This window comes from Vombatus ursinus, unplaced genomic scaffold (assembly GCF_900497805.2).
Source record: "Vombatus ursinus unplaced genomic scaffold, bare-nosed wombat genome assembly UNPS02014793.1, whole genome shotgun sequence".
Taxonomy (NCBI): Eukaryota; Metazoa; Chordata; class Mammalia; order Diprotodontia; family Vombatidae; genus Vombatus; species Vombatus ursinus.
The window spans coordinates 170,897-242,985 of record NW_020954571.1 but is presented as its reverse complement, the minus strand read 5'-3'; the positions used below and the strand labels follow the sequence as shown (position 1 = coordinate 242,985).

The window sequence follows — 72,089 nt, the reverse complement described above, 5'->3', positions numbered from 1 at the left end:
TCCTAGCCCAACTGGCCTCTTGTGGCATCTTGGCTTATATCTGCCTCTCCTTTATTGACCAGAAGGGTAGGGGTTTTTTCAGACCCCTTCCCTTTGGCCAAAAGGGGGAAATGTCAAGATATTAGGAGACACCTTGTTTTCCAGAGCTAAGGCCCAGCAAGCAAGCTGTGCTCTGTGCTTGGCATAACAACAATCCTTTGTGCTCACCCTCTAGATGATCTCACCCTCTGGCAAAAACACATAATTATTATATTGCTTTGACCAATAACAATTATTATCAGAGCTTGGACAAGCGTCAGACAAGTTTGAACAAGTACCCATGTTCCAGTCATGAAGCCCTGCTGTGACTCAAATTTGGCTCATTGTTGCTGTTATCTCTCATCATTAGGACTACAGATCACTGTGTAGCCATTAGTATAAGTATTGAGATCTCCCCACAGTGCCTCGAATCTCCCCATTAGGGATGGGGTCTTGGCACAGGTGTCTAATCTCCCTTCTTGCTTGCAAGCCATTTCCCTCACTTTGAAATTAAACTTCTCTTTGATTCCTGACTCTCCTGTCTCTAACCTGCTCTGTTTGGTTCCAGTCATCCACAGGTTAGAGGTCAGTTTGGTCTAGTTGACAGAAGGTATTGGACTAAAGTACTTCTCGGGCCTAATACTATTTGTTCTTTCTCCTCAGCCTGAGGAATTCATTCACCTTTGACTAATCCCTTTCCTCCATCCATTATATCCACTTAGTAATCAAGTCTCTCTCCTATCACAGTATCTTTTGATACCATAACTTCCTCTCTTTTTCTACACATAGCCAATACTCTAGCATCACATTACCTTTTGCTTGGGGTATCACAATAGCCTCCTGCCTAGTCTCCCCACTCCCAGTCTCTCTCCCTTTAATTCATCAGTACACAAGCCATCAGATTCATCATTCTAAATACTATATACATTGAAGAATGTAATTAATCTCCCCCTTTGTTAACAGGATTCTTAGGGCACCTTTCAGGTATAAGAGGGAACGTGGAAACCACAGAGGCAAGGGAGACCGGGCCTGCACAAAAGTGAGAGGTACCCACAATTAGCAACCATATGCACTAAGGAATGATGGGGGCAAATAAACATGATGGGAATGTGGAAACTCATGGAAACTCATTCCACTGTTGGTAATAGAGTTTGATGGAGTAGTATAATATGCCAAGCCTAACTCAGGCTAGGCTTCTGGTAGCTTAGGTTGGATATTGGAATCAAAGAAACTTTCATAAATCATTAACTAGTTAACAAAGGGAAGTTTGCTTAAAGGATACCAAAGCATGGATATAGCACTTGCTTTGGGTGGATTTGTGTCCCTACCAGCAGAGTATGGTGACTTGACATTAAGTCTAAGCCCCAAGTCCACATCAGCTGGCCTCTTTTATGACCTTAGGTGATCATGAAGCCCTACAAATAGCCTTAGTCTTTTCAGCTAATCAAGTCTCAGAAACATTTTTAATCTCTTTAAAGGAAAGATTAGTCTAAACTGCATGGAAAAAATAGTCCATTCTCCATTGGACTACGGGGATTTTAGTAGATAGTATTTCTCCTACTCCAGGCAGAGAATCATATCCACTGAGGAGCAACTCTTAGAGCTGCATAGGACCTTAAAATTACCTTTTGTTGTTATTGTTTAGTCGTTCTGGTCACATCTGACTCTTTGTGACCCCATTTGGGTCACACTAGAGTGGTTTGCCATTTCCTTCTCCAACTACTCATTTTACAGATGAGGAAACTGAGGCAAACAAAGTTATGTGACTTACACAGGGTCATATAGCTAGTAAGCATCTGAGGCTGGATTTGAATGCAGGTCTTCCTGACTCCAGGCCTGGGACTCTATCCCTTGTACCACCAACCTGCCAGCAAAATCACCTAGTCTAACTCATTCATTCTAAAGATAAGAAAACTAAGGTTTAGAGAGGAGGGACTGACTTTTTCAAAGTTCAATTCAATGGATTCAATGAGAATTTATCAAGCACTCATGGGGCACACAGATAAGAAAATATGAAATAGATAGAAAGTAAACATCTCCCACATTCAATCAGTATCTGGGCTCCACAACATCTCAGTACATGTCACTTTTCTACTCACCAAGTCACCACCCTACTTCAGATCCTTATCATCTTTCACCTTGGCTTATTATAATAGCCACTAAATTATTCTCATTGCCTCTAGTTTCCCACCTTTCCAATCTATCTTCCACACAACTGACAGATTGATAATCTGTAAACATGTAAGACCATATCACTCTTGCTCAATAAACTCCCTAGGACCAAACAGAAATTTTTTCTTTGGCATTGATAATAAAATTATCTCTTCACTAGCACTATGAATCATTTGGTTTATGTAGGATGGGGTGGTAAGGGGGATACTTGAATTCCTTCCCCATGGGGAATGTGAAATAGCTAAACAGCTAACATTTATATGATGCTTTAAATTTTGCAAAGTGCTTTATATAATTTATCTAATTTAATCTGAACAATAACCCTGTTAGGTAGGTGCTATTATTATGCCCATTTTACATTTGAGAAACTGAGGCCCAGAAAAGTTAAGTTACTTTCCCAGGATCACACAATTAATAAGTATGGAGTGGGAACCAAGTATTTCTGACTCTTTGTGCAGTATTCTATCTGCTATACCATGCTTAGGTCTGAGTCCTTTTTTGTATTTTTGTTGCATTGAAAATAACAAAATGTTGGTTGGTTGTTTTCCTTCATTCTCAAAGAGGACCAAAATGACATCACTATGCTAGAATCAAGTTTCAATGTGTCAGATTGTGGCTGATCAAACCAATACAAGCTCGGAATGCTCTACCACAGATTGGGCACAAATAGTCCATGTGAACATTTGGGGTGGATTCTCTAAATTTGTCCTTCCTGTGTTTTCTTTGAACTGTTCCAATTCTGCTTTGCTTATAGAGCACAACACCTTCTCTGATATAGGCACACCATGCTGAGCAGTCTTGTGCTAGTGTCTCCCATGTCACACAATTGTCTCCAGAGTTCTTAAGAGAGACCTTGAGAGTGTCCTTATATTGCTTCTTTTGATCACCATGTGAATGCTTGCCCTGTGTGAGTTCTACATAACATAGTCTTTTTGGCAAGTATATGTTTTACATGTGAACAACATAGCCAGCCCATCAGAGTTTCACTCTCTGAAGTAGAGTCTGAATGCTTGGCAGTTTAGTTTGAGAAAGGACCTCAGTGTCTGGTATCTTATCTTGCCAAGTGATCTTTAGAAACTTCCTAAGACAATTCAAATGGAAGTGATTCAGTTTCCTGGCATGGCACTGGTATACTGTCCAGGTTTTACAGGCATACAACAATGAGGTCAGCAGAATGGCTCTGTAGACCTTCAGTGTGGTAGTCAATCTAATACCTCTTCTCTCCCATACTTTCCTTTGGAGCCTCCCAAATGCTGATACCTCTGGCAATGTGTGTGTCAACCTCATTATCAATGTGCACATCCCTGGAGAGTACACTACCAAGGTAAGTGAATTTATCCACAGCGTTCAAAACTTCTCCCTTTGCTGTAACCCATGGTTCCACATATGGATAGTGTGGTGGTGGCTGACAGAGCACCTGCATTTTCTTGGTGTGAATTGTTAGGCCAAAATTAGCACAAGTAGCAGAGAATAAATCCATACTTTGTTGCATCTCAGCTTCAGAGCCTACATTGAGTTCAGTCATGTGCAAAGGGAAAATCATGCACCAACACTCCACTTTGTTCTTGTAGCCTTTTCAAGTTGAAAAATTTATCATCAATACAGTAGTTGACCTTAATGCTGTGTTCATCCTCATTGAAAGCATTTGACAACATAGATGAAAACATCAGTATTGTTAGCCTGAGTGCTTGCATGGGAACTGAGGGCTCGTTGGGGGAAAGCAAAATGAATCAAATATACTCAGGATTCCCTGAGTTGGGAAACAGGCTAGAAAGATTTTGTTAAAAGATTTCCTGTTTTCTTGGATAATGTCTTTGGAGGCCTGTGAATTTGATGTCTTGGAAGAGATCCTCATTGCCCTAACGTGATTATGTCTCTTATTATGGCTATACTTAGGAGATTCTGTAGTTAGTTCTGTGCTATTGAACATTTTTGTCAGTGATTTTGATAAAGGCGCAGAGGGTATGCTCATCAAATTTGCAGCTGACAGCTTTGTGCTGGAGAAGAAATAGAGTGGCAGATCAACAGAATAGACTAGGTATACAATATATGGAAGCAAATAAGCACAAAGACTAATATTTGATAAAAAAAAGACCTCAGCTATTGGGGTGAGAACTCACTATTTGACAAAAACTGCTAGGAAAACTGGAAAGTTGTCTGGTAGAAAGAAATTAGGCATAGACCAACTTTTCAGACTATATACCAAGCTAAGCTCAAAATGAGGAAATGATTTAGATGCAAAGGGTGATATAAACAAATTAGAGGAGCATGGAAGAAATTATCTGTGAGATCTATGGATAGGGGAAGAATTCATGACCAAGAGGGGCAGTGAGGTGGTGCAGTGGATAGAGCACCAGCACTGGAGTCAGGAGGGCCTCAGTTCAAATCCGTCCTCAGACACATGATACTCACTAGCTATGTGACCCTGGGCCAGTCACTTAACCCTGATTGTCTCACCAAAAAAAATTCATGACCAAGAAAGAAATAGAAATATATATAGGAGGTAAAATGGACTGTTCTGATTATATAAAATTGAAAAGTTTTTATACAAACCAATGCAGCCAAAATTAGAATAAAAGTAGAAAACTGGAAAAAATTGCAAGTTTCTCTGATAAAGGTCTTATTTCTCAAATATATAAAGAACTGAGCCAAATTTATGAAAAATAGGAACCTTTTTCCAACTGATAAATGTTCAAAAGATATGAACAGGTAGTTTTCACAGGAAGAAATAAAAGTTATTTTGATTTGATTATCAACACCATAATCAAATGAAAAATGCTCTAAATAACTAATAATTAGGGTAATGCAAATTAAAACAACTCTGAGATACTACCTCACACCCATCAAATTGTCTAAGATGACAGAAAAGGAAAATTGACAAATGCTGGAGGGGAGATGGGAAAATAGATACACTAATCTACTATTGGAGGAGCTGTGAATTAGTCCAACCATTCTGGGAAACAATTTGAAACTATGCACAAAAGGCCATAAAACTGTGCATACTCTTTGTTCCAGCAATACCCCTACTAGGTCTATCCTCAAGGAGTTCAAAGAAAGGAGAAAAGGAGTTGTATGTACAAAAATATTTATAGCAGCTCTCTATGTGTTGACAAAGAATTGGAAACTGAGGGGATACTCATCAATTGACTGCATAAGTTATGACATATGATGTGATGGAATGCTACTGTGCTATAAGAAATGATAAAGGGGATGGTTTCAGAAAAACCTAGGAAGACTTACATAAACTGATACAAAGTGGAGTAATCAGAATCATAAGAATAATCTATACTATAGATGAGGACATGTTGTTAGACAATAGGTATCCTGAAAAACATTTAGATGTTTTAGTGGATTGCAAGATCAATATGAACTATCAGTGTGATGGGTCAGCCAAGAAAAGCTAATGAAATATTAGACTCCATTAAGAGAGGCATGACTTCTAGCAGTAGAGAAGTGACAGTTCCACTGTATCCTGCTCTCATCAGACTTCATCTTGGAGTATAGTGGTCAGTTCTGAATACCAAAGTTTAATAAGGATATTGATAAGTTGGAGAGCACCCTGAGGAAAGCAACCAGGATAGTAAAGGGCCTTGAGTTCATGTTATATGAGGGGGCAATTGAAGAAAATGAGGATATTCAGCCTGGAGAAGAGAAGACTTAGGGGGACATGATAGCTGTCTTCGAGCAATTAAAGAACCATCATATGAAGACAAGATTCTCTCTGGATCCAAAGGGCAGAACTCAGAGCAATGGGTAGAAGTTGCAAAGAAGAATATTTAGGCTGCATGGAAGGAGAAACTTCCTAACAATTAGAATTGTCTAAAAGTGGAATGGGCAGTCTCTGGGCTGGGGTGGTGGAAGAAGGGGTGGTTTCATACATCTTAGTGATGTTCAAGTAAAATCTGGACAACCATTTCTCAGATATGCTATAGTGGGAAATCCTTTACTGCATGGGTTAGCCTGACCATGAGGTTCCTTACAACTGTCAAATTCTATGATTCTCTGTTTGCCTGGAAAGGAATTCTTCTAATCATTGATGGAACATACCACAAAGATGATGTAGGAGTAACAAGTCTCTGATGCAGAGACTTACTAGTACTTACTAGAGAGATCTGGGGGACTACTGTTGACATTCTATATACCTTGAAGATGGAAACCATTCCCTCTTTTAGTGTTGGAATGTTTCTGGACTCTGAATAATCAATTTAATAGTAAGTGGAGCTGAGAGTACAGAAGACATTCATGCTAAGTTCATAACTACTTTTCAACGGGAGGGAGAGAAACTTTGTATAGAGCCTGGAGAGACCCCTGAAGAGAGCCATGGTCCAAGGTGCAGGGGCTATGGAATGATCCAAGTATTTAATAGGACTCTCTAGATGTCACTGTGGTAGCTATAGCTTCTTAGCAGTAGCTGTACCAGGCTACTCAGATTTAGTTGATTAAAGAAGTAGTCATGGTACATGAAGAGAGGAGTGAACTAGGACTGACAGACCTCACAAGAGAAGTTTGAATTAGGCCTGCTATTTGTAAGACCATAATTCAGTGTCATTCTTTAGAGTCAGGCTGATTTGGGAATGGTACTGAAAGAATATATCTAAAGAGGCAAGGTGTCATGCCAATACAATTATGGACAAGATGGGCATGTTTGTTCTTTTCAAAGGAAAAATACAGCATTGGTCTTTCAGAAACTGAAGTCTGTTGGACTGCTGCTGGGAAGTGGTTTAGAGGTAAGGTGAGGGGAGAGACAGGTCACCCTAGGCTTCTTAGAAATAAACCCCTACCTAATCCAGAATTTCTTCCTAGGTTTATTCCGCTTGTACGTGTAAGACCCCAAAGTAAAGATGTGGATTCTATGCTGGATAATAGATCACAGGTTACAATTATATTATTCTCATTTTGCAAATAAAACTGAGCTACATACTTCTATGATCTGTGAAGGGGCCAGACCTCTGGGGTCCAAGTGAATAAAAAAAACCTACTTATATGAGGAGTATATTGCAGCATGCTTGGAGATGATGAGGTAATAATAAGTATCAGCAAAGTGTAATTCATTGATGACCAAGCAACAGGGACTCTGCTCATATGCTTATATCCTGGAGGTTGTGCTTCCTGCCCCAGACCAACCATTCAACTGTCCCAATTCCTCCCTGAGTCTCCAGACACTCTAGGGTTTTATGGCTATCCAATCCCACTTCATGGTACTCTTCCTACCAGGGCGGTGTAGATGGCATCATCTCCCCAACCTGCAAGTCACTTGACCTTGGTACCCATGGCCACAAGGTTTCCTTGGATCAACATGTACTTCTTCTCTTCCTGCCACCCCATTATAAATTCAGTTCTACCTCTCCTCAGTTCCTAGCCTTCTCTGCTATCTATTTCCACTGCCCCTCTGTACTCCTCCTCTGTTGAGCAGCATTGTAAAATGCTGTATTTAGAGTTAGAGGAATTGAGTTTCAAATCCTGACTCTGCCATTTATCAGCTGTGTGATCCTTGATGAATCACTTTACCTCTCTGTTCCTCAATTTTCTTATCTACAAAATTAGGAGGGTAGCCTAGATATCCCCTAATATCTCTTTCAGTTCCAAATTCTATGATCTTAGATCTCTTTCTCTAAAATTTCTTTCTGTCTTCTGGTGCTTGTTGAAAAGCCTTCTCCTAAAGGCACCACATCACTTGGCATCTCATTCAAAGCTGGCAGTTCCTTCTCTTACTCTCCATAACACACAAGTCTAGGAAACTCTGTTCTCTAATTTTACTTTTTAGACCCTCCCTCAGTTACCATGACCTAGCAACCACTTTTAAAGTTCTATCCATTTTGTCTAGGACCCTGTTGCCGTCATTTATGGGACTCTGAGTGATTCTCTGTACTTCCCCAATACATTTAGTATATGTCTTAATCTTTTTTCTCAATCCCAACCTTGCTCCCTTTGAATATCCTGGCCTCCCAATTCTTCAACCTCCTCAACCCCTATTGACTTCAACCACACAAGAGTATTCATCCTTTTAACAGACTCTTTTTTCCCCAACTGAATTTGCTCCAGTTGCCAGAATTCCTAGTTATGAGTATAATTAGGATGTGAGTGGTCTACTGAACCTTGAATAAGGGAACTAAGGTAGATCAGTATGCCACATCACAAATTCAGGATGTCCTCAGGTCTCTGTTACAGTCAGTGATTCTCAGTGTTGGGTTTGTACAATCTCAGTGGCTACTATTAGATCCCCATAGTAGAGGAAGATAAGGAGAAGATGGTTCTCATCAAATCAATGGGAAAGGTTTTCTGGAATACTTAAACATTTTCAACAACTTATGATGGGTAACACGAACTACTTAGGGGCAATGATTTCATTGTATTTGGAAAAGTATTAGAAGAGTAACTTCACAATTTTCAGTTCTTGACCTTAATTTTGCTGTTGTTATTCAGTCATTTTTAGTTGTGTCTGACTCTTCATGACCCCATTTGGAGTTTTCTTTGCAAAGATACTGGAGCAGGTTGCCATTTCCTTCTCCAGGTTATTTCACAGATGAGGAAACTGAGGCTAGCAGAATTAAGTGAATTGCCCAGGGTCACACAGCGAGGAAGTGTATGAAACTGGATTTCAGGAAGATGTTTTTTCCTGACTCCAGGCTGGGAATTCTATCCACTGCATCACCTAACTGCTCTAGTAAAACCTAATAAAACCTTTGTCCAAATAGGTTCTTCTTTACAATTTCCCAGCCAGCTCCATGCCATGCCAATTCCATTCAAGCCACCATCTCCATCAGATGCCCATCAGAACCTTGGAATACATCCCTGAAATTTGCCTGATCTTTAATTGGTGAGCTTTGAACTTTCACCTTATCTTGCCCATATCTGGAGATCTACTTCGCTTCCCAGATAACTCCACACTATTTTGCTTTCCCTTTTCTAGCTTCTCTTTATGTGCTGTCTTCCTCCATTGGAATGTAATCTTGAGGGCAAGGGGTATCTTACTCATGTGTATTTGTATTCCTAGCATTTAGCACAGTGCCTGTAACTTTGTAAACACTTAATAAATGCTAAATCTCTGTGTGTATATATGTATACATATATGTATGTGTTTCTCTGTGTCCTCTGTCTCTCTCTCTCTCTCTGTCCCTGTCCCTATTGCTCTGTCTCTGACTCTATCTGTCTCTCTCCCCTGATAAAAGATCATCTATCCTTTGCTTTAAGATCTCCATTAATAGGCAACTCACCACTTTCCCCAGGAGAAGGAAGGGAGACTGGTTGACATAAATGGTTAGAATGATTCCCTGAAACTAAAATAATCCTGTTAACTCCTGTATTCATCTTCATCTAGTTTACTGATGATTGGTGTATTTGAAAGATGCCTGGAATCTGCTTACTCTAAGTTAGTGCATTGTTAAAATGCCCTTGTTACTATAAAAGATGCCTTGGCCTCTATTTTCACTTCAATCTCACCTGTAGTTCTGGATAGGACTGGTTTTCTTGAAACTACCAACATACCGTGAACATTGTTTTGCTTCTTAGGAACTAGAAAAGCTAGCAGAGAAATTAAGTGGTTGGCTTAGTACTTGTATATCCTGGTATCCTTTTTTTTTTAATGCCATGTTTGGTTTGCAGAAGATTATTTTATTCTACAGCTAGATTTAAGGACTATGGGGCTGTGTTTCTGTGCTTTGAGACTTAAAGTATAATAATTCACCAAAGAGACCCATCCATTTCATTTTTAGTTTGCTCTGATTGTTAAGAAGCCTTTTGTTCCATTGAGTTGAAATATGTGACCTTCACACCACTCCCCCCACCCCTGCCCCCATTGCTTCTAATGTGGGACCAAACAGAACAAGTTAAATTTCTCTAGCACACAACAATTCTCTGTTCATAATGAGCTAGTCTCCCCAGATAGCTCCTGTCTGACCCCCTAGGGAATGAGAGAGCCCTGTCCTACAGTTACTCTAACATTCCTCAATCTTATTTGCTTTAGTGTTCCTATGTTTACGTAGGGTGTTCTCATCTTAACATTCCATCTTTTTCTTTGTGTTTGTTTGTGATGGAGGTGGGGGTGGGGAAGAGGTGAAGGGAGGTATATTCAATGTGAGAGAAAGTCTACAAGACTTTCAGTTAGTTCAAAGTTACTGTCCTGAGAGGGTTCTTACACCAAGTATAAAATCCATTTCTCTCCTTAGTGGAGCCTCTGTATGACCTATTTCTAAAAAACTTGACCTTGTCTCTGAGTATGCAGAACTCAAGGATTATTTCTGAAATTGGGCCAGATTCCTACAGTGAAGAGTGTTGGGGAAAGGTCTTATGACCATCCTCCTAAGGAATTTAACCTCAAGACCATCATTTATAAACAAAGAGGCTTTGGCAGAAAATCAACAGTTTACAGAAACATTAACTCCTTTAAAGTCCACAGATCATAAAGAGAAGTGTAAAGGGTCTGAGCCTTTACAAATATATAATGTCTAACCTCAAATGAGCTCTCCCTGCTGCATAGTAATCCTTTTATTCATTTCTTGATTCTTTAGCAAATTCCCCATAGCAGCTATTCATAACCTTTTAAGCTTTCCTCAAACCACAAACCTCTCAACTCACTTCAATCTCTGTGGACAACTTCACCCACTGCTTTGCTAAGACAAGATGACTCACCTAGGTGAACTTCTCAATACTTTCAATACTACCCTTTATACATGTCTTCAGATATATCTCAGTATCACCCTTCATATAAACCCTCAAATAGCTCCCTCTCCTCTTTTCCTCCTGTTTTTAGAGGAAGTGATTCTCTTTTTTCCAAAGCTAGTTTCAGGAGCCAAGATAGCAGAGGGAAAGCAGTGACTTGCTTGAGCTCTTCCCCAAACCCCTCCAAATAACTGTTAAAAATGGCTCTAAACAAATTCTAAAGCAGTAGAACCCACAAAAAGACAGAGTGAAACAAATTTCCAGTCCAAGACAACCTGGATGGTTGATCAGAAAGGTATATTGCGCCGGCCGGGGAGAGGAGCGCAGTTGGGGTTGGGCCCGCAGGCCACAGTGAATCTGGAGCAGGCCTCAGAGGGCTGATTCACGGGCAGCTGTGGTGGTTTCCAGACTTCTCAACACATGAATGCCAAAGACAACTTGGAAGGTCAGTGGGAAAAGTCTGTGACTGCGATGAGAGAGAAGAAAGGTCTCAGCCGCAAGTCCCGAGCATGGCCCTGGGCAGCGGCTGCCTCCTGAGCTTCTGGCCCACAGACTGAGGGGGAATTGAGTGGCTGATCAGAGGGGGATTACAGGGTTCTCTTTGCCAGTGCTGAGGCAGGAATCTCTTGCTTTGCCTGTGCTTGGATCTGGGTCACAGTTCTGAGGGGTGGTCCTGGGGCGAGAAGGAGTGCTGGTGTGGTGGAGCTTGTTGTGGCTGTGGAGAGGAAACACCTCGCCCCTTATCATAGCACCTTGGAAAAACTGAAAATTTTCAGGTCCCTAGAAGTATCTCTGAAAACAGCTCTACAAATTCCCGAAGCTTGGGACAGTACATTCTCCACATTGGAAGCAGACTCTTACCTTAACAAAGAGTTTAAAACTCAAGTAATTGGCTGGGATCATGAGCAAACCTCACAACAAGAGTCATACTATATTATCTTACTTTGGTGACAAAGAAGATCAAAACATACAACCAGAAGACAACAAAGTCAAACCTCCTACATCAAAAGCCTCCAAGAAAAATATGAATCAGTCCCAGGCCTTGGAAGAGCTCAAAAGGGATTTTGAGAAGCAAATAAGAGAAGTAGAGGAAAAACTGGGACAAGAAAAGAGAATGATGCAAGCAAATCATGAAAAACAAGTCAACAGCTTGCTAAAGGAGACCCAAAAAAATACTGAAGAAAATAACACCTTAAAAAATAGCCTCACCCAAATGGCAAAAGAAGTCCAAAAAGCAAATGAGAATGCCCTAAAAAGCAAAATTGGCCAAATGGAAAAGGAAGTCCAAAAGCTTACTGAAGAAAATACTTCCTCAAAAATTGGAATAGAGCAATTGGAAGCTAGTGACTTTATGAGAAATCAAGACACTGCAAAACAAATCCAAAAGAATTAAAAATTAGAAAACAATGTGAAATACCTCATTGGAAGAACACTGACCTGGAAAATAGATCCAGGAGAGAGAATTTAAAAATTATTGGATTATCTGAAAGCCATGATCAAAAAAAGAGCCTAGATATCATCTTTCAAGAAATTATCAAGGAAAACTACCCTGATATTTTAGAACCAGAGGGCAAAACAGAAATTGAAAGAATACACCGATCTCCACCTGAAAGAGATCCCCAAAGGAAAACTCCTAGGAATATTGTAGCCAAATCCCAGAATTCCCAGGTCAATGAGAAAATATTACAAGCATCCAGAAAGAAACAATTCAAGTATTGTGAAAACACAATCAGTATAACACAAGATTTGGCAGCTTCTACATTAAGGGACCACAGGGCATGGAATATAATATTTTGGAGGGCAAAGGAGATAGGATTACAACCAAGAATCATCTACCCAGCAAAACTGGGTGTAATCCTTCAGGGGAAAAATGGTCATTCAGTGAAATAGAGGACTTTTAAGCATTCTTGATGAAAAGACCAGAGCTGAATAGAAAATTTGACTTTCAAATACAAGACTCAAGAGAAGTGTGAAAAGGTAAACAGGAAAGAGAAATCATAAGAGACTTATTAAAGTTGAACTGTTTATATTCCTGCATGGAAAGATGATATTTGTAACTCATGAGACCTTTGTCAGTATTAGGGTAGTTGGAGGGAAAATTATATGTATGTGTGTATATATATATATATATATATAGAGAGAGAGAGAGAGAGAGAGAGAGAGATAGATAGATAGATAGATAGATAGATAGATAGATAGATAGATAGATAGATAGATAGATGGTACAAGGTGAGTTGAAGATGAAGGGGTCATATCTGGAGAATAAAATTAAGGGATGAGAGAGGATTACACTAGGAGAAGGAGAAAGGGAGCAATAGAATGGGGTAAATTATCTCACAAAAAAACAGAAAAGAAAAGGCTCTTACAGTGGAGGGGAAATAGGGGAAAGTGAGAGGGAATGAGTGAATCTTATTCTCATAGGATTTGACTTAAGGAGGGAATAACATATACACTCAACTGGGTATGGAAATCTTTCTTACCCTACAGGAAAATAGGGGGGGAAGGGGACAAGAGAGTAGGGGGATGATAGAGAGGAGGGCAGATTGGGAAAGGGGGTAATCAGAAGCAAATACTTCTGAGGAGGGACATGGTCAAAAGAAAGAATGGAATAAATGGGTGCGTGGGATAGGATTAAGGGAAATAGAGTTAGTTTTTCACAGCACGTCTACTATGGAAGTGTTTTGCATAATTGCACATATATAACCTATATTGAGTTGCTTGCCTTTTCAATGAGGGTGGGTGGGGAGGGAGGAAGGGAGAAAAATTGGAACCCAAAGTTTTAAGAACACATGTTTAAAAAAATGTTTTCACATGCAACTGCAAAATAAGAAATACAGAAAATGGGGTACAGAAATCTATCTTGCCCTACAGGAAAATAGAAGGGAAAGGGGATAAGAGAAGATGGGGAGAGATAGAAGGAAAGGTAGACTAGGGGAAGAGGTATTCAGAATGCATGCCATCTTGGGGTGGTGGGAGGGGTGAGACAGGGTAAAAATTTGGAACTCAAAATATTGTGGAAGTAAATTTTGAAAACTAAAAATAAATACACTTATTAATAAAAAAACAAAGCTAATTTCTCATTTTGCTCTTGATCCAAAATGAGAAACTAGCTTTGTTTTGCTTTCTCTAAGACCTCATTTTCTCTATCAATCTCTCTCATGCATCTTTAATGTTTCCTCTAATTCTTTCCCTTCTTCCAACAAACATGCTTATGTCCCTCCTGTCCTAAAAATAATCCTTCCCTTTTGATTCTATTACTCCCTCCAATTAAAGTTTTGTCTCTATCTTATATATGCCAAACTCTTCATTGTTTCCACTTTTAAATCACCCATTTTCAACTCCCTTAAGTCTGATATCTCCAACTCAACTGAAAGTGGTCCCTCAAAGATCAACAATTTTGGAGCAATATCTATAGTATAGCCAAGGCATATTTCTTTTATTGATTACATAACTATATGAGAGAGAATTACCAAAATCCAAAGATTAGTTTTATATTGCAAGAGTCTTTCCAATAGGTTGAACAAAACAAAGCTTCTTATTCCTTTAAGAAAGCAGGATCACAAGGATAGGAATAGAGAACAGAAAAAAATGGGGGAAAAACAAGGCATTAAAATTGGTTAGATAAATACATCTATAAAGCTGTTCACATAATTAATTGATATTCAGAGCAGACCACTGAGGTTTAAGAAGGTCAATGGAACCCTCTCCTCAAAGTAAGATATTAATAGGAAACAGATAATCAAAATTACACAGCTAAGCAAACACAGTTGGCTCATTGTTCCACCTAGAGACAATGTCTCTCCAGAGTCCTTTGGGTTAGAAAAGCTAAGCTATTCATGGCCCTTTGCACCAATGTTCTTCTAGAAGAACAGCAATTTGGCAGGCCTAGAATTTAATAGGTAGAGAGTCCTGGTCCTATACTTATAATCTCTTAATCTCAAACCAAATAGCCTTTCTTCAATCCTTATCCTTGGCATCTTTGCAGCTTTTGACATTACTGACTATCCCTTCCTTCTTGATGTTATCTTTGCTCTTAGTTTCTATGACACTCTTCTCTCTTGGTTCTCTCCCAGCTTTTCTAACCATTATTTGCTTGTGTCTTTCAGCATTTTAAAAAATCTAAATGTTGATATTTCCAAAGTCTTTGTCTTTAGCCACATTCTCATCTCCATTTTCCCTTCAGTTATCCAAGTTCATTGCTTCAACTATCACATTCTATGAAGATGACTACATTCATTCATTCACTTAATCTTTCATTCATTTATTCATCAGAGTTCCTTTTGTTTGCATAATACCATGCTAGGAACTGAAAAAGGCACAGTGTTTAGGTACAGTATATTCCCATGTCCTTTGGAATTTATGATGGAGACACTGTGTGGTGTAGTAAGTATGGACTGACAGTCAGGAACACCTGAATTCAAATTCTTCCTCAGGAAATTAATTAGCTTTGAGACTATAAACAAGTTACTCCACTTCTCTCAGGATGTTTCCTTATCAGTGAAAGGGGGATAATAATATCTACAATCCTATCTCACAAAGTTGTCATGAGGCTCTAACAAGATAATATGTAGAAAATGCTTTGCAAAAAAATTTTTTTTTTGGCAAGGCAGTCAGGGTTAAGTGACTTGCCCAGGGTTATATAGTTAGTGAGTATCATGTGTCTAAGGCTAAATTTGAACTCAGGTCCTCCTGACTCCAGGGCCAGTGCTCTATTCACAATGCTTTGCAAAATTTAAAGCACTATATTAATGACAGCTCTTATTTTTATTGTTAGTACAACTTGTATAATTTATTGTTGCATAATCCATCATTATCAGCAGTATCAGTATTGTTCAATAGACTCCCAAACCTAGGTCTCCATTCCTGACCTCTCTCCTGAGCTTGAGTCCTACATCTGTAATTTTCTGCTGTCAATCTTTACCTAGACTGAGTCCCACTTAGTAAATTCAAATTCAACATTTGAAACAGAATTCATCACCTTCCTGTACTCCCAACTGATCTTTCTAACTTCTCAATTGCTATTAATCTTTGATTTCCTTTCTCTTTTGGTCCCATGTTTAAATATTCCAGACTATAATATAATACAGCACTGTTATATCCTACTGGTTATCTCCCTGCTTCATGTATCTCCCCGTTCCAGTCCATCTTCCACTCAATTGTCAAACTGATCTAACACCTCCATGATCAAATATAATATCCTCTGTTAGGCTTTCAAAGCTCTTCCTAACCTAGCCCCCTCCTATCTTTCTAGTCTTCTTAAGCCTTACTCCTCTCCCATAATACTGGCTCTCTTGCTGTTTCTGGCACATGGCATTCCATCACCATCACCTGACTGATCATTTCCACTGGCTGTCCTTCATGCTTGGAACACTCTCCTTCCTTATTTCTGCCTCCTGGCTTTCCTGGCCTGCTTTAAGTCTCGGCTAAATTCCCACCTTCTGCAAGAACACTTTCCCAATCCTCTTTAATCTTAGTACCTTCCTTCTGAGAGTACCCATAATTTATCCTGTATATCTCTAGTTTGTACACAGTTGTTTGCATTTTGTCTTTCTCTTTAGATTATACATTCCTTGAGAACAGGGACTGCTTTTTCCTTTCTTTGTATCCCAAGTACTTAGTATAGTGTCTGCCACTTAATAAATGCTAATAGACTTAATGGTCAGTCTTATTATTCTTCCTTATAACTTATTTTGTGCTTTTTATCTTTTTTCCATTCTCATTGTCACCACAGTAGTCCAGGCCTCATTCCCTCTCATTTCTTTGATTGAAGTAGCCTCCTAATGTTGATATTTCAACCTTCAATCTCTTTCTTACCCACCATCCATTCTATACACTGCTGCCAGGAAAGTCTTCCTAAAGTTCAGCTCAGACCTGTTAAGTCCCCTGCTTAACACCTTAAAATATTCTTATTAGAGTCAGATTAGGGTTTCCTCTTTTACCTATAATTTTCACATTCTTCCACTTAGATTTTTTTTATTCAGTTTTTTTTAATTGTGTCTGACTCCTTGGGACTCCATTTGGGGTTTTCTTGGCAAAGATACTAGAGTGGTTTGCCATTTCCTTCTCCAGCTCATTTTACAGATGAGGAAACCGAGGCAAACAGGATTAAGTGACTTGCCCAGAGTCCCACAGATAGTAACTATCTAAGGCTGGATTTGAACTCAGGAAGATGAGTCTTCCTGACTCCATGCCTAGTTCTCTATTCATTGTGCCACCTAGTTGCCCCAGTAACCTAGAATTTGTGTGTGTGTATGTGTGTGTGTGTGTGTGTGTGTGTGTTAAAGATTTTATTCATTTAAATTGCTTAAGTCTTAATGAATCTTAAGCATGAATGTTAAGGTATAGATGTTCAGTACAATGTATTCTGGGTTCTGAATTGGCTTTTGTCAGTTTCAGATTTGTGTGGTTTCTGGCACTAACCTATGGTTAAATACCTTCTCTTACTGTTCCCTCAGCAATGAAAAGGTAATAAAGACAGCATTTTCCCCACAATTACTAACATTCACACTGATAAACCTGCTCCATACCCTGGGTTACATTTCAGATTCTATCCTTTATCAGTAGTCTATTTTAAAATACACATTTCCAGATAATAACTTTTTGGAAGTTAGGAAATTTGTCCATTTTCTAGCTTTGTATCATCTATTTTGAAGGAACAAGAGCATCTGGAATATACTTCTCTGACCAGAGCCTTAACCAGGATGGGACCATAAAGGCTTTTCCCAGGGACCTGAAATTTAGTACTGAGGAAGCGAAAAAGAACTCAGCTTAGCACCTAATTGGCAAGTATTGTGAGTTAAAATACAAATCTAACAGATAGCTACCAATACCATTTCTTCAGTGATGATGGTTGTCCATATAGTATGAACACAGGTGTTGTCCTGAGACTGGGCTCCAAATCCTGACTACCTCTATGTTTTGCACTTCTTTCTTTCTTTGTTTAAATTGTTTTTTCTATTAATTTATTTATTTTTAGTTTTCAACATTCACTTCCACAAGATTTTGAGTTCCAAATTTTTTCCCCATCTCGTCCCTCCCCTCACCCCAAGATGGCATGCATTCTGAATACTCCTTCTCTTAATCTGTCCTCCATTCTATCTCCCCACCCCCTCTTCTCTTATCCCTTTCCTCTTCTATTTTCCTGTACGGCAGGACAGATTTCTATATACCATTGCCTGTATATCTTATTTCCCAGTTGCATGTGAAAACAATTTTTTAACATTTGTTTTTAAAACTTTGGGTTCCAGATTTTCTCCCATCTTTCTTCCCCACCCATCCTCATTGAGGAGGCAAGCAACTCGATCCAGGTTATACATGTGTCATCCTGTAAAACACTTCCATAGTAGTCATGTTGTGGAAAACTATATTTCTCTTCATCCTATCCCACCCCCCTGTTTATTCTATTCTCTCTTTTGACCTTGTCCCTCCTCAGAAGTGTTTGCTTCTGATTACCCCCTCCCCTAATCTGCCCTCTCCTCTATCATCACCTTGCTCTCTTATCCCCTTCCCCTCTATTTTCCTGTAGGGTAAGATAGATTTCCATACCCAATTGAGTGTATATGGTATTCCCTCCTTAAGCCAAATCCAATGAGAATAAGATTCACTCATTCCCTCTCACCTTCCCCCACTTCACCTGCACTGTAAAATCCTTTTCTTGTCTGTTTTATGTGAGATAATTTACCCCATTCTACCTCTCCCTTTCTCCTTCTCCCAGTATAATCCTCTCTCACCCCTTAATTTTATTTTCCAGATATCACCCATTCATCTTCAACTCACCCTGTGCCATCTATCTATCTACCCATCCATCCATATATTTTTTCACCTCCAACTGGCCTAATACTGACAAAAGTCTCATGAGTTACAAATATCTTTCCATGTAGGAATGTAAACAGTTCAACCTTAACAAGTCACTTATGATTTCTCATTCCTGTTTACCTCTTCATGCTTCTCTTGAGTCTTATATTTGAAAATTGAATTTTCTATTCAGCTCTAGTCTTTTTATCAAGAATGCTTAAAACTCCTCTATTTCAGTGAATGTCCATTTTTCCCCTAAAGGATTATACTCAGTTTTGCTGGGTAGGTGATTCTTGGCTGTAATCCTATCTCCTTTGCCCTCCAGAATATCATATTCCAAACCCTCTGGTCCCTTAATGTAGAAGCTTCTAAATCTTGTGTTATCCTGATTGTGTTTCCACAATATTTGAATTGTTTCTTTCTGGCTGCTTGCAATATTTTCTCCTTGACCTGGGAACTCTGGAATTTGGCTATAATATTCCTAGAAGTTTTCCTTTGAGGATCTCTTTCAGGAGGTGATAGGTGGATTCTTTCCATTTCTATTTTATCCTCTGGTTCTAGAATATCAGGGCAGTTTTCCTTGATAATTTCTTGAAAGATGATGTCTAGGCTGTTTTTTTGATCATGTCTTTCAGATAGTACAATAATTTTTAAATTCTCTCTCCTGGATCTATTTTCTAGGTCAGTTGTTTTTCTAATGAGATATTTCACATTGTCTTCTATTTGTTCATTCTTTTGGTTTTGTTTTACAATGTCTTGATTTCTCATAAAGTAACTAGCTTCCAATTGCTCCATTCTAATTTTTTTTTCTAGTCAAAGTAGCGAGGTTATTGTGATGCCAATAGAAGTGGGTGAGATTCTAAGTGAATCTTGGAAATTTAATGGGAGTAAGATTTTGGTACTTTTATACAGAAAAAGGGAAAAAAGGGTCAGTAAAAAGATCTGAATGGGATTAATGAGTGGCAAGTAGCATGGGGTGGGCCAGGTACAGTAGATGAAAGGAGTTAATTGGCAGGGCCACAATGAAAGTGAAGCAGAAGACATACGGTGCCCTAAGGGTTAAGAGAATATTAATGTTGCTTTTCCAGTACTTTGTGGAACCCCAGTTTATTCTGTAACTTGAAAGGCATCCTAAAGTCCTTTCCCCCTTATCTTGAACTGTACCAAAAGAATTGCTTTTGTGACCCTAAGTCTATGTTCCCCCTGTCCTTTAATTTTTAACCTGTGCCCTCATGCCCTGTAAACCATAAAGAATTCCCTTCATCTCCATCATCCTATGTCATAAAATCCTTTCTTGATCTGTCTCTAATCTTTAAACCCCATAAAACTGATGTGGTTTAGAGGTTCAGGGGTGCTGGGACCCCAAAATCACAACAAGCAGGTCCTGTCCAAAAGAATTTGACCCAAGCCTTCTTTCAGCCAAAGACAAGGTTTATTAGAACATCTGTCATATTGGGCAGACTCTTGAGGAATCTGGACGTTAGTAAGCTATTAGTTTATTGGCTAGATTCTAAGAATCAGAGCATCTTAATGGAAACAAGATGGACCTTATATACAGAAAGACTATGGGAGGGATCTAGGAGTGACCAAGTAGTCTATGAGGTAATAGAACTCCAGGGGTGGCCAAGGGAGAAGTTCCATTCTAATTTTTAAGGAAGCATTTTCTTCAGTGAGCTTTTGGACCTCCTTTTCCATTTGGCCAATTCTGCTTTTGAAGGCATTCTTCTCCTCATTGGTTTTTTGGACCTCTTTTACCATTTGGGTTAGGCTATTTTTTTAAGGTGTTATTTTCTTCAGTATCTTTTCAGGTCTCCTTTAGCAAGTTATTGATTTGTTTTTCATGATTTGCTTGCATCATTCTCATTTTTCTTCCCAGTTTTTTCTCTACTTCTCTTCCTTGCTTCTCAAAATCCTTTTTGAGCTCTTTCATGTCCTGGGACTGATTCATATTTTTCTTGGAGGCTTTGGATGTAGGAGCTTTGACTTTGTTGTCTTCTTCTGGTTGTATGTTTTGATCTTCTTTGTCACTAAAGAAAGAGTCTATGGTCTGACTTTTTTTTTTTTGCACAGTTTGCTCATGTTCCCAACCAATTATTTGAGTTTTAAACTCTTTGTTAAGGTGGGGGTCTGCTTCCATTGTGGAGAAGTTACTGTCCCAAGCTTTAGGGTTTTTGTGCAGCTGTTTTCAGAGCTACCTCTAGGTACCTGTGAATTTTCAGTTCTTCCAAGGTGGTATGATCCAGGGTGAGGTGTTTACTCCTTTCCTGGTCTGTACTCTGGTCTATGAGAGACCACAAGCACTCTTTTTCTGCCTTGGAACTGTGAGGAGGATTCCCTCTCCACCACCACTACAAGTTCCACCATGCCAGCACTCCTCACCCCAGGATCACCACTCAGAACTGTGACCCAGATCCAAGCATGGGCAAAGCAAGAGAATCCTGCCTCAGCACAAGCAAAGAGATCCCTGCAATCCCCCCTGATCAGCCACTCAATTCCTCCTCAGTCTGTGGGTCAGAAGCTCAGGAAGCAGCCACCACCCTGGGGCCAAGCACATGGGGACTGGTGCTGGGACTGAGCTTCTCTCTCACCACAGTCACAGACTTTTCCTACTGAACTTCTAAGTTGTCTTTGGCGTTTGTGTGTTGAGAAGTCTGGAAACTGCCACAGCTGCCGGTATTCAAGTCCTCTAAAGGCTGTTCCAGGTTTGCTGAGGCCTGGTCTTTGTCTGCATACCCATGCTGAACTGCGTTCCTTTCCCAGCCTGGCACAATAGACCTTTCTAATCAAGCATCCAGGTTGTCTTGGGCTGGAAATTTGTTTCACTCTGTCTTTTTGTGGGTTTTGCTGCTTTAGAATTTGTTTAGAGTCATTTTTCACAAGTATTTGGAGGGGTTTAGGGGGGATCTCAAGTAAATCACTGCTTTTACTCCACCATCTTGGCTCCACCCCCTAACCTAGAATTTAAGGTATTCTAATCTAATCCTAATTTTCCACCCTTAGCACCCATGGTTCTCTGACACATACATTGGATGATCTGGTCACTTCATCGTTTCCAGAACACATATCCTGTACCTCATATCTTTGCCGTTGCTCATGTGTCCTGGAATGTGATTCTCATTACTTTCTCTCTGGCTAAATCATTATCACCCTTCAATACTCAGCCTTCATATTCTAACTCATATCCCTCTTTTTTACTTAGGCTTTCCCTGACTACCCCAGCAACAATCTAGGCTTTTATTCCCAAGCACAGACTAAAGCCTGACACTGACCCCTTCCTCTATTTAACCCTAACCTTGCCACAGACTAGGCCTAGACTTCTCTCCCACTACACAATGAACCTTGACTTCTTCCCTTTCTCCTCACAGAATGAACCCTCACCTCCACCTACCACCACAGACTGAGCCTTTTCTCCCCACCACAGACAAAGCTAAGCCTTGATTCTCCTTCCCTTACCCTACCAGATTAAGTACTTTTATCTTGTCCTTAGACTGAAGTTTAATTATGCATCTCAAAACTGCCTTTGGTCATGAGGGACAGAGTGAAAAAGTATAAATTCCTTAGTACTATTGGAAAAATGGCTTAGATCCAACATTTTGTTCTAACAGTGGAAACAGACATTTCATCTTAGTATGTAAAAAATGACCCATTAGATTACATTGAAAGAGTTTGTAAATTAACTAAAAGAACCTTGTTTCGATCTGCCAAACACATATACCTTGGAACATCTTTGTATTCCTACTTGCAAATGCATGGTTCTAACTAAGGAGCCCCTTCACTAAGTAGTATTCACTTCCTGTCTTTAAAAATCTCAGGAACCAGTCCTGAGTCATACACAGAAGTGGATTAGCATTCTATCTTTCCCTGGTTCACTAGATAAACTTCTGGGTTTTCTCATGGCCCTCTCCTATTTTAGGCTAACCACACAAACATATTTAGATAGATCCACAAGCAGACACTAATGCAAATATTCATACAAAAAGATACGTACACAGAAAATAATCACACAGATACATCTACTCATATAGAGGTGCAGAAGCCACATTTATGCAAAGACAGACATGCACAGAGATACAGACCCTCACAGAAACTCTCTTACAGATATGCATAGCAGGAGTGACAAACAAACAAATGCAAATACAAATACAGATAACCAAAGGCATTCACAGAGAAAAGTACACACATAGATACATGGGAACACACACACATGCACATGCATAGCAGATGTGTCTGAGACCTAATGAATACAACATCTCAGTTTCAGAGACAGAGCCCAGGATTTCACTATGAACTCATGAAATTCCTCCTTTCCCAAAGTACAAGAGAAAGTCAACAGTAACCTTTATGACATACATATATGTTTAGGAAATTGAACAGGAAACTCTAAAGAGAGGTTTTATGATTCATTTGTAAGATCCTGTTAGGACGTTAATAGTTTGTTTGTTTTTAATTAGAATTTCTGTTAAGCTGGGATCTTCCCAAAACAACATTTGTAGGTTAATCAAACATACATGTATAAAGATGCATAAACACACACACAAGTACATAGACACATAAGCTTGTGTAAATCTATATGTATGAAAACACATGCAAACATGCACATATACACATATTTGCTGTTTCTTATCTTTCTCACCTCTATCTTCTGGCTTCTGAAATTTCAACTACCCGAGAACATGTTGATTCAAGGACTGATAGAGCAGACGTGCTTTTCACTGTCCTTTCTGGAATATTATGGGATTTGGAGGCAGGATGGGACCCACCTGTCAATCCCTCCCAAAAAGCCATGGAACTGGGGGACAAAATGCTGCTTGTGCAGATGAAACACATCTGCTTGGGAGAGAGTTACCTCCATGTTCATCACAGTAGGCAGGGCTGCCTTATATGGTGAACACGGGCAACATAGCTTTCTGCCTGCCTTGGTTGCCTTGCCCTTCTGTATAAACACTGAGACTGAATTCTCTCAGAACCTCAGTCCAAGCATGACTTATTTTAGAATCCTCTGGAGGCAGAAAATGCCAAGTATGCTTTAAGAAAACTACCTAGCATTATACTCACACATGTGTGTGCATGTATATGCCACATAATATCTAGAAATATAATGTATATATTATATATTTCCTAGCCTACATATATGAATCAAGGACCATCTCACTAGAGAGCTGCCCAAAGGTCACCTAGATTACAAAAGTGATTCTAAATCTCCTGTATTCTGGGCTTCTTCTGAAGGGGTAAGAGAGTCACAGAGACAGTGGAGCCAATATAGAGCTCTGGCCATTCCCAGGAGACATGAGATTATTCAGATCAGTAAAGAGGTGATAAGGGGCCACGCTGGGTAGATAAAATACTTACCGGGAACAAGCCCAAGCATGTTAGCATAGTAGTGAGTGTACTGCTTGTTAAACAGAGTGTCAAATCAAGGATTGACCTTGATTTCCTCATTCTCTAATTTCTACCCAAGGGGTGGAGGGCATGGTGACCCTACCAGGGAAAGAAGACAGCTACATGAAAGCACGTGTATAATAAAGTTGGGGTTCTGGGTAGCTGAATGGATGTGTTACCAGGTGCCTTGGAAATGCTTTAGGTGTGTTTTTGGGCTGGACCCAGGAGTTCATTAATGTAGAAAACTCCTTCTACTAATGTAGATCAGCAACTCATCTGCAGCCTATGGTCTGACAGAGTTTCCTGTAGTTATTGAGAGGTTAAGTGACTTGTCCACAATCAATAAGACAGAAGTTTCAGAAGTAGGACTCGAAGCCATATCTTTCTGACCCCAAGGATGGCCTTCTATCCATTATATCAAACTGCCTGCCCTAGGTATATGGAAGAATGAATCAAGGTTGGGAAACATTAGGTTTGGTGTTTATGAGGTCAAAGTCAGGGATTCCAACTCCACATAGAGCAGGTTAGAGGTAAAGAACATAGAAAGCTGGCCTTAACTTTCAATCATTCCTGATGGAAAGACCAGAGCTGAATAGTAAATTTGACTTTCAGATACAAGGCTCTAGAGAAGCATAAAAAGGTAAACAGGAAAGGGAAATCATAAGGGACTGAATAAAGTTAAACTGTTTACGTTCCTACACAGGAAGATGATACATGTAACTCATAAGAACTTTCTTATTATTAGGGCAGCAAGAAGGAGTATATATAGACAGAGGGCACAGATGAAAGTTGAATATGGTGGGATGATATCTAAAAGAATAAAATTAAGGGGTGAGAAATAGGAATGCACTGGGAAAAAGGGAAAGGGAGAGGTAGAATGTGACAAATTTTCTCACTAAAAGAGGCAAGAAAAATTTTACACCTGAGAGAAAGATGGGGAAGGTGGCGGAGAATGGCTTGAACTTTACTCTCATCAGAATTGGCTCAAAGAGGAAATAACATACATATTCAACTGTGTATAGAAATCTATCTTACCTTACAGGAAAGAAAGAGGGGAAGGGGATAAGAGGAGGAGGGGTGCTGATAGAAGGGAAGGCAGATTGGGGGAGGTGGTAGTCAGAAGCAAAACACTTGAGGAGGGACAGGGTGAGAGGAGTAGGAGAATAGAATAAATGGGGGAAATAGGATGGAGGGAAATATAGTTAATGATCATAACTGTGAACAAATTTTTGAAGCAAGTTTCTCTGATAAAGCCCTCATTTCTCAAAATACATAGAGAAATGAGTCAAATTTATAAAAATAAGAGCCATTTCCCAGTTGAAAAATTATCAAAAGATATGAAAGTCAGTTTTCAGATGAAGTAACCAAAGTTATCCATAGCCATATGAAAAAATGCTCTTAATCACTATTGAATGGAGAAATGCAAATTAAAACAATTCTGAGGTACTACCTCACACCTTTTAGATTGGCTAATAGGGCAGAAAGGGAAAATGACACATGTTGGAGGGGATGTGGGAAAATTGAGATGCTAATTTACTGTTGGTAGAGTTGTGAACTGACCCAACTATCATGTAGAGCAATTTGGAATTATGCCCAAAGGCCTATAAAACTGTGTATACCCTTTGACTTAGCAATACTACTACCCCAAATACACAATACCCCCCAAAAAAACAAAAAGGAAAAGGACCTATATGTGCAAAAATATTTAAAGCAGCTCTTTTCTGATGACAAAGAATTGGAAATTGAGGGAATGCCATCAATTGCGGAATAGATGAACAAGTTGTGATATGTGATTGTGATGGAATACTATTGTGCTGTAAGAAATGATAAGCAAGATGGTCTCAGAAAAACCTAGAAAGATTTACATGAATCTATACAAACTGAAATGAGCAGAACCAGGAGAACACTATACATAGTAACATCAATATTGTAAGATGATCAACTAAACAACTTAGCTATTCTTAGCAATTCAGATTCAAGACAACTCTGAAGGACTTATGATGAAAAAAGCTATCCATCCCCACAGAAAGAACTGGTGGAGTCTGAATGCAGATTGAAGCATACTTTTTTATTTTCTTTTTCTTTCTTTCTTTCTTTCTTTTTTTTTTGGTCTATGTTTTCTTTTACAACATGACTAATATGGAAATATGTTTTGTTTGACTACACATGTATAACATATCAAAATGCTTGCCTTCTCAATGGGGGGTTAAGGAAGGAGGAAGAGAATTTGGAATTCAAAATTGCAAAAATGACTGTTGAAAATTGTTTTTTACATGTAATTGGGGAAAAATAAAATAATAAATAAATAATGAAAAAAGCAAAAAGAAAGCTAGCCTTGGATTTCAGAATAATAACAATGACAATAGCTAGAATTTACATAGCACTTTAAAATTTGCAAAGTACTTTACATGTGTTACCCCATTTTATTCTCACAACAACCCTGTGAAATAGGTGTTATTATTATCTTCATTTTACAGATGAGGAAACTGAGGCAAACAGAGGGTAAGTAACTTGTTCAGAGTCACACTGCTAATAAGTGTCTGAGGCAGAATTTGAACTCTCTCACATACTAGTTATGTGACACTGGGCAAGCTACTGAACCTTTCTGTGCTCCAGACAGATCTGGAAGAACATAACTTGTGAAACAAATACCCATCTGCATTAATAGAGGGAACTTCTTCACTGGGAGTTCCCTATATCAATAAAATTATATGGGGGCAGCTAGGTGGTGCAGTGGATAGAGCACCGGACCTGACGTCAGGAGGACCTGAGTTCAAATCCAGCCTCAGACACATAACACTTACTTACCATATGACCCTGGGCAAGTCATTTAACTCCATTGCCTAGCAAAAACAAACAAACAAACAAAAAACCAAAAAACAAAGTTACATGTCTGACCCATCAAAAAGGAACATGTAGCTTCATGCATATATAGATGGGGCATAAATTTTGACCACAGACTAAGCCTTAATCTCAGCCACTAACTGGGACAAAGCACTGTTGTCAAATTTATTCTTGTATTTTTGTTGTTGTTTTGTCATTTCAGTTGAGTCTGACTCTTCATAACCCCATTTGGGATTTTTTTTGGCAAAGATACTGGAGTGATTTACCATTTCTCCAGCTCATTTTACAGATGAGGAAATGGAGGCAGACAGGATTAAATGACTTGCTCAGGGTCACCCGGATAGTAAGTGTCTGAAGCCAGATTGGAGCTCAGGAAGATGAGTCTTCCTGACTCTAGACCTGTTGCTCTATTTACTGTGCCACCTAGTTGCCCTTATTTTTGTATAGGCATCCACTTACAGTTACTGTGTGTAACCCCTTCTCCTCCCACCAAAATCTTCCTTAAATAAGGGTTAGGGTAGACTAAATCTACCTTATGACTAGACAGTCTCTCAAAGGCAAGGATTGAGCCTTCTCTTGTTCTCATTTCAAGACACACTTAGCTGGGCATATAGCAAGCATGCATAAATTATGGTTAATTGATTCTAGAACCAAGGATCTGGGGGAGTGAGGGAGGAGAGGAGAAAAGTTCTCATATTAACAACAGTGTTTGTTAAGGCTGGAGATGAAACTGTTTATAGATTTTACTGGATCCATACTTTCTAGCTACGCTTTCAATGCTTCTCCAAACAAGGCACCCCTGTCTTGGGGAGCTGCTTAAAAAAGAAGAGTGAGAGGAACAGAACAAGAGGCCCTGTGGGCTTCCAGGTTAGAGGGAGGATTTAGAAGTTTTACATTCAGGGACTAGGAAGAAGACAGTAATATACTTCATTTCCTATATTAAGGAAACATCTCCTATGTTTAAAACAATGGGATAAACACCATAGAAGATACCAAGCTAAGTTAAGACACAGTCTCTCCCTTCATGGAGTTCACAGGATAGTAGGGGAAGAAGATACCAACAGAGGTATCTGTAATATCTAACATTAAATGTGCATTTGAGAGGCCTCAAATAAAGTGCCATGTGAGGTCCAAGGGGCAAGGTTGTTACTGATGGGGAGATTAAGGAAGTTTTTATGGAGAAAGTGGCATTTCAGTTGGGCTTTAAAAGACAGCTACTGATTCACCAGATGATGCCTTCTTCATAAAACTCACAGACCACAGATTTGGAACTTGAAGTGACCTTAGAAGCTATTTCGTTAAGCCCCTCATTTTTACATATGAGGCAGCTGAAGCTCAGAAAAGTTAAATGGTTTGTCTATTACAAAACTAGTGAGGGTCAGAGGTGAGATTTGAACTCAGGTCTTCATGACTCCAAATCCAGTACTTTTTTCCATTCCAGACACAGGTAGTATTGTGAGCCAAAGCAAGGAAGTGAGAAAACACAGGGCCGGTTTAGGGCATAGAAGCCATTCAGTATGGCTGAACTGGAGGGGAGTAATATGAGATAAGCCTAGAAATATAGGGTGGCACTGGTTTGTGAATTGCCTTGAATTCTACACAAAGGAGTCTAGAGTCCTTTACTCGGGAGGTCAATGGAGACTTTTTAGCAGAAAAGTGACAGTTACATTTATGCATAAGACATATTATTCTGGAAGCTGCATGAATGGAGCAGTGAGACTGGTTTAGAGGCTATTATGATAGCTCAGAAGATAGTAATGAGGACCTTTATTAGGGTGATGGAAACAAGAATAGAGAGGAGGAGATGATTGTGAGAAGTGCTTTGAAGGTGAATCAAAAGGACTTGGTAATTGACTAGATATGAGAGGTAAAGGAGAGAGAAAAGTGAAAGCTAATCCCTAGATTTTGAACAGAAGAGACAAGGTAAACAGTGATACTACAGATAGAAACAGTGAAGCCAGGAGATGGATCAGTTTTAGGGGTAGAGGAGGTTGGTTGGAATAGAATTTATGGGATCCTTATGGGGAGATAACAATGTAATCTTAAAATTTGTGATAGAGGGGAAAACTGAAAACAAACATGCATCTTTGATTTTTGGATAGCAAATTCCAAAGGTTCATTGAAAAGTTAGGTAGGATCCAATGGACTAAAATTTTCAGGAGAAGTTATTCTAGGAGGGATAGAAAGCTCTCAGAAATGAAATTCTAATGATGTGGATGTACTTGGAAATTATCAAGTAATTTAGATTTTGAAAGGATACAAAAAAGAATGAAGTAAAGATGTATAATGGAATACGATTTCAAAAGTGTGAAGCCCTATAAGAAAAGCAGTAGGAGTGCTTAAGAAACTTAAAATGAACTGTGTGGCAAAAAAGACTAAGGACAATAAAAAGATGGTTTTCTTAAGTTAAAGGGAGAAAAAGAGAAAAGACAAAAAAGGGAGAAGATCATTACCCTAAGTTAACGGGATAATGGTAACTGACAACAAGAGGCAGAATTGCTCAATCCTTATTTTACTTCTGTTTTCTCTGCCAAAAGGAATGATATTATGACTAGAAAGGATATAGAAATAATGGCTAATAGGGAGCTGGCACCCATGATAAGTAGAAAAATAGTAAGAAAATACACAGCTGACCTTGATTATTTCTTTGTATTATCCTTGATAGAATTGTGGACTTTGGGTTTTTCAATCTGAATTAGAGAGATCTCTACTGAGGAAGAGACCCTGATTTAAAACATTAGACGTCATAAATAAAGAGATGAGATGAGATGAGAAGGTAAGATCAGAAGACTGAGAAGACACGGCAGCTACCTAAAGAGAGGAGTTGATAGCAGAGACTGTCCCCTAGTGTTTGAAAGCGGTATAGCCGAGAAGAATCAGATGATTAGAGCAACTTCTTCAGCTGAGTTGGCTGAAAGTACTTATTACACCCCAGCTGGCCCTGAAACTTCTGGCAGCTTGCTGGAGGAAGAATACCACTCCTGCTGGGAAATTTATGTGGGTTGTTGCTCTTTAGCGCCATCTAGAGTTTGAAAACTGATAGGACTGAAAAGCTCTGCAGATGCTTTTGGAGACGATTGGGGGAAGGAAAATTAAATACAGTACTTTTGGTGTGAGAAGCTGGTTAGGATTATCAACTTTTAGCATCATCTACATACAACCTGAGATAGAGAAAACCCTTCATGGGCTTTACTATGTTGCCCTGCACGTCTCTCTCTGGGTTGAGAAGTTCTTTAGAGGTCCAGAAAATAGAGCTTAAGAATTTTTCAGGCCCTTGCTTAAGAAGTTGCTTTGTTCTTGAAATAGTTTAACACTGTTTTAGCATCCAGGAAAGGGAGCTGAGCTGAAATGTTGCAGACCCTAGGCTTAGGACAACTTTTTCACTGAAAGAGTACAATACTGTGGCAGCCAAAAAGTAGGAGAGAAATGGCATTGTCCAATAGGTGACTAGAGAAGCTCAGAAGGGAAGGTAATGCCTGGTGCATACTATTTTCTGTAAAATAAACTACCAAACATGCAGGATTATAGTCCAGAGTTATGAGTGGCCATGGGTTCATGGGTTTCCCTACTCACATTCTTCACTGATAGAATTTCTATGTTTGTCTATTAACCCCAGTGGATACTGTGCACATTGGTGAGAGAGAACAATCCAGTATTATGGGTAGATGATTATATTTTGATTATACCTGTTTTTGACTTTTATTGAATTATAATTATTTTTACCTTTGCCTTCTTTTTAGAAAATGTTTCATGTTTTAATAGTTAAAATGTCATTAATGGTTGATTTGTTAAAATGGGAAGCACACAGGTGGGGACTTAGGAGCTAAAGTCAAATATATGGATATATACACCCCTATATCAAGTCTACTTCTAGAATCCTGAGTTGTGGCCAGGAACCCTCATGAAAAATTTCACTAAACCTGACTGTATGAGGGTGGGTTGGGGTGAGTGAGTTAGCTCAGGGAGATCTAAGGAGGCTTAGCCTCCATGTTGGAAATCACACTCAATGACTACTACCTATGTGATTGGGTTAGTGGCTATTCCCATGCCACATTTCTAATGTGTTACAGTCTGCTCTTGCCTACTATGTATCTTTCCATTGCCCTTTGCATGATCCCCAGCTTCAATTCTTTGATTCTTAGCCATATTACATTACCAGAGGAGTATTAGAATTTGAAAGATGTTCCTTTGTTTCAGAGATAAGCTTGGGGGCCATTAGAACAATTCCATAATTTAGCAAAGGCAACCCAGCCTGTCTTCTTCCTATTAATTCTACATCCAACATACTTTCCATTTATAGTGTATATCCAAAGTGTATGCACTGATGGATGAACTCTATGGGTTTTCCATTCAACTGCATATTTTAATCTGGACAATATATATTCTTCATCTCCTTGGGTTCTTTCCCTATGGATAATTAGACTGAATACTTTTGAGTGTTTATAGATCGTATTTAGTAGGTTCATCTAAGAGGCACAACATCTCTATTATGTCAAGGAAATGAGAAAAAGGCCCCTGAAACATTGCGTGTACCTTCCAGTTGATTTATGGGAGCAAATGGACAAAAAGTTGCACAGAATGGTCTGGCATGGGTAGATTATAACTTGCATTGTTGCAAGGAGTACCTACGTTGATGAGATCACAGATCCATCGGAGTCCTTTATAATTACAAAGTTCTTTCCACATATTATCTTTTTTGAGTCTCAGAGCAATTCTGTAAAGTAAGGTTATATAAACTTAATTATCTCTTAAGTATTCACCTTGGGAAACTTCTTCCCCTTTCTATGGGAAGGAAATATTGGACAAGAAAGTCTCATGGGGTTCAGAATGTGGGAGGAAAAAATCCTGTGGGATTTTTTCACAGAGCCAAGATAGAATCCTCCAAACAGTGTCTTGAGGTCAGAGGAGATAAGAGAAGAAGAATAGAATGCAAAAGTGGAATAGATAAGACTCAAACAATAAACTCCACTCCTACTTTGCACTTAAGTGGAGGCTTTGTGGTTCCAGTCTGAAAATGGGTGGAAGAAGCAACATGGTTTGGTACAAAGAATGTTGAATTGGAATCAAAAGACTTGGATTTGATTCCCAGTTCATCTATTTACTACCTGTGTAAACCTGAACAAGTCACTTCGCATTTTTTCATCTGTAAAATGGAGAGGTTGGATTGTATATCTTAAGGTTATTTTGAAAAGGTAAAGAAAATAATCATTGTATGTCTTCATATTTTACCTTTCCATCAAAGAGTATCTGTTTCTGGGTTGGCATGACTTGGGATGGGGGCAGAGATGGTTACCATACCAGGAATGATAGGAGTTATCAAGTGAGGAGCAATAAAGACAGTAACAAACTATATGCATATATATGTCTATATATGTCATATTTTTGACCACTTTTTATGCAAATTTGAATAGATTGGAAAAGGTAATTGAACAGAGCTGGCAATAAATCTGAGGGATGCTACGGTTGGACAATTTGCTGGAGAGAGATAGTAGGAGTTTATGTGTATTGGAGAATGTGTGAAGGTGGTGAGTTTAAGGATAAAAGAGAAGAGACTTCACAGCAGGTATGCTAAGCTGAATGGATTCTTCTGGTCCCTTGCATCCTTTTTATGTTTGAGTCCCAGCTTTGACATTTATTAGTTGTGTAGCCTTAGGCAAGTCATTTCCTCCTCTGAGTCTCAGTTTCTTTATAGGTAAAATGGGAATAATGATATTTGCAATAATATCTTATAGGATCATAAGCAAAGTGGCTTGTAACCCTTAGACACTGTATTAATGATAACAACTGTCCACCTGATGATGATGATAATGATGATTATCTAGTTGATTAGATTTTTTTTTTGTCCAGGATTCAGATCGTGGGGAACTTCTTCTGTGAATTCAGAGAGATTGGTGATTTGTCTGTTAACAAACAGTTTTTGATGTGTCTGAGGCACTGAAGTATCTTACCCACGGATACAGAAAATGTCAGAGGCTAGACTTCCATTTATGTCTTATTGATTCTCTGACTGGCCTTCTACCCACTATGCCATGCTGCTACCAGCAACAACAACTAACACATGGAAAACTTAGGGAAAAGCTAGCACTAGAATCCATGTCTCCCAGGAAAGTTTCAGGAAAGGAAAGATAATAGGAAACAATATGCAGCTTGCCTGAAAACTTCCAGTAGCTTGTCTTAAAGTATTTTAAAGTCACGAGTTGGAGGTTCTTTGGTATAGAGCTAAGGAAGGGGGCAACTAGTCACATGGTTCAATACTGTTCATGGAGATTCTCAACTCATTGTGCATCTCAGGCTGCATTGATTGGCTAGGCTCATTGCCTAGGACTAGGAAGATGATAGCTCATTTGTACCTGCAAGCTTGAGCATTTATATACTTTTCCTTGCTCTCTAAAGCAAATGAAGTGGAGAATCCCTGGACAATATCAATATGGAATAACAATCTTCATAAATCACACTGACTGACCCCTCTCCCCCATCAATTTCCTAGATTCCTAATTTTGCCACTACCCAGATGTGGTCACTTAAAGGCAAGTTCTCTTTTTAGGTATTATCTGGTTCAGCCCATCCCCCCAAAATGAGGGATGTTGTTTTCCCTTTATTTGTGTATAGGTAGGTAGAGGCAGCATACAGTAGAAAGAAGACTGGAAAGAATCAGAGAAACCTGGGCTCCAGTCCAGGTTCTGCCCTTAACTCCCTGTATAACGTGGGACAAATTAATTCTCTTCTCTGGGACCAGGGTTCCTTATCTGTAAAATGAGGAGGTCTCTAAGGTTTTTTCCAGCTTGAACATTTTATGTTTTAAAGTTCCTTCTACTTCTAACACTTTATGTTTATCAGTATCAAGTCTGTATATAGATATTGATAGCTATTGATATATCTTCACATCCTATCTAGCTAGTCACTCGAGCCATCTTGCCCCCTGTTTTTCTGTGGTATTGCTTCTTCCCACCTGGAATATCATCATCTATGGTGGACCTCTAGAAACTATTCCCCCAGATACCAGGGGAATTAATCCACTCATTTTGGGAACTATTGCTCTGGGATTGAGCTGTTTTGGTTGGCAAATAAGTGAGTGCAAATTCACCTAGTTAGGATAGGCAAGACTATGCTTCTCATTTCTTTCAATTATCCACCTGCCCTGCAACAGTGTGTGTGCGCGCGCACACACACACACACACACACACACACACACATATAAAATCCCTCCCCCTCTGAATATATACATTTTCCACTTCTTGTTCTGGGTACAATAATCAAATGAGTAGTACCATTGCTTCTGGCAAGGTCATGACAATCAATTGCACTGTGTATCAACTCAATATCCCTGTAACTAACTCTTCAGAGTGACTTAGTTTCCTGGACTCTACCACTCTCCCCCATATGGGCTACTCTTCATCCCTACTTCACTGATAGGATGTAAACTTCTTAAAAGAAGAGTTTCTCTCTATCTCTGTGTCTGTGTCTGTCTCTTCCCCTTTCTCTTTTTGTATTCCCAAACCTTAGTACAGTGTCTGGCACATAGTAACTGCTAAATAATTGCTTTTTTGTCCAAATTCATTCACATAGGGATATCACATTCCTAATTTAAAGATACATTACAGATTATCTCATCTTGCTCAAGAGAAGCATCAAAAAATGCATTAATGATTGGTGACAGTGAGAAGGGAAGGCAATAGAGAGTCCAAGTGGCATAGTACTATGATAGAAAAAAATCAGAGGAAGACCACCCTTCCCATCCCCACACTACTCTGCCCAAGTACATGTGGTAGATTTTACTGTTGAGGGCTTATATGAAAATAGGAGAACTGCACAAGATGAGAAAGTAGGAGAGGGAGGAACTGTACTGATGAATTCAAGAATCCATCAAAGTAAATAAAGTATGCACAGAGATACAGTTAGCACAAAGATATTTAGCACACAGTGTCCTTGTCCTCAGGAGTTGTGAAAAATATACCAGTACCCTATTAAACTAGGGCTGGTCACTGTACAAGTGAGATATACTCATTCAACATGTGAAACATTGTCACCTGCTAAGTGAATGTTGCTGAAACCAGACTGAATCCTTCCTCCCTCATTCCATCCAGCCAGCCTTATAAAGGATCTGGTACTGACTTGAAAATTTGAAATCATTACTTCTAACCACTAATCTGACATTCAAAGTACTGTCAGGTTAGGCATACCTGGATCTTGCTTTCTCTATTCCTCCATCACCTTTCTCCCCCATTCTAATTCTGACACATTCCTTGTGTGACCCTGAGTAAGTAGTTTAGGCTACTCAGTTCCTTCATCTGTCAAACAAGCATGTAGGACTCTCATCTCTAAATCCATGATCCTATGACACCCTCTTCCCTCCCAAGGGAGGAAGAGGTTAATGCTGTGCTGGTCAAGGACACAGAATCATGAGACTTTTAATAGTTTGGCATCAAATTCAATTAAATGTTTAGCCCAAGTGATCACTCCCCCTCCTTCATCCCCCCCCAAACCCCCTGAAAATGTGCTTGTGATTTTAGGTTCTGTCAGAGGGCCTTAGTCCATTCCCTGGCCTCTGGAATCCCAGAGCAAAAGCTGCCAGGCATCCTAGAGGGCAGCTTGGGGGAGGAGGGGCACCAAATCTCTGGCTTGGAGAAGGGGAAGGCTTCTTGGGCTGAATGAGGACCCCTAAACTCCATAAAGAAAGAAATACCATTCAATGCTTGGGACTTGAACATCCTCCAAGATAGTCTCAGAGACATGAGGTCTGTCACAGAAGGCTTTGGGGATGAAGAGGGTCAGGCATGTGACTAGAGGATGGAGGACACACGCACACACACACACAGACATACACAGACAGACAGACACAGACACACTTATACAACGTACCTGGGGGTGCATCTGCCCCGACCATGGCCATCATCGAAGACAAAGGTCTGGTTGGTGTAGCACTCTGAGCAGGTACGGCTGCCAATGGCTGCTGCCCGGGGCTGCCCCGAGGCTATGGACTTATAAATCCCCTCCAAGCTCCTCTCCTCCTCCGAAAATGGCATCAGGGAGGCAACAGCAGCAGCCTGAATCCTGGGTGGTCAGGAACAAGAGTGGGGTCCAGGGACGGGACTAGCATGAAGGGTGGGGAGGGAAGAGGGAGGCTGCACCTGGGAGGTTGGGGGGTGGGGATGGTACTGTCCCTGGGGTGTGGGGGAGGCTGGTGATGGTGGAGAGATTCTCTTCTCATCAAGAGCAGCCAGTAACCTCACAGGGTAATGGGTTGGGGTGCTTCTCTGTGGGTTTGGGGAACAAGAGCTGGAAAAGTATGTGTGCGTGTTGGCGGGGATACCTCCACGGAGCAGAAATGGAAGCGCGAAGGTGAAGGGAGCAGGAAGCTGCGGGGAGAGAGCCGAGTTCGGAGTCTCCTCTTCTTTCTCTTCACCTTTGGGGGTGAGGTCCCCTCCTTCCTGAGAACCAAGTCTGAGCTGAGGCACAGCAGCAACGGACGGGACCAGGAAGGCCCGAGGAGGGAGGGAATGGAGGACAATCTAGTTTATGGGCTCTTGCATGAAACATTTCATCATTGTCTTAGGGGGAGGTGGGAATGTAAAACATTATTGTTATTTTTTTCAATCTACAAAAAACCCAGCGATCTGGAGAAGATTCCCGTCCTTGTAGGAGTGCACCATCTGCTGGCCTTTGGCTAGAATTGTGGTCAACCAACAGACTAGTTTTCGTTAGGGCTTTCCTTGGGGCAGCTAGGGCAGACACTTTTTGGTCACTTAACCCTGTTAGTCTCAGGTTTCCTCGAAACTGCTTCACCATCTTTGCCAAGAAAACCCCAAATGTGGTCACAGAGTCAGACATAACTGAACAACAATAAAACTTTCTAAAATAAAAAGTTTCACCAGCATTTTTAAAATTGTGACACAATTAGAGGAAATAAAAGAAACTACTTGAATTGGAAGAAGGCTTAGATTGGTTGTTAGGAAACTAGGGTTGTAGTTTTAGACTTTCAATTAATTTTCTGTGAAACTGTGGGCAAATCATGGACCTTCTATCAGACTTTGTTTCCTCTTCTACAAAATGAGGGAATTATATTGGATAATGGAGAAGAGGCATCAATGGGAAGAGAGCTGGTTTTGGATTCAGAAGACTTGTTTTCAAATCCTAGCTCTGTCCCTTGCTACTTGTATTCTTCAGCAAGTCACAACTTCTCTGGCCCTCAGTTTCCCTATCTATCCAATGAAGGGATTTGCTTTAGATAACTTTGAAGGCCTCTCCCAACTCTAAGTCTATTATCATGAAGGTTACTCTGAACTCTACAAGTCTATTTTATTCTAATAACACTCTATCACCTGTATAAAAACATCATCTTATTGAATCTTTACAATATCCCTGGAAAGCAGGCAGGGCAGATACTACTATTTTCTGCATTCTTCATATGAGGAAGGTGAGGGTGAAAAGACTTTCTCTAAGATTAGGCAGCAAATTAGTAGCAACCAGAGCTCCTAACTCCAGGTCCAGGGTTCTTTGCACTGAACCACAATACTTCATGTACCTCTTATAAACTGAGGTGAGTGGGGAGGTGGCACAAGATAGACACAGATCACTGGGGGGGGTGTTGTTTTCCAAACCAAAGAGGCAAAGAAATAGGGTAATAATAATTATTATAATAATAATAGGAATTGACATATAGGCAGCAGTGATAGGGTGGATAGAATGCTGTACCTGGAATCAGGAAGACCTTAATTACAATTCCACCTCAGATTCTTACTAGCTGAATGACTTTGGGTGAGTCACTTATTGTCTGTCTGCCTCAGTTTCTTCATTTGTAGGATGGGGGAAGGGGTAATCAGAAGCAAACACTTCTGAGGAGGGACAGGGTCAAAAGAGAGAATAGAATAAACAGGGGGGTGGGATAGGATGAAGGGAAATATAGTTAGTTTTCCACAGCATGACTACTATGGAAGTGTTTTGCATGACTGCACATTTATAATCTGTATCGAATTTCATACCTTCTCAATGAGGGTAGGTGGGGAGGGAGAAAGGGAGGAAATTTGGGACTGAAAGTTTTAAAAACAAATGTTAGAAATATTATTTTCACATGCAACTGAGAAATAAGACATACAGGCAATGAGGTATAGAAATCTATCCTGCCCTACAGGAAAATTGAAGGGGAAGGGGATAAGAGAAGGGGGAACAGAGATAGAAGGGAGGGAAGATTAGGGGAAGAGGTATTCAGAATGCATGCCATTTTGGGGTGGGGGGAGGTATGAGATGGGGAGAAAATTTGGAACTCAAAATATTGTGGAAGTGAATGTTGAAAACTAAAAATAAAAAAAATTTTAAAAAAGAGATATGTCCCCCCTCAAAAATAGCACTTACTTCCCAGGGTTGTGATGAAGAAATACTTAATACTTGTAAAGTACTTTGGATAATACTTGTAAAGCACTTTGCAAATCTTAAGGAGTTACATAAATGGTAGCTATTATTATCACGTAACACTTTAAAAAGTCTAAGTTTATTTACATTATATCAAATCATTTGAGCCTTATGACAACCCAGAGGTAATATTGATAAGAAAAGTTAGTATTTATCTAGCACCTCTTATGTGCCAGGGACTATGATAAGTGCTTTGCAAATATTTCATTTGATCCTTAAAACTACCCAGGGAGGTAGGCGCTATTATTGTCCCCATTTTACAGATGAAAAAATTAAAGCAAAGAGGTTAAATTACTTGCTGAAGGTCACACAGCTAGTGTCTGAGACTGGTTTTGAACTTAGTTCTTTCTGACTTCAGGCCCAGGTGCTCTATCCACTTTGCCATCTAGTTGCCTCTGTAGGTTAATATCATAGTATTATCTCCATTTTACAAACCAGAAAAATGAGGGTTAGAGATACTAAAATCTAAGTGACTTGCTCATGGTCACAGACTGAATGTCAGAGGCAGAGGTCTTCCTGACTCCAGTTCCAATACTTTTTCCATTGTGACTTCCTCTCCAAGTTTGCAAATCTCTGTGGGTAAAGCACTTAATAAACATCTAATTTTGGGCCTGACAACAACCCTGTGACAAAGGTGTTATGAATTCTGTTATCCTAATTTTACAGATGAGGAAACTGAGCTTCAGAGAAACTCTGAGAGTGATTTGACCATAGTTACACATGTAGTAGCAGAAGAAGAATATGAACCCAGGTATTTCTGATTATAAGTCCAGTCCTCAACTACCTCCTACTTAACTGTCACAGTAGATACATGCTTCATTGTCTTTTTCTCTTTTCTTTTTTTCAACAGCACACACAAATACACACACAGATATGTTTAGAGTACTTAATGTGAGGAGAACAGAGTGGTCCTGCTTTAGAGGGACCAGGATATCTCAGATCTTTGAGCTTAAAGGGACATTAAGAGGTTATTTGGGTCAACCTCCTTCCTTCCACCAGTGCAAAACTAAGGAATTTGTATAAACTAAGGTCCATAGAGGAGAAATTATTCACTTAAGGTTACATTGTCAGTCAGAGGGTAGCTAGGTGGTGCAGTGGATGGAGCACCAGGCCTGGAGTCAGGAAGAGCTGAATTCAGATCTGGCCTTAGACATTTACTAGCTGTGTGATCCTGGGCAAGCCGCTTAAACTCTGTTTGCCTCAATTCCTTATCTGTAAAATGGGGACACACTGGAGAAGGAAATGGCAAACCACTTCAGTATGTTTGCCAAGAAAACACCACGGACAAGTTCATGGGGTCACGTGGAGTTGGACGTGACTGAACAACAATAACAGTGACAGTCATTGGCAGAGCCAAGACTAGCACGGCATCCATTGGCCTCTTGACTAATATGACCACTGCTCTCTTCCTGAGAAATTAAGGGAAGAATTTGTCAAGAAAGGCACTAAGAGGGTTAAAATGAAGGTGAAAGGAGGTTGTTTTAGTGTCCCCTCTCTTAGCCTCACTGGATCTGTACAGTAAGGACAACATTTGTACTACCTTCCTTATAGGCTTATATTGAGGATCCAGAATCATAGATTGAGAGCTGGAAGAGGTCACCAAGTCCAACACACTTATTTTGCTAATGAAGAAACTGAGGCCCAGATGGGTTCTTTAGATGTTAAAAGTCATATTTATATATGCCTTATATTGAGCAAATTTGGAAGATAAATATTTAGATTTGCAACATGGACACGAGAAGATTCTTCATTTTCTAAAAGGGATTCTTTCCTTTTTTTCCCAGCAGGTTTCTTTTAAATGCCTCTTGTGCATTTAGTTGATTAGTCAAATCATTCAGCTCATGCTTAATGAGGTCCTATCGTGGGCAAGGCTTTTAAGCCACTGCTTGCTAGCTAAAGACAGGATTTCCCTGTGTGCTTTTGGGAACTCCCCTATGTCATAAATGGAGGCCTGCCTGCACTGTGCTCTGTCACTGACTGCCTCATGACACTGCTTCTCAGGGCCAGGGAAAGGGTGACTCACCCTGCATCACCAGCTCCCCTGCTTTACTTCTCTAGGGAGACAAGGTAGGTTGAGTGGGTGGAGAGAGGCATTTTGATGGTGCTGTAACTAACCATAGTCACAGGTCTGGCCCTCAACTCACACACCCATACATAGATAGACACACATATGCACACATGTATATGATGCACATAGAGATGCACTCACAAACCTGAGCCTATGCATGTACACATAAACACTCCTAAATATACACACATACATATTATTACACACATACATTTACCACAACATGGAAGCTATTCTGTTTATAATTCTTGGCAAAGATACTGGAGTGATTTGCCATTTCCTTCTCTGGCTCATTTTACAGATGAGGAACTGAGGAAAACAAAGTTAAGTGATTTGTCCTAGGTCACACAGCTAGTAAGTGTCTGAGAGTAGATTTGAACTCAGGAAAATGATTCTTCCTGATGTTGGGCCCAGAACTGTGCCACCCCACTGTGCCGTAATTTCCAACAAAGTATTCTAAAGTGCTGTTCAGATTCTTTCACTGCTTTTTGTTTGAAGTCTCAAAGGTCTCTCTTTTTTCTTTAGAGTCTTAGCAACATAAACAGGAGAGATTTAGACAGTTGGCCATGTATTTTGTGGAGCAGGGTAGTGGGTGGATGAAGGGTGGTGTGCTGGAGGAGAATCTCTAAGTCAATCCAATATAAACACAAAGAGGTTTTCTGTTTTCTAGGTGCATGTCTCAAACATCATTCATTTCCTTCTGCTTTGGTCATAATGGGAACCTCCTCAGGGGTCAGTTGGGTAGGAACACAGGATTTAGAGCTAAAAAGGACCTTAGAGATCATCTAGTCTACTACTCTTATTTTATAAATGAGGAAACCGAGGCTCAGTGGGGTTAAGTAATTTGTCCAAAGTTATACTGCTAGGAAATGGCAGAAACAGGTTTTGAACCCAGATATTTGAACCACCCTATAAATCTAGAACTTTTCCTAGTACAGTACACTGCCTCTCCTATGTAATATAGTGGTGGGTGAAAGAGTAGGGAATAGACAGATGGATTCAGGAATATAGTAGACACAGAAGTAGCTTTACTCCTTGTAGTTAAGCATCACCCTCCAGGTTTTTGTTTACCCTTGACAGAAACATATCTAAACACTCATGGCAACTTAATTTATCAGATACTTTCATCTCTGTCAGGAGCGTCTGACTGGACAAGAATATTTACAGGAGAGAGGAAAGACTGAGGAGAAAGACAGGTAAAAGAGAGGAGAAATCCAGATACAAAGGGCCCAGACACAAGCTATACCATTTGGAGGAATGTGAGCTACGGCAGTCAACTTGTAGTTCTTTACTAACCTGTTTTCTTTTTTCTTTTTTTCTTTTTTTTTCTTTTTTTCGTTTTAGTGAGGCAATCGGGGTTAAGTGACTTGCCCAAGGTCACACAGCTAGTACATGTCAAGTGTTTGGTCTGAGACCGGATTTGAACTCAGGTCCTCCTGACTTCAGAGCCAGTGCTCTATCCACTGTGTCTAACCTATTTTCATTTGAAAGCACTTTAAGAATTATAACGCACTATGTAAATATAAGATATTTCTATTATTGGTTTGTACCTGTGAGTTCACTGGTGTAAAGATAACCCAGTGGGGAAGTTGCTTCCCACGATGCAAATGAGCAATTCATCCATAATTCATACTCTCAAAACAGAAGTTCTCAGTGTTTCCTGGGGACCCCTGAGGTCTCCAACACTCTTCCAGGCAGTCCTCAAGGTCAGAATTATTTTAATAATAATACTAAGACTTTTACTTTCTAATAAAGTATATATTCATAAATATATCTCCTATAAACAAATGCTCTTGGGGAGAGAAGTCCTAAATAATTTTTAAGAGCATAAAGGGGTCCTGAGGCCAAATAGTGTGAGAAATCCTACCTTAAAGATTTGTCTGGCAGCACTGAGAGGTTAATTGACTTAATAATAATAGTTACCATTTATATAGCACCTACTATGTGCCAGATGCTGTGCTAAGTACTTTACAATTATTGTCTCATTAGAGCCCCTCTTCTGGGAGGTAAATGTTATTATTAGCTCCCACTTTACAGATGAAGAAACTGAGGCAAACAGAAGTTAAATGACTTGCCCAGGGTCATACAGCCTGTGAGTATCTGAGACCAGATATGAACACAGGTCTTCCTGACTTCAGGACCATTCACTCTAACCACTGTGCCACCAGCTGCCCATAGTCATACATTTATAATATCAGGGGCAGGATTGGAGACCAAGTCTTTCTGACACCAAAGCTAGTCACACTATATACCGTTGAGGGCAGTGACTTTATTTTTGCCTTCTTTGTATCTCTAGTATTTAGCACAGCTCCTGGCACATAGTTAAATGTTCAGTAAGTATTTGTCGTCTAACTAACTGATCGTATCAATTGATTCTCATTTCTATTATTTTGTTTTCTACAAGCCCAACCATTATATTTAGGCTCTTTGAAGGCAGGGATTAGCTTTCTTTTTATTAACTGTAAACCCACCCAGATTTTAGCACAGTATCAGTACGTAGTAAGTGCCTAATAAATGTTTATTGAATTGGATTGGGAATTAATTCAAAATATGTATTAACTTCCTATTAAGTCCTAGGCATTGGAGATAAAAAGGCAAAAACAAAAACAGTCTCTGCCTTCAGGGCTCTTGTGTTCTACTAGTGGTAAGGAGGAGCCACATATAAGTAGATAAATATATGCAAAGTAAACATAAAGTAATTATGGAGGAAATAGGGAGTACTTTAACTATTTAAGGGAGTGGAGGGGGGAGCTCAGAAAAAAACAACTCCTATAAGAAGTGGTACTTGAATTGAGCCTTGAAGGAAGCTGTAGTTTCCAAGAGGTGGAAGTTTAAGAAGTTGTGAGACATAGGAAATGGGATATAATGTGAAGAAAACAGCAAAGAGGCCAGTTTGACTGGAAAATAGTATATGATGAAATGAGCCTGCAAATATTCACTGGAGCCAAATTGTGAAGGATTTTAAATGCCAATTAGAAGAATTATTCTAGAGGTAATAGGGAGGCATTGGAATTTTTTGAACAAGTAAGTTATATGATCTGTGTTTAAGGAATATCAATTTGGTGGCTATGTGGAAGAAGGTTGGAGAGGAGAGAGATGTGAGACGGAGATTAATCAGGAGGCTATTTCAGTTGTCCAGATAAGATGTGATGAAAGTCTGAGATGGAATGGGGGCCACGTGAGAGGAAGAAGGGATGGATGGGAGAGATGTTGTGAAGGTAAAATAGATAATATAGCAACTGAGAAGGAACAGACAGGTAGAAGAATTAGGAGGCAGCAGTGTCAAAATTGTGGTTGTTGTTGGTCCTTTGTTCTCAAAGAGGACCAACGACATCAGGAGGGTGATGTTTTGACTTACAAGTGAATTGAATTTAAGTGAAACAGGGCTGTGCAAAGTTGGAGTCCAGTGGCAAGACATAGGTCAGGATGACTGGTGATGGCCCTAGATACAGTGGGAGATCTTGGCCTTTTTAAGGTAAGGTCTTTCCTAGTTCTCAGCTTGTCTAAGGCAAAACCTATTTAGTGATTAAAGGCTGGGTAAGATTTGAGGCAAAAGATGGCCTAGTTTGACTTCACAAAAGAATTAATCTGGGAGGAGAAGACTCCCAGAGTTCCTGGTCAGAGCAGAAACAATTGCTATTTACAGTCACTCTGAGCCATCACAACTCGAACAATGAGCAAGTGAGGCTTGGGCTGGGAGTTATTATTGACCAATCAGTGAAAGCCAGAGTGATTTGGGTTTAAAGGTATAGTCAGTTAAGTAGCTCCATTTGAATCCCAGTGGGCTTTATCAAAGCCTGGTTTACCAGAGCTACATTTCAAGAAATCATAAATGAAAACTATATGAGACAAAAGAGTTAATTGTCCCAGTTTAAAAAAAATGACAGAATAAATAAATAGGGAAGAAAAACAATCTAACCCACAAACCCCAAGGTATCTTACAAAGTATAATTGATTAAAATTTATATTCATTTGGTCAGAGTACCCACATATGAGGTTATAAGTCTCCATGTGGACAGAAGGAGAAGAGGAGGAGGAGGAAGAAGAGGAGGAGGAGAAGCAGCAGTAGCAGTGTCAAGAAAACTCTTGAAAGGGATTTCTATCTAGGTGGTTAGCAGTGTCCAATACCACAGAGAAATCAAGAGTGAGGAGAACTGAGAAAAAGCCATTGGAATGATCAATGAAGATACTGTTGGTAATAAAACAGAGTGGGGCCCAAAGAAAGGAACAGCATGGTGTTTTGGAAAGGGTGCTGGAATGGGACTTAGGTTCATATGCTTGCTCTGGGCTTAATAGTGTCAATAGAATTTTGAATGCAGTCTAGGCTGGACCAGTCTGTAACCTGGGAATGGCTGGAGCCAAAACAGAGCAGGCTGGAAGCAGGTGTGTCAGGAATTAAGTAGTGGTTTAATTAACTTTAGAGTGAGGAAAACATTTGTAAGTGGAAGTCCTCCTGAGTAGGAGTGTTTACCATGTTGGGTGGAGTGCTTATATGCATCCTGGGCTGGACTATGATACTCATTTTTAGGTCTTGAGTTACTGTTCTCATAGGTCTTGTGGGAATAGTATTGTCCCAAGTCTTGGGAGTTGTAATTACTCTGTGGGGTAGAGAACCAGAGTTCTGTGACACAAACAGGAGTACAGTACAAGGAACAGGGATTGTGAGCATGTCAGAGACGTGATGGATGTTGGCTCTAAGGTCCTTGGGAAATAGGGGGAGTGAACACTTGGTACAACACACTTTGCCAGAGGGCAAGTGCAAAGGATTATTGTCATGCCAAGCTCAGGGCACAGCCTGTTTGCTGGGCCATAGCTCTGGGAAACAAGGTATCTCCAAAATATTTTGACAGTAGCTGTGTGGTCATTCATTGATCAGTTATTTAAATTTCTCTGAGGCTCAGTTTCCACATCTGTTCAACCATTTTTCAGTTATGTCTGACTCTTTACAATCCCATTTGGGGTTTTCTTGTTAAAGATACTGGAATGGTTTGCCATTTCCTTCTTCAGCTCATTTTACAGATGAGGAAACTGAGGCAAACAGGGTTAAGTGACTTGCCCAGGGTCTGTACAAAGGGAATAATAATGATTGTGGTTTTGAGAAAAGTATTTTGAAAACCTTAAAATATAATATTATTGAATATATTATTACTCATTAAATTATCAAACAGTATTTGCATGTAACCTATTGTGTGATGCAGTGGATAGAGTGCAGGGGCCTGGAGTCAGGAAGACTCATCTTCCTGAGTGCAAATCTGTCCTTAGACACTTACTAACTGTGTGGACCCTGGGCAAGTTATTTAACCCTGTTCGCCTCTGTTTCTTCATCTGTAAAATGAGCTGGAGAAAGAAATGGCAAACCACTCTAGTATCTTTGCCAAGAAAATCCCAAATGTGGTCACAAAGTTGGATATGACTAAAATGACTGAACAACAACAACATTGTGTGTAGGCCTGTGTGGTAGGTATTTAAAGAGATATAAAGACATTGTGCCTGCCCTCATCAAGCTTACTGTTTATTGAGACTATAGATCACAAAAATAGACATGCATAATATAAGACACTACATGAAAAGTGCATTAAGATGAATAGAACTAAGTCCTGTGTGATATACATGTGTGAATCAAGGAAAATTTTACAGAGGTGGTAGAATTTGAGTTGATTTTTAAAGGCTGGGTAGGAATTATCATCATCAGCCCTTGAGGGATTTTTCCATCTACAAGCAGAACTATGGGTGCTATATGACTCACAAAGGATAACTTTGGATGGAATTTGATTACAACCTCATTCATGGCACTTTGAGAGTGAAAAAAGGATCATGAAGAGTCGTCCGCCTGATCCTGCCCCCAGATTTGAATCATGAAAACTTTAAATCACAAGGGCTTTGGGGAAAATTTTTATTTCCTTCAGATATTGGATGAAAATTTATCCCAAACTATGCCTCAGGCCCCCTCAATCCTTCAACATATTTGACTCACAGTTCTCTATTTTTTCCCCCACAGAATCACAAAACATCATAGTTAAAAGACTCTGGATTTGAGTTCTGGCTCTTCTACTTACTTGTTATGTGACTATAGACAAGTTGTTTCAACTCCCTAGGTCTCAGTTACTTCATCTGTAAAATGGAGAAGTGGACTAAATTGATCTCTAAGTCCCTTCCAGCCCTGACATTTTGTGATGCTGAAAATCAGAACACAATTGCAGATATTACAGAAGGATTTGGAGACCTCAAGGGCCATCTAATCTAACATGATCCTGACCAAGAATACCCTCTAAGTTATCTAATCTTTCCCTGAAAATGTCTTATCAGGAATCCACTGCTTTCTGAGGTGGCCTATTCTATTTTTGGACATCTCCGATTATTGGGATATATATATATATAACAGAATATGATATATTCTCTTAAATCAACCTTGAATCTTCCTCTCTGCTACTTCTACTATTTCTTCCTAATTTCTCCCTATGGGACCCAACTAAACAAGTCTAATTCCTCTTGAAAGTCCTTTCAATATTAAAAGACAGACTTTTCAGCTGGTGTTTCAGTTTTTAGAAATGCTTTCACAGAATTACACAATCTCAGGTTTGGGAGGGACCTTAAAGTCCATTTAGTCCAACATATAGCTGAATAATTAATAATAATAACCAGCGTTAGTATAGCACTTACTATGTGCCAGGCTCTATGTTAAGTACTTTACAATCATCTCAAGTGATGCTCACAACCTGGGATGTAGGTGCTATTATTATGCCTGTTAACAGATAAAAAAACTGAGACAGAGATTAAGTTACTAGACTCACACAGCTAGTATCTGAGATCAGATTTGAATTCAGTTATTCCTGACTCCAGGCCTAGCACTTTGTCCACTGTGTTACACAGATTCCCAGGAATAAAGGAATAAAAATCCCTTGTGCAACATACCCAATGAGGAGTCATATAACCTTGGTTTGAAGACCTCCAAGGGGGAAGAAGGGGAAGAAGTGGTGGTACCGCTTACTTCTGAAGGAAAGCCATTCTATTCTTGAACAGGTCTAATTGTTATGACATTTTTCCACATGTGAAGCCAAAATTGATGTGTGTGTGTGTGTGTGTGTGTATAAAAGATGGAGAATTCAAATCATTGGGTTGAGATGAGTTATATCCAAGGGATAGAACTGACAGATGTAATTAGGTTTTCAGAGCTAGATGTTGCTTGTAAAGGTAAACTGGGGACACACGACTAATTGGTACTGTTATGAGCAGGTCACATTTTACCTTCTGGTGAGATTTCCCAGAAATGGCTTCAGCTATTCCACTCTACTTCCTTCTTCGATGCTGCTCAGGACCATGCTAGAATCTTGCCTGTGTGTCCTTTCTGCTCTCTGTGTTTCCAGGATCATGGAGAATCATTTACAACATAGAATTTTAGATTTAGGCCTTTACTTAGAGATTTTCTAATCTAACCTTTTTTTATAGATAAGGAAACTGGGGATAAGGAAGCTCTCTAGGGAATGACTTAGTCAACATCACAAATAGTAAATGGCAAAGTTGGGAGAGAAATCTAATTTTTAAAATTTCAAATCCAGTGCTCTAGGGCTTCCAACCCCTGCCATGTGTGATACAGGGCAAAACAACCCTGTCACCATCTGGCATGAGCCTTAGGGCAGGGGGGAATTAGCATTGCTGGCTAATCAATTAGAGATAATTGCACATATTATTAGCAAATAAAAATCATACTGGAGGCTACAAAGCTTCTTAGGCAGGGGAAAATGGAAATTTGGCCCCACAGTGCCATCTAGTAGGGAAGCACTAGAATATGGAATCACTGTCTTTTTACACAGAGTCCTTCTTATGTTGCTCAGCTCATCATGCTTAAACATGATTTTGTTTTGTTTTCTTATTATTAGATGGGTATAAAATTTGTCTCCCCAAAAAGGCAAGTTCCACCACAGCTGAGACCATATTTTCTTCTTCCACCCCTAAAGGCAGCTCAGTGCTGGATATCTAGCAGAGTGAAGAAATGTGTAAGGGGAAGTGTATAGAATGGACCTTTGTTTGAATCCTGGCTTGGCTATGTCTTTGGCCCTCAGTTTCCTTATCTTCAAAATGAAGGAGTTGGACTAGATCATCTCTGACATCTCCTCCAGCTCTCAATCTATGGTCCTACATTCCTCAGCACAGAGATAATGTGTTGTAAAGGAAAGAATACCATATGTAGAGTCAGAAGAACTAGGTATGAATTCCAGCTTTTTTACTTACTATCTGTGAGACACTAGACAAGTCAGTTGACCTCTCTGATCTTTCACTTTCTTTCTCTGTCAAATGAGCTAGATTTGCCCTGGATAAAATGTTGGGTTTCCTCTCACTCTAAATCCTGTGATCCTAACAACTACCTGAATTAAAAAGCATTTTCCCAAAGATAACCCTGTACTTGCCACTTCATACTATCTGGTAAAATTGGAAGGCAGGATATTTGCTGAAGGCTATGTGTAAATCACACCACTGAAACTGAGTCATGGCCCTCCTCAACCTGGCAAAATTATCTGGCAGATGGGTCAAGAGGTAGGATGTTGAGAGGCAGAAATTGTCTTTTCTGTTCTGTGGCTGCCTTGTTGTGTAGCCTTTAGGCTAGTCACCCAGTGAATCTCCTTGGCTTGGCTTACCCCTAAATGGTACAGACACAACACTATTTTTCCCTGTCAGGGTAGCTGTGTTCACATCTCAAAGCCCTGTAGCTTAGGCTGGGAAGGCAGTGGAGTCTCCTGTAGGGAACAGGATCAATTCCACCTCCAGGAAGAAGAGCTCTGACATTATGTGATGAGGTTGTAGGAATAATTTTTATTATTTTTGAGGTGCTATAATCTTTCAAACCCTTGAGTGGATATGAAGGGTGATGCTCCTTTGTTATAATTGGTTGCTGGTGACAAATGCAAGATTATCAGCTTTTAGCTCACATTTATATAGTGTGTGAAGTTTCTCAAAGTGCTTAGTATACAGTAGCTTTGTGAAGTAAGTTAGTATCCCCATTTTACAGACAAGAAAACTGTGGGTTAGAGAGAGGTCACAGAGTGCTTTGCCCATGGTTACAGAGCTAGTAAGCTTCTCCTGACTCTAAATCCGGTGTTATACCATATCATCACTCACAGTTTTCCAGGTCCAGGGCAAAATATGGGCATCATAATCACATCAGAATAGGAAATCAGGAATCAAGTTAATGACTAAGGAGCTTCTGCCACACGGGATGTTACAAATCACCTCTTGTGAGGGATGAAGTAGGACTTGGCCAGGCCAAATCCATTGGAGTAAGAGCACTGGAGAACTGGGGGATGGTAGAGAATGAGCCTTCCACTCAGAAGGATACTTCTTAATTTCAAATTCATAGAATTATAGATTATATCATAGATCCAGAAATGAAAGGGAACCCATCTAATTGAACTCCTTCACTTTACAGAGAAGTATAGTAACTAGCTCAGTAACTAGCACCCAATAAGTCAAGGGAAGACCCAGGGCTATCACCTTGGCCTATGGACTTCCTATTTTAGGGCCCTTTCCTACACCCCAGATAGGCCCCTGACCCTGAGTAGCCATTTCATAACTGGTGTTTGTTCAAGACAAGGGGGACTGGGTGAGAGAGAATTGCATGCCAGCTGTGGGCTCGGGCACTGAAAGTCAGGGGGCGAACTCTACCTTTGAGAAAGGGTTCATAACACCTGGGGAACTCAATGGAATTTCCATGAATACTTGGTTTGCAAGCTTCTCAAAGCAGTGATACCCAATAGGATGGGCAAAAGAATAATTGGATTGGGGAATTAGAAGGGACCTCAGATGTTCCCTAGTACAGCTTGCCACCAAGTATAGGATCTCTGAGCTGTCTTCCACCTCTGAATCATATGATCCTATGAATTCCATTTACTGTATCCATGACATGAACCCTTCTATGCTTTAACACTTTCAAAAATCAGAAACTTGTTGCTTGATTATGCATTGTTACTACATGGGCTTTCTTTTCTTATCTTTTTTGTTTTCCCAATAGGGGATGTAAAAGGGGAGGTTCAATGAGGAACAGGGATAGGATAGAAAAAAAAAGAAAAGAAAAAAGAAGAGAAAAGAAGAAAAAGAGAGGGAAAGGAAGAAAAAGGGAAAGAGGGTTATTGAGGTACGTTTAAAAATGCACAGACAAGAACAGAAAGAAGCACAAACAAAGCAGGACAGTTTTGAAAGCCACAGGTTGGATGTATTATAGATTTAAAAAGAAAAGCCAAGTGTAGCAGTAGTTTTAATAGTTAATATTTATATGGTGCCTATTATGTGCCAGGCATTGTGCTAAGCACTTAACAAATATCTCATTTGATCCTTACAACAATCCTAGGAGGTAAGTGCTACTATTCTCCCCATTTTACAGTTGAGGAAACTGAGGCAAATAGAGGTTAAGTGACTGACCTAGATCATACATCTAGGTGGCAAAGTGGATAGAGCATTCAATGGTCCTGGAGCTAGGAAGATCTGACTAGCCTCACGTACTTATTAGACGTGTAACCCTGAACAAGCACTTAATCTCTGTCTCATCTTCCTCATAAAATGGGGATAGTAATAACATCTTCTCAGGGTTGTTAGGCAGATCAAATAAGATAATATTTATAAAGCACTTAGCACAGCGTCTGCAACATAGTAGGTGCTTAATAAATGCTTCTGCTTCCCAAGCTGTCTGTAATAGAGATCTGCAATTTCATGTGCAATTCTTTTTCTGTTCTACTGTGTATATAAAAATGGCCATTTTATTTGGTGTTTGTTAATTAAATTAAATTAACTAATTAAAATAAATTAAATTTTAACTTTAATTAAAATTAAATTAATTCTTCCTCTATCCTTTATCCAGGAGCTAAAGTCTTGAACTTAAGAAAGAACCTTCCCCTACAACTTTGGTTTCACACCTGTGTCCAATACAGGCTGGATTAAAATAAATTTAAAAAAAAGAAAAAAATCTGAAACTTGTTTACTTACATTGCAGTCCATTCTATTTATAAACCTTGAGATTCTAGGTAAACATAGATATGGTGAAGGACCAGCCAACCTAAGAGAGTCCTATCAGAGGTTTGGTCACTAGATGGTAAATATTTTATGCCATTTAATTAAATCTGACAAGCATTTATGTTAATCAGTCAAGCATTTATTAAATCCCTTCTATGTGTCAGGCACTGTGCTAAGTGTTTGAACTACTAAGAAAAGTAGAACACAGTTCTGCCTACAAGAGATTTACCTTGTGTTAGGGCAATAGAATAAGTACCCACAAGATTGTTTCAAGAGGGGAAAGTACTCCCAATCTAAGGGGATCAGGAAGGCCTCACTTACACGGTAGCACCTGGGCTATGTTTTAAGGAATCTATGGATACTATGAAACAGAATGGAGGAATGAATACATTGGAGGGAGTATCTAGTAAGCTGGTTTGACTGGAATGATAAGTAGATGAAGGACGGTTAATATGAAATAAGGCTGGAAAGGCAGGTGAGAGTGGGCATGGAGAACTGTAAGACCAGGTTAAGGATTTTTTAGTTTTTTCTAGAAATGGTAAAGAGCTTTAGGAAGAACATATAGTCACATAGCTAGAGGAGGAAGGACTGGTCAAACCTGTGCTTTAGGAATATCACTTTGGCAGCTGTGTGGAGGTGTATTGGAGATGGGAGTGACTGGAAACAGGAAGACCAATTAGGAAGCAATTGCAATAGCCACTGGAGATCTGATGTTCAGGGTCTGAACTAGAGTGGTGGTTGTGGGAGTGAAGAAAAGGGGGATGGATGCAAGAGATGTTTTGGAAATAGACTTTGGAAATGCCAGCCCATAAGACATAGAATGTAGTTTGTGACCCTTGTAGGTGGTCTCAGCTGTCTTTCTCAATCCTTCAGCTTGCAAAGAAAAAGCCAGAAATCTTTTTGAAAAGGCATGTTTCCCCAATTTTACACTTATCTGGCATGGACGTGACTGTAGTCAAGACAAATTAGAAAGGACAAGCCAAGAAACTGCTAGCATTAATGGAAAACTATGTTTAGGAGGATGGAAGTACCCACAAAGTACTTTAAATAGTAGTGTTGTTGTTGTTGTTGTTTTTCCAATTTGCTCTAATTATCAGGAAGTTCCTCCTTAGCATAAAGATGTGTTAGGAATCTGCTTCCCTGTTCATCTTTCCAGTTCTCCCGTCTGGATCACCTAGTACAAGTGTAGAACAAGGATATTAATTGCCTACTAATAATTTAAAGAAAGGTGTGTTTTCTTTCACAACATGACTAACATGGGACTATGTTTTGCATGATTGCACATGTATAACCTACATCAAATTGCTTATTGTCTCAGGGAGGGTGACAGAGAGGAGGGAAAGAATTTGGAACTCAAAATTAAAAGAAAAGAATGTTAAAAACTTTTTACATGTAATGGGGAAAAAATAATAGTATTCAAAAACAAGCAAAAAAAGAATTTAAAGAAAGATCAATCTCTGGAATCTCTGCCTGTGTCCAATGCAGTTCTGTCGAGGTTCCCAGGCCCTAGTTCCTCAACATGTCGGTCGCCCACTTCTCTGGCCTTTCACTCCGCATTCCATTTGATTTTTGTTTTTTCCTCAAAGAAGAAGACGCTCCCTTCCCCATGAACCCCCACAGCTTCTGCCCCAGACTCCAGAACCCGGTACGCCCGTCCAGCCTCAACTCTGGTCAGCCTGAAGCTTCATCTCCCAGCACCGAAGCTACTTTCCTACACAGAAATTCGGGAACAGGCTGCTTGGGACCAAGTGGAAGGTGCCGGCCGTGGGTCACGTGTCCACTGCAAGCCCCGGAGAGGGAAGGGGCGTGTTGCGTGCGTGGAGACGGGGGAACGCGAGGGCGCGCGTGGGGATGAGAGAACGTGTTGCTCGCGAGGGAAGGGGGCACGTGTTTTGTGTTTCTCGCTTCGGTCTCGGGGAGGAGAGAAGGCGCGTGGGAGAAGGGAGAGGAGCTACTAGGACGGCTCTGCTGTAGCTTGCTACAGTCATGGACGCCTGGGACCCCGACCCCAGCCAAGGACCCTTCGGCCCGGGAGAACCCAGGGATCCAGCCTCTGTTGGGCACAGGTGTGAAACCAAAGGTGGTGGGGAAGGTTCTTTCTTAAGGGCAAGGCTTCAGCTCCTGTGTTAAGGATAGAGGAAGAATCACGGGAATTTGCCCCTCTCCCATTCCTCTGCCTAAGCCTCTCAGACCTGACCCCAAATATTGTTGCCCCCCCCCAGTCACCAGTCCATAACTTCCAGTTCAGCCATTCCCAATAGCTTAGTCTTCTTCCTTTACCCCAAATACTACTGTCTTGCCTGAATGCCTTACCACTCACCTCAAATAGCTGCTAGTCCTCACCTGCAGACCCTCAACCCCTAAACCCGACCACCATTTCGGCCTCCTTCAGTACATTTGGGAAAGGGGTGGTGGAGGTGGCAGAGACAGTAGGTAGTCATGGGGAACAGGGTGGGGTCGGGTGAGAAGAAGTATAGGGGAGTTTAGAACATGAGAGAGAAGCTCAGTTTGAGAGCCGTCATCTCACACCATAAAGCACAACTACAAACTTACCCTATTTTGGTGTCTTGGCTATTAGCCTTTTGGGGTTCCATTGTCTCAAACTCGGTGTCTAAGCAGATAATTTTAAGGGTGTGGTGTTTGTATTTCTCCCTTCTCGTAGTCTTCTCTCTGGTTCCTCTTTCAGCTCCTCAAGGGCCAGTGCCTGGTCCTCTGAGAGTAGTGTTGGGGATTCTGGAGTGTCCAGGGATGTGTCAGAGGCTTTCACTGTTGCCCAGGTACAGATCCGAAAGCAGAATGCTATCACAGAGAGAGAAAGAAGGTGAGGGCCTGCCCCTTGTGCAGGGGGAGGGTCAAAGAATAACCTTGTGTAAATGTGTCAACCACTCAGCCTGGTCAGGCCCCATAGGGAGGGGAAAAATAGAAAAACTTCTACTCTACAACCATGTTTTAAGCAGATAGGAGAAGGAATTTTTATTTTCCTTGCCAAAAGGATAAACTCAAAGATTGAGAGAACCCAGGAATTTAAAAAAAAAATCTCTGCAATGGTGAACTTAAATGTGAGGGAGATAACTTGGTGGTATTTTATTAGTTGGCCTACTGCTCGCCCCTCCAAAAAAAGAAAGTGGTAGTGAGGTGATGCTCTCCAGGGCGTTCACAACTAATGCCACACAACTGTGATTAAGTTATTTTTCTATTTTTTTCTCAATTTTTCAAACCGTAGGATGACAATGGATAATTTTAGCTCCTTTTCCACCTGCCAGTTTTAGAATTGACAGATGGTTAAAGCCCTTGAAAAAAAATTTTTTTTGAAGTATCCATTTGTTGGATGGATATGCCTGGATATTTGGAAATTCTGGTGTTTAAACACAGCATAGTAGGAGTGTTCTAGAGGATTCCTTGACTATCTTGGAAAAGGGGGGAAAATCTACCCTTTTCTTTGACACAGTTTCCCTATGTAATTATGGAATTACTAACTAGAATTCATGGTGTAGTAGATAGTGAACTAGCTTCAGAATCAGGAAGAACTCCATTAAGTCCTGCAGCTGACACGTGTTGGCTAGTATATTTAACAAGTACATATACTGAGCAAGTAATTTAATGTCCTCATGCCCCTAGGAAACTCTATCACTATAGGTTGCGAAACAGTTGTTTATTTGCATTGGTAGAGAGAATTTGCTCAATGGGAACTCCTAATAATGAGGAAATCATAGGTCTAGACCAACAAATCCCCAAAATACAGGTTTAGGGAGTTTAATTTGTGGTCAAGGTTAAGGAGTCATTCTTTGGACCCGAAATGGAGTTAATTGACTCAGACTCACAAAACCAAAGCATCATCATTCCCATGTAAGACAACTTGAGCTAAGCAACCATCAACTTATAAGTACATGGGGCTCAATGTTTACATTTGTGTGTCTCAGCTATTCTGTCCAGAGGAATGAGACTCAAACATGGATTATTTGTTTATCTGGGCATGGGGGTGGGGGTGCTTGGGTATTAATAGGAAACGAATCTCTGTAAGTTGTGAACGGCTTCGGATCTTGCTGCCAAAGTTTGAGGGTCGTCGAGAAGACATGGCCTCCATCCTGGAGATGGCTGTGCAGTATCTAAAGCTTGCTCGAACCCTTGTGCCCACAGAAGAACAGAGCACTGTGAGTTTGATATAAATATCACAGTTTGAGTAGATTGTCTTTGTAATTGCTATGATGTGTCCCAATATGTGGAGCTAGGCCTCCCTGGGTCAGGAGAGGAATGATGTGTTTTTAAGGCATGAGTCTTCAATCCTGATTATTAAATTACAATTTATTATTATGACTGATGCCAGAAGACCAATACTTCATTCCTTTCAAATCACAGAATGTTTCCACTTTCCCTCCGTGTGGGAATCCTCTTGTGGAGTTTACATATATTCTGAAAAGACTTCATTTGGAGGTATCTTGCTGTCTTCTACTCCCATTGCCAGGGTCCTTTGGGGGTGCTGGCCCTGTGCATGAATGTTTAAATTACAGATTCTCGCTCCCTCAGAGGAGGTGTGTCAGAAGTGGCAGAAGAATGTGTTGATTCCAAATGCCAGCAAGCAGATTTCAGAGACGAGAGCCTTTGATACAGCTAGGTTAGTATTTTAGCATTTAATAATCCTTTATTTCATTTCTTTCCTATCCCTCACCAAAAAAAAAGATAGTGTAACTCACTTACAGGGATGGGGACTGAACGTGCAATTTTATTGGTTATGATAACTCCCTCTACCAAATATAGGTTGGTACTTTTTCTACCATGTATAATCTTAGTTGCCTGGAGAGCTAAGAGGTGAATTGACTTGCTCAGAGTCTCCAACTAATATGTGTCAGAGGCAGGACTTGAATCCAGGTCTTCCTGCTTTGAGGCTAGCTCTATATATGTTATTCTATTATGTCCCTCAACTCATTGATAAAGCTGATGAAATTTCAAAGCACTATCATACCTTCTTAGATTAACTTGTAGTATAGTGGGAAGGGTACTAAATTTGGAGTCAGAAATTCTGGCTTTGCCATTTACTGCCTTTGTGACTTGAAGATTTTAAATTTTTAAGGTGCTTTACCTACATTCACTTTTGACAGATATGAAGATGGTTGGTAGAGTACAGATTACTAAATAAATCCTTCACAAAAGTCTTGTTTGAATCTCTCGCCTGGATAGGGAGGTGATTCTGGGTTTTCATGTTTTATGTCAGCAGGATGAAAAGTATAACCTTCCAAGCTGAACATTCTTTGAGTATTGAAGTCTTTTGTTCAATGACCACCCTAGCTAAAGGTAGAGAGGCTCATAACTATGTGAACGTAAGACTTATATTTTAGATCAGAGCTTCTTAAACTTTTCCCACACAAGACCCCTTCAATGCTTCTTGAAGCATTGAACTGGGGTCACGACTCCCAGTTTAAGAAGCATTGTTCTAGACAGCTCTTGCTGTATGGAATGGAAGAGGAATTGGAAATGATTGGATCATTTCTACAAGCAGTAGTGTGATCATTTCTACAAGCAGTAGTGTGATTTCAGATTTGGGCCCTCTTACATTGTTAGGGACAGTGGAAGTTAGTGGGAGAGGGGCTTATCATGTGGTAGAAAGCACCACATATGTACCGAATGTGCTCATGTTAGCTGCAGAGCCCTTTGCTGGGCTCCATGTTGTGGTCAGTTCCTCAGTTCTTCTAAGCAAGTAATGAAATTCTGTTAGAAAATTTATTTTGGATCAGAGTCATAAATTTAGATCTGGGAGGGACCTCAACACAGACAATTTGCTACTTTAGGGAAATTAAAATTTAAAAATCTGGAAGTGCCTTTAGCTTTTTTGAAGTCTTTGCCTGGGAGCCCCAGTTAATTGTCAGTGTTTTTCATTGGTCAGACAAAGAGGATCCCCAAACTGCCCGACTTCTCCTATGGAAAATAGTAAACCAGCACTGATGTTGGGTGAGCCTGTGGATAATGCCTTGGAAGACACATGTTCTGTCTTTGAAAAAGGTAAGTCAGGGGCTGAGTTTATTGGAAACTTTTTCCTATCGATAGACTTGGCATGAGAGGGAGTCTCTGAGCTGTGGGAACATGTGTCAGTTTCCTGTTGATAGAAGATATATTCTAACAGAGCTGGTTGCAACTTTGTTCCCATGAGTATAAATCCTTCAATAGATTGACTTGAATATCTTGGACTGTGTAGAATTAAGACAAAGCCTGGGCCTGGGACTTTTTGGGCATTGCAAACACAATTTTTTTTTTGTTAATTTGTAGTACTAACCTCATTCTGGATTCTCCTTTCTTATACTTCCACACAGATCTTTCTCTACATCTTAAATGTAGACATCTATTAACTTCCCTATCAAAAGAAGGAAACTTCCTACGTTCTTCTTTTTGCTCAGGCTTTTATTCATTCATTCTATTTTGCATCTACTGCTCTGCCTGGTTTTAGTTCCATGGAACGAGATACACTTTGTCCCCCCTCTCCCAATATTAATTGTATAATATTTAAGAGTATTATTGTACAATGTTAATGTACAATACAATATTACTTGTATCCCCAGTTCTTAGCACAGTGCCTGGCATATAGTAAGTGGTTAATAAATGTTTATTGGATTATTAGATTGGAGTGTCTTCTCCAGCAGACTGCCCTCTCCATCATCCTCACTCTCTCACTTAAATCTTTCCTTGTCTACTTCTTTCTTTCCCATAGCCTACAAACATGCCCATGTCTCTCCATTCTCAAAAAACTATCACTTGATCTGAACTATCTATTGTTCCATATCTCTTCTCCCTTTTGTGGCTAAACTTTCAGAAGGTCATTTATAACTGATGCGCCTCCTTCCTTTACTCACACTCTCTTTTTAACTCTACAGTCTAGCTTACAGCTTTATCATTCAACCAAAAGTGCTCTTTCCAAAGTTAGTGATGATCTCTTAAGTGCTAAACAACGGTCTTTTTCAATCCTCTTCCTTCATGACCTCTCTGCAGCCTTTGACAATGTTGATTATCCTTTTTCTTTGATATCCTTTGGTCTCTAGGTTTCTGTGGCACTACTCTATCCTGGTTCCTCTCCCACCTGACTGTTCCTTCTCAGTCTCTTTTGCTGGATCTTCATCCAGGTGGTTGTTCCGCAGGTCTGTCCTGAATTATCTTCTCTTCTCCCTTTATAATGTTTTACTTGGTGATCTTATGAACTCCCATGGCTTCCATTATCATCACCTCTTTGCTGATGATTCTCAGTATGTTTTTCCCAGCCGTAACTTTTTTCCTAACCACTAGTCTCACATCTCCATCTGCCTGTTGGACATCTGGAACTGGATGTCCCATAGACATATTAAATTCAACCTGTCCGAAAGTGCATTCAGTATCTTTCTTTTCTAAAGTCTCTTCCCATATCTACCAAGTCACCTAGTCATATAGTCTAGGTGTCATCCTCAACTTCTCAAATCCCCATTCTCCCCCAATAGCCAATCTGTTGCCAAGCCCTGTTAATTTTACCTTCATAATATATTTGCAGGGGCAGCTAGGTGGTGCAGTGGAGAGAGTGCCAGGCCTAGAGTTAGGAAGACTCATCTTCCTGAGTTCAGATCTGGCCTCAGATACTTACTAGCTACGTGACCCTGGGCAAATCATTTAACCCTGTTTGCCTCAGTTCCCTCATCTGTAAAATGAACTGGAGAAAGAAATGACAATCCACTCCAGTATTTTTGCCAAGAAAATCCCAAATTCAGTTACAAAGAGTTGGGCATGACTGAAATGAATGAACAACAACAAGTATATTTGCTCCCTTCTTCTTCTGACACTGCCACCACCGTGGTGAAAGCCCTATCACCTCATTACTAATTATAGCAATAGCCTTCTGGTTGGTTTTCCTGCCTCAAGTCTTTTCCTACTTCAGACCATTCTCCACTTGGCTGTCAAATTAATCTTCCTAAATAGCATATCTGACCAAGTCAACCTCCCCTTACCAGTCAATAAATTCTAGTAGCTCCCTAAAGCCTCAAGGATCAGATATAAATTCTGTTTGCCTTTTGGTCCTTCACAGCCTCACCCCTTCAAGTCCTAGAATCCAAGGATTTAGCATGGCCAGAGATCTTAGAGACCATCTAGTTGAGGCCCAGAGAGGATGAAGTGAGTTGCCCAAGTCACCCAGGCAGTATGAAGAATCTGTATTCAAACTCAAATCCTCTAACTCTAAGTCCAGTGAGCTTCGTTAATCCTTGCCTGCCTGTTTTACTCTGTATATGTTATATGTCCTCAGGCTCAATTGAAGGCTTCTTGTAGGTACTGACTGAGGCTCTTTTTTCCTCTTTCCTTCTTTGTTCACTCCCAGCTGCTGAGTATAGGGCTTTAATTGCCCAGGGTTGGAAATCATGCTGGGGTTGACACTTTTTTTGCTTTGTGGCCTTGGGCAAGTCTATTAAATTCTCTGAGTCTCAGTGGGGGTGGGGATGGATGAAACATTTTGTAAACCTTAAAGTTATACAGAAGTATCCTGGGGCCTGAGCTCAGCAGAAAGTGGGTGTCTGGCTGGAGGGGGGATCCAGAGAGTTGGGGCTATTTGCTTATATGGTACTGATTGTGATTTTTTTGGAAAGGGCCTTCAGATCTAGCCCTGCTGCCTCAAGACCTGAGTCTCTCTGATACTCCTGTGCGTTCCTGTGGAAGGAGCCCTTCTCTGCCTTGGCCAGCTGTTCCTCTAGAGACCTCAGCAGTGGGGAGATGGCCAAGTGTGGTAGGGCTCTGTCCTGGGGAAGTCATGTCTCAAGCACAGCTACTGAGAAATACACATGAGCCTTCTGATGTCCTGATGATATCCCCTCTGGATACCAGGTACAAATCCCTGTGTGTTCATACCTATACACACAGTTACCTACTTCCAAGCAAATCCTCATCACCCTCATTCCTGTTCCCTGATCATCCCAGTTCTTGGACAAGTTTTGCTTGGGCACAGTGCAGAGAATATGAAACTGTAGTATGCATACAAATGGTGGGAACAGAGTATTGGTAATCCAAAATAGTAAATAGTAAAGTTTGGTTTTTCCATAGATGGATTTTTTTTTAACAGTTTTCCTTTCCTAATTATCTTTTTGCTTTGCCTGATATAAAAATTAGTTTGCATTTCCTGAGCACATAGCAGCTGGGACGTGGGAAGGGCTGTGGGGGGAATGTTTTAGATGATGAGAAGTCAGCCAAGGATTAAAAAAATCCATGGATAATTCAGAAAATGGATGTAATATTCAAATAATAGAGAACTATTATTGTATTATTTCTTGTTTTTTCCCTCCTTTTTTTGCGAGTAATATTCTGCCTTCTGATCTGAACTACTCCTCCTTCCCCCTTCATTTCTTTTGACTGGAAAATTTAATTCCCCTCTAAGAAGGACAGACTAAAGGTGCTTGTGTTGTTAATGAATGAAAATTCACAAACGAATTCTTTTTGCTTTTTGCTTTTAATTTTAGGTCAATGTCAGAATCTGAAGTAGAAGATGAGACGCCTTTCCTGCTGGGTGCTCACACTGACCAATGGCTTGGAGATCAAGGTGAGACATCCTTGAGGGCTGCTGGGCTAGGATACTCCATAGTAGACTGGGAAAGGAAGGAGAATTTGAGCTTTTTATGCAGGGAGAACTGGGTTCTCACCCCTAGTTGCTCCTCATCACAGAAGCTTGGATGGAGGGGAGTATGTACGTGTAAGTATGTGTGTGTGGAGTGAGTGTAATTTCAGAGACAAAATCAGAAGGTTTGAATTCTAGCTTTGGCTAGCTATGCTCTGTGGAAAAACCATTCTCTTTCTGAGCCTCAGTCTTCTCATTTGTAAAGTAGAAGTAATAGATAGTAAAGACCATTGTGAATATTCATGGAATAAATCTGTTATACTTGCCATGTGTATGCCCCTGAAGTTCTCAGGGTGTGGAGGGTTTTGAAACATTAGGGCACTAGAACACAAGCTCTTACCAAACTAGACAGACTTAGAGAGGGGGTTGGTGTCTTGTGTTTCATCTGTAGACCAGTCTTGCTCTGTGCAACGTGGCTTTTCACATGGACCTTGGCCACCAGGTGATGAATTTTTTTTGGTCAGAGCAACTCATGAAAAACAAGGCAAGGAGGGTGAGAGATCTGCATCAGTGGAGGGAGTATTCACACTGAGTAAAACACAGATCTTTTGAAATTTTCATGTACTTAAGTCCAAGAAACATTAAGAACCCATTGTGTTCAAAGCAGTGTGCTGTTTACTAGGGAGAGAGAGAGGGTTTGGTCCTGTGATTCTATTGATATAGGGATCTCCTAGATAAGGAAATTCCATCTACTAATACAGGTTGATACTTTCTCTGCAACTTACAGTCTCGTGAATAGCCTAGAGCAGTAGTAACAATTAGAAGCAGAGCCAACAAAACCATAATCAGGATACCTGCTATCACATATTGACTTAAAAAACCCCACATATTAACATTATATATGTTCTGTTGTATTTTAATTAATTTTGTTAAAAGTTTCCCAGTTGCATTTTAATTGAGAATCAGTCAGAACTTGGAAATGTTTCAGGTTTAGCCCAATAGCACTGAAAGGTTAAGTCAACCTCAGGGTCATAAAGTGGGATTCGAACCATGGTTTTTCTGGCTTTGAGGCGAACTCTTTCTATGTGCAAAGACAAAACAAACAAACAAACAGTTCCTATCCTTAAGGAGGGCAGCTGGGTCTTGCAGTGGATAGAACACTGGGCTTGGAATCGGACTCATGTTCCTGAGTTAAAATCTGGTCTTGGACACTTACTTGCTATGTGACCCTGGGCAAGTCACTTAACCCTATCTGCCTCAGTTTCCTCATCTGTAAAATGAGCTAGAGAAGGAAATGGCAGACCATTCCAGTATCTTTGCAGAGAAAACCCCAAATGGGGTCATGAAGAGCCAGACATGACTGCAACAACTGAACACGCACACACACACACACACGCACATGTGTATTAAGGAGCCTATGTGTGACTTGTAAGCAGTTAAGTATATGAACAATAATCTGAGCAGGAAGAGATGGGACTAACAACTTGAAATCAGGAAATAATAGCCAGCATTTGTATAATGCTTTAATGTTTGAAAAGCACTTTGCTTATGTCATCTCATTTGATCCTCACGACAACCTTTTGAAGTAGGTACTGTTATCACCATTTTATGGATGAGAAAACTCATGCTAAGAGATTGTGACTTGCCTAGGGTTACATCATAAAGAAATAATTCCCATGGAAGATGGCTGATGAGCTGAGCCTTGGATAAAGCTAAGCACTCTAGGGGGTGTTTTCAAGGAAGGTACACATTACGAGGATGGGGAACAAAGTGATGGTGCAGGGGTTAGATATGGAGGACCTTGAGCCAAGTGACTTTGCTGCTATCACCCAGAAAACTTGTAGAAGAGCTAGGTTTAGAACCCAGGCCTCCTAATTCACTGCTCTTTCCTTTATACCACACTGTCTCCTGGAGTTGGGGTTTTGATTTGGAAAATATTTCTTTTTATGATCTGCTAATACCTGCTCTCATTTGATCTAGGACCCCAGGGTGCCAAAGGTGGTGAAACCCAAACCTGTTCCAGGACAACCCCACTCATGATGGATACCAAGACTGGTTCCCAAGATGGGCTTCTCTCCAAATCAGACCTGGAGTTCCTGCCTGAACCTGAGTTCTGCCTCCCAGAGTCTCAGAGGAGCCTCCTGGACCATTTGGAATTTGATTCAACCTCTGTGGCCCTAACTCCTCAGGAAGAAGTGGACAGTATATTTCCTTATCTCTTTCCCTATGAGTTATGAGCTATGTAATTTCTGAGCCTTGAAGGAATCACTGCTAAGTAGGTTGAAGGTGGGAGGGGGACAGAAAATAGAGATTTTGAAGCTGCACAGAAACCAATATACATCTGGGCACTTTATTTTGGGTTTGGGTTGCAGCTGCAGCCTAATTTGAGAGAGGGAGGGAGGGCCATGGGGAGTGAAGACTGAATATTAAAGAGAAGAAGCAATTTTCTTGGAGGAAGCAAAACTTTTGTAACTTTTGCATAATTGGTACAATTCAGTAAGCAGATCAGAGTGGAAGCTTAATCAGGCAGTTCTGATGGAGTTAGATGAAAGTCATCTGATCCTATCATTTTGTTTCTGTGAAGGCCTTTTTACCACCAAATCCACAAATAACTCTGACTCTTGATCCTCTGGGGGTGGGTCAATTGTTCTTTTTGTTTATACTATTTTGTTGGGTTTGTGGCCCAGAGAGAGTAAGAATGATAAAAAATAACTCTTGCACATAGAAAATCATTTCTGATGGAAGTCTAATTTTTTTCCTCTATTTCTGTGAGGTAATGAGGGCAAGGACCTCTTGCTGGGGGAGAAACTGATTCTTAGAAAAATTAAATGGAGTTCAAAAGGTCAGACTTTCAAAGGTCTGCTAGTTCATAGCAGAACTAACCCGTGTTTCAAATCCCAGCTCACTCTAGATTGACTTGGTATGCCATCATGACAGTTTACCATCATGGATTCATCTACCTGTCTTCTATATTGCAAGGGCAAATGGGATATATTGCCACCTGTCTAGGTTGAGTCTGCTTGGCCACTGTGCCTGCGTCCTGCTCTGAGTCATCCTGGTTGTGCTGGTTAATGGTCCCAGCCCTCTGGACCAATTGTAACCATGTATCACAGCTACAGGGCATCCTGGCTGTCTGGGTAGCCTGAGTCTTGAAGCTTTGTTGGGATGCATGTACAGTGAGGCAGAAAACCAAGAGATGTCTCTGACCCTAGTCTTTCTGGTTCTGCCTGATGCTTGGTCCTTGATCCTAATTGTTCTGCTTTCTCACTCCTGAATCTTATGTCACTCTTCTGTGATAAACACTGAGAATTGTTTTTTGGACCTGGTCTTAATCCTGCTCTGCGTTTTGGTTTGACCAGGATGGACTTTGGGTCATTCCATTATACCACTGAGCCAAGAGTGATTTTTAGTCTATCTTTTCAAAGAGGTATCTAAACTTAGATAATTGTACAGCAACATAGATAAAAGGGATATCAAGGGTCATCTAATCTAATGCCTGATATGATATGAGCCTGATACGATAGCATTCCCAACATGACTAAACCAGTCTCTTAGCTCTAAGGAACCAATAAAGAAACTTTATAAAGGACAATCGAGGTCAAGACTGAAGACAGTTATATGAAGTTGAGTAGATCTGGGGAGATGTCACGCAAAGACATTACTTGCCTCATTTCTTGTGATAGAGAAGCAGGGTTAATGGTGGCAGTGGTAGATCAATATAAATAAGAAAAAGTTGCAGAACTCTTTAAAACTTTAGATGTAGAACAGTTCTGTACCGTGGATCCCTTTGGTTAGCTGTGAAGCCTATGGACTCCTTAGAATAATGTTATTAAATACATAATGTAAAATACATAGGGTTACAAAGGAAACCAAAGAGTTCTTGGGTCTGGTAAAGACCCAATTTCCTTGGGACTTGTGCACCCCTTACCAGCTGACTTATAGCTACCTCTAAATGGAAGAAGAGAAGATAACTGTAAGTCTGAGAATTCCAGCATTGATGAAATAGCTGTGTCCCTAAGGCTGCATGGGCACACAGGTACTTGCAACTGTTTTTTATACTCCAGGGTTATATAAGGCAACTTGGGATGTCCATCCTGTACTAGGTGTTGGTGATAGTAACTAGTCTCGGGGAATGGTGAAATAAGGATTATAGTTGGAAAAAGAGACCAGTTGGAGAATGAGCATTAGTTTGGAGTGAGGCTTAGCACAAGTGCTGAGGCCTTTGTGGCTTGGCTCAGTGTTGATCCCTGAAGTGAAAAGGAACTGTTTTCCCTTAGTCTATTCCACAGTGGCCTGTGGGAGTCTGAGTCCTGGAGCAGTCGTGGTATTGGGAGCTATAGTGGTAAACCCCATTAGATCTAGTATTTAATCCAGATGGCAGATTCTGAGTTCTCTGTAATTTTTGCACTGGAAAAGAGAGTGCTAGAGGTGAAGTATAAAAAGATTCAGAGCTTGTATTATAAGTATGAATTAGTTCATAATACATTGGCTCAAACAAAATGGATTCTAGAAATATAACAATAGGAAAGTAGGATATGACAAAAGAAATGAACAACAGGTTTAGAAAACCACATCTGAGAATGGGATTAGCATTTCTGGACCCCAGCTTAAAATATGGGAAGGATGTGCTCCTGGTCAGGGCTTCAACAAACCTCCCACTCTGAAACATTGCCTAATTTGTCAATCAGCCTCTTCTTGATGCTCTTTTAGCCTAGGTTTTCATGGCACTCCTCTCCCCAGTTCTTCTCTCTATCTGACCAGGCTTTTTCTGTCTCCTTTGTATCAATCTCCATCAATGTAATCCTTTTAACTGTGGGTGTCCCTATGGATGCTTTTCTTCTTCTCTCCTGAAATACTTGATTTCATTAGCTACCATGATTTTGATTATCTCTATGCAAATGATTTTCAGATCTACTTGTTCAACCCTAAATTCTCTCCTGACTTCCAGTCTCAAGTTTCCAACTGCCTATTGGAATCTGGAACTGGATGTCCCATAGACATATTTAAATCAATATGCTCCAAACTGAACTCAGTATCTTTCCTTCTGAACCCTCTGCACTTCTGAACTCCCCTACTACTTTTGAGGGTGCCACTATCCTCCCAGGCACCCAGGTATACAGCCTAGGTGTCATTCTCAACTTCTCACTTTCTCTCTCCCACCTCTCATTTCCAATCAGTTGTCTAGATCTGTTTTTTCTCCCTTCATAAAACCCCCATATACAACCACTTCACTCCTCTGACACTCCACCACCCTAGTATATGCCCTCATCACCTCATGCCTAGACCATAGTAATAGCCTATTCATTGGCCTCCATGCATTAAATCTCTCTGTACTCAAGTCCCATCTCCACTCAGATGTCAAAATGGAGATCTGACCACATCACACCACTACTCAGTAAACTCCAGTGGCTCCCTATTAGCTCCAAGATAAAATATAAAGTCTTTGATTTTTTTAAGCCCTTCATATCTAGCCCCCTTCTATCTTCATAGTCTTCCTACACCTTAATCCACATACTCCGTGAACCAGTTACACTGGCCTCTTTGATGTTTCTCAATCACAACATTCCATCTTCCGACTCTGAGCATTTTCGCTGGCTATCTCCCATGCCTAGAATGCTATCCCTTCTCATCTCTAACTCCTAACTTCCCTGCCTTCCATGTCTCAGTTAAAGTCCCATTTTCTGCTGGAAGGCCTTTTTAATCTTAGTACCTCCCCACTTGATTATTTCCAATCTGTCCTGTATATATCTTGTTTGAACATAGTTGTTCTCATGTTGTTCAACTCATTAGACTGTGAGTTGCTTGAGAGTAGGGACTGGTTTTTGCCTGTCTCTGTGTCTCGCCCCCCCCCCCCCCGCGTGTTTAGTACAGTGATGGCATATAGAAGGTGCTTAACAAATGCTAGTGGATTGATTTAATTGACTGCGCTATTAAAAGGGTGGTCAGTGAACAAGTGGTGATCACAGTACACCTTCATCAGAAGTGGATAATGCCAGAGTAATATTGGCTTCTTCTTTTTTTTTTTTTGACAAAGTTACTAAGCTAGTTAATTAGGGGATGTTATAGATATAGTTAGCTAGATTATAGCTAAGTATTTGATGAAAAGGGAGAGTTATGGGCTGGAGGATAATCCAGTTAGATGGAGTAATTACTTACCCAAGGAGTAATTATTAATGTCTGAATCCAACTTGGAAGATTGTTTTGAGTGGGGTGCATGCATGTTGCCCTGTGGTATATAATATTTCTATCTGTTACTTGAATGAAGACAGAATTTTCAAAGGTAGCTAACATACTACAGGGTACAATTCAGGATCAAAAACATTCATAACAAGCTAGTGCATTGGGCTAAATCTAGTAAGTTGAAAATCAGTAGAGATAAATATAAAGTCTTATACTTGGGTTTAGAAAATAAACTTCATAAGTATAGTATGGGGGAACCATGTCTAAACATTTTCAGATAGCAGTTTAGAAGAAAGATATGGAGATTTAGTATACTACAAGACTGGTATCCACGTGACATATTAGCCCTCCAAATTATTTATGGCCTTAGAAAGTAGTTAAAGAGGCACAGCTAGGGATGTGATAGTTCTACTCTATGTTGCCCTAGTCAGACCACATCTGGAGAACTATTTCTGTATAGGCATACATACTAGATGTGCCAAGTGTGTGCAGGTGTGCCTTCATGTGGCAGCACCATTCCTGTTGGGTGGGGCTATCCAGGATCTGGAGCCTATCAGGAGAGGAACAGCCTTCCCACTTTCTCTCAGACACAATCTTTTGGAGGCTCTCGTATTGGAGGAAGATGACCGCTCTATTGTTACAGTTGTCTTTCAACCCAGGCCCCTCTATTCCCCTTTTCCAGTCTCTCTCTGAAGTGCTACTTAGCCTGCTCACATGGGACTTCTGTTTGGTGAATCCTTGGACCTATTGGAGTCATGGCAGTCTTTCCAACTCCTTCCTCCTCCATCAGGCCCCTGCTGCTGCCTGGGGCCCTGGGTTGGCTGTAGTCAGGGCTGAGAAAAATCAACAATTGCCTCATTTTGATTTCTCTGGCCACTTTACTATTTGTGTGTCAAGTTATTGTATGTGGTCCTGAGATTCTGGTTGAAATGGGCAAAGAAAGCAATTTTTTTAGATTTTAAAAGATGTTCTTCTGATCACCAGTTTTAAACTCTACCAATAGCAAAATGATAGATTCAGGCAGCAAAGTCTAAGTTGGAAAGATACTTTTCCAGCCAAGATAAGACTGAAAGGAACCTTATGTATGCTAGGATAAGTGGAAGCATCCTATTAAAAGGAAAACTTTACAAAGTACTTTTAATGTATAGCTTTTTTTTGTTAATTTAGAAATGTTTCCTCAAGTTTTAGTTTCTTTAGTTCAACTGATGAATAAAACTGACATCCTTTATGATTAGATATTCAATAAATGTTTTCCTTAAAATATGGAAAAGTTCTGTGGGTGCACGCCTTAGTGAAAATTACTGCTCATGCCCATGGTGCTCTGCTTTGGTGCCATGTTTTATGAAGAATGTTTATAAACTAGAAGACACTGAGAATGGTGAAAGACCTTGAGATCGTGCCATATGCGGATGGTCTGAAGAACTAGGAATGTTTAACCTGGAAAAGAGATGACCTAGGGAGGAGGGGTGAGTTATGAAAGCTTTTCTTTAATTATTTGAACAGTTGTCAAAAGAAAGAAGTATTTGTCTTCTGCTTGCCTCTAAAGGAAGAGTAGGAATGGGTGAAGGCAGCATAGTTTGGTGGAGAGAGCACTGGATTTGGAGTCAGGGGACTCTTGTTTGGATCCTGGCTTTGCTCCTTTCCCACGTGACCTTGAACAAATCACTTAATCTTTCTGGTCCTCATTTCCATCACACTTAAAATGGGGAGATTGGACTAAATGACCTCTATGACCCCTTGTAGCTTTGCAACTGTGATAATAAACTGCCAAGAGGCAAATTTAGGTTTGGTGCAAAGAGAAACTTTGCATTAGAACATCCACAGGTGTAGGGAGCTGCATTGGGAAGTAGTGGGTTCCTCTTCACTTCTTTCATTTTTATGAAGCCTTGACTTGGCTAGATTTTAATTGGGTAGGTTGTATGAGAGAATCTTCTTCATTTGTGGGTTGGATCAGATGGCCTCTCACATCCTATCAACTCTGAAGTTCTGTGGAGTAACCTGAGGAAGTGGCCAACTTCCTGCCATTGGTCTGACCATATAACTCAACCTCTAACATTTTCTATGGCTACCTAATGCTTTTGGGATAAAATGCCAACTCAGAGAGAGGTTAAATGACTTCCCTGGACTCACAGAGCTAGTAAGTATCGGAGGCTGGATTTGAACTTAAGTCTTCCAGACTCCTAGTTAAGCACTCTACCAATTGGTCACCAAATTACCTGCTCCCCTCTTTGGCAGCATGATATAATAGAAGCAGGAAGACCTGAATTTAAATCCCACTGGAAGCATGTGTTGTGTGACCCTGGAAAAGTCACAACTTCTCTGAGCATCAGTTGCTTTCTCTGTAAAATGGTCTCTAAGGTGTTTTTCCATATATAAATCTGTGATCCTATGATTGATCCTTCTTCCTCTTTAGCTTTTAGAACCCTCCAACGTTCAGCTCAGATGCTCCCTCTCTTATGAAGCCTCTCTCCTTAATTCATGCCCCGCTCAACAAATTCCTGCTGTATTTTTAATCTCTCCTTTGCCCTCACCATATGCCACTTTAAAATTATCTGTATACATTTGTTTTCTCATTAGTAGAATATAAGCTCATTGGAGATAGGGACTACCTCAATTTTTATCCCTAACAATAAACCAGTATAGTGCCTTGTATGGAGGAGATGCATAATAAATATTGAATTCTATTGGTGACCGTACTAGTATGAGAGATCCTTGGGTAAAGGCCATTTTCTATATACTGGACCAAGAGCCCAGGAACTGTGACTGGTATGGACTCTCTAAAGCATCTATTTTGATCCCAGCCGTGTTTAGTGAAATCCTGATGCTTTGTACTAATGGAAAAGAGTAGAGGCATAGTTAGGTCAATACTACAGATAATTGCCAGACAGTAAGAGGCAAACAACATATTTTAAATTGTGATCAGGAAAGGTGAACTTGCTGCTACCTTTCTCTTACAGCTTTCAAATAATTTTATAGATTCCCCACAAGATAATGGGTATAGTATTATTATCCATTGATTGACAAAAATTCAGAGACAAAAAGCTGCTATGAATTTCATTACACTTTTATAAATTTGCATTTATTAATCACAGCTATATCTAGTTTTGAAAATTGTGTTTATATGTTTGAGACATTTCATCTAGAAAGGTGTGTTTGCTTGTATATTATGCTGAATCATTTAATGAGATAAACCCTTTTCAAATAATCTTATGGTTTCTCAATCATCAAAAGTAGTCCACAGGGGTCCAAAGGAGTCTACAGGGGTCCCAGAGGTTGGTCATCACTAGATTAGATAATCTCTAAAGTCCTATCCACCTCTGAATTCTATGATTCTGCATGCAGCTAATGGAGAGATGGCTGGATATCAACAAGTATTATTGAGAGGTTGGTTTTTTGGGGGAACACTTATCCTTTATGACTTGGGTCTTCTTCATGGCCAGGGCTGATGCTGAATATGATATGACTGGACTTACCTAGTAGTGACCTGAGAAGAGATCATGTGATTAAGTCAATGTCATTAGAGTGTCCTGTATCTAATTTTCTCTGTATTCACAGACCTGGGCATAGGGAACCCAAAATCTTCCCTGAACCCTCTCTTCATGATTCTCCTGTGGGTGGATGAGGCTTCTGAAAACGTTTATTTTATTCTTCTTCTCTTCATTCCAAACAACTTGGGTGTTAGCTGTTCTAAATAGTCATCTTTAGGACACCTACACCTCCTCCTGGACGGCGATTCTTCATGTTGCCAAATACTCTGGAACATAGAAACAGGCCTGGTTCAGAACTATATGTCTCTCATTTCATGCTACTCCCTGTCTTGCTCACATGAGTGAACAGGGATATAACTTGGGCAGGGTGAATTTTGCCCAAAGGTGCCAAAATTTAGAGTGTGTTTGGTAGTACTTTTGTTTATTCTGCAACATAGAAATAATTGATCTTAGTACCTAGTTAGCAAGAACTATTAATTAAAATAGGAAGCAGATTTTTCATTCCTCCAAAGCTCTACCCTGCCTTCTCCCACCCTTTATTCCCTGTGCTTTCTGCAGCAATAGTCCCTGGGGTCTTTGGTACCCCATAATGAATTGAGGGCATTGTTTTGTGTTTCTTACTCTGGGCACCAGAATTCCTAGTGATGGCCCCTGTGATGAGATTGCACTCAGGGTACGTAGTTGGTTTATATAAGAGGTTCTTCACCTTTTTTGTGTCATTGATCCTTTTGGAAATCTGGTGAAACCTTTGAACTACTTCTCAGAATACTGCTTTTAAATGAATAAAACCAAATATGTAGGATTACCACAGAAACCAATTATATTGAAATAGAGTTCTCAAAATATTTTTTTTAAAAGTTCTCGGACCCCATGTTAAGAAACCTTGGCCTATGTTAATGTGGCATCTTCCTCAAATAAATATGACTTTCTTGCCTTGTCATTGGGAGGTAGCACACCCACTCTGTTTCACCGGGGTCCATCCCACAACAAAGTACATTCACTTAGCACAGTGCTTTGCCCATTGTAAGTGCTTAATAAATACTTCATTCATCTATATCTGTGAGAGTCTGGCAGGGTTGGGTTTCAGTCTCTGGCTGGGGTTTACACTCAGTCTCTGCTCAGTGTTAACCTGTGTCAATAGAATAGTGAAGCTAACTGATTTCCATGGGGATAAGACCCATGGCTTTAGCTGAGTGGAGGCAATTGAAAGCCATGGATTTAGTCAGAGGATTGGAGTTCAAATCCTGTTTTTGTTGCTAACTACATGTGTGAGCTTGGGCAAGTCACTTAACATCTCAAATCTTTTAAATAAGGAAGTTAGACTAAATGACTTTTGAGGCCCCTTCCTATTCTAAATTTATGATACTATGAACTTCACAAAAACTAGAACTTTTTTTTTAAAGTTTTATTTTGTGGTTGTTTGCTTTTCCTAAGTCTAAGTGACTTAACACTTACATGGATAAATGACCTTTTTCAAAGGGAAGTATGTGCTATTTCATTTTGTTCAAATGGCCCTTAACTCCCACTCTGTATTTAGGGA

The 72,089-nt window shown here is 40.1% G+C and overlaps 1 protein-coding gene across 1 annotated transcript; it reads left to right on the top strand.

The window, feature by feature from the left end:
- Positions 1-53,323: 53,323 nt before the first annotated feature.
- Positions 53,324-63,118, top strand: SOHLH1 (spermatogenesis and oogenesis specific basic helix-loop-helix 1). Its single transcript, XM_027869369.1, has 8 exons — positions 53,324-53,403; positions 54,000-54,158; positions 55,341-55,488; positions 55,846-55,949; positions 57,216-57,331; positions 59,923-60,157; positions 60,787-60,866; positions 62,862-63,118. The coding sequence occupies exons 1-8, from the start codon at positions 53,324-53,326 to the stop codon at positions 63,116-63,118; spliced, it is 1,179 nt and encodes a 392-aa protein (XP_027725170.1).
- The last annotated feature ends 8,971 nt before the right edge of the window (positions 63,119-72,089 follow it).

Coding starts and splice junctions, on each gene's coding strand:
- SOHLH1 (XM_027869369.1), top strand. CDS start 53,324: ATGGACGCCTGGGACCCCGACCCCAGCCAAGGACCCTTCGGCCCGGGA. Junction 53,404..53,999: donor CCAGCCTCTGTTGGGCACAG/GTGTGAAACCAA, acceptor CCCTTCTCGTAG/TCTTCTCTCTGGTTCCTCTT. Junction 55,950..57,215: donor AGAGCCTTTGATACAGCTAG/GTTAGTATTTTA, acceptor TTCATTGGTCAG/ACAAAGAGGATCCCCAAACT.